This window comes from Rousettus aegyptiacus, unplaced genomic scaffold (assembly GCF_014176215.1).
Source record: "Rousettus aegyptiacus isolate mRouAeg1 unplaced genomic scaffold, mRouAeg1.p scaffold_m13_p_7, whole genome shotgun sequence".
NCBI lineage: Eukaryota > Metazoa > Chordata > Mammalia > Chiroptera > Pteropodidae > Rousettus > Rousettus aegyptiacus.
The window spans coordinates 74,579,433-74,647,847 of record NW_023416310.1 but is presented as its reverse complement, the minus strand read 5'-3'; the positions used below and the strand labels follow the sequence as shown (position 1 = coordinate 74,647,847).

Here is a 68,415-nt window from a genome sequence, read left to right as displayed (position 1 = left end):
GGCAGTCTGGTCCCCTCTCCTCAGGCCCTCCGCTCCTGGCTGTTCTCTCCACTGAGAACATCAGACTCCCTCCTGCCTCCCCTCAGCGGCCTGGGGAGAGCTTCAGCCATCGGAGGGGTCCAAAGAGCCTGTTTAGGAGTCAGCTGGAGAGGCCTCATTCACGTGCATACCCTGTCCCCAGCGAGAGGGGGAACTTGCCCCCCAAGGGGCCCAAAGTTTGCATGCAGGTATCCCTGGAGTTGTGCAATGGGGAGGCCCCCCTCCCTGTGCCCCACTTTCCTGCCTCTAGGTGGCGTCTGAAGACCACTTTCTTAGGTCCTTAAGGGGCTGCGTCCTGAGGTCTCAGCTCAGCTCTGTGCAGGCATTTCTAGTGTGAGGGAATCTCATTTGCTGACCACTGAGTCAGCGGACCCCTGAAAATCCAGGTGCCCGCACCAATCAGACGATGAATGATGTAGGTGCACGATTTTGTTTCCCTAACAACACATCCTTTGGATAGGCTTGCAAGCCTCTGCTTTAAAACCCCTGCCTTGTCCTCCCCACTTTGGAGAGTGTCTTCGGCTTATAGCGAAGGCTACATTCTCTGGTTTGCAAGTCACATCAGAATGAAACCGTCTTTCATGCCACAGAAGAGTCCTGTGGTGCTTTTCTGTACAGCAGCATCTTCAGGTGACCAGCGCAGGGTCTCCCGAATAGCAGGGACTTGGTCTTCGCCCTCTCAGCCAGTGTGGAGTTTTTGGCATGAGACACCTTCTTCCCGCAAGGAATGAAAGCGAGGGGCCGTCAGATGGCGGGGGCCCGAGGGCCTCTGAGCTTGCCCTGGCCCCTCGCCCCTTGCTTGTGTTGGCTGCACATCAAGAATGCTGGCCCAGGCCTGAGAGGCTGACCGACCTCAGACTGCAGAGGGGACGTCACACTTGTGCTCAGCTCCCAGGAGCAGCCCCACATTCCAGGAGGGGCGTGGGAAGGGCCAGGCCCCCCCGAGCTGAGCTGAGCCGAGGGGGGGACTGTCAGCAGCCTGGCCGTCCCCACGGCCTCAGGCACTGGCCCAGGCCCACCTCGGCGTCCCCCAGGGAGACCCACCCGCCACGGAGGGATAGAGATGGATGTGAGAGAATATTGCCGCCGCCCCCACAGGACAGAGATGTCGGAAACCTCCCAGCGAGATGCCGCAGGCCAGCCCCATCCTCCCCAGTCTGTGTGTGTGTGTGTGTGTGTGTGTGTGTGTGTGTGTGTGTGTACTCTCCTCTCCATTAGTCTGAGCAATTTCTGTCCCCCTTACGCCTCTGTCCCCCCGATCGGGAGCCCCAAGGCTGTCTAGATTCCCTCCAGGGCCATCCCTCCGGCCCGGCCTTGCTGTCTCTCCACCCTGAGGTTGTTTTAGCTGGAGTTGTTCTTCGTAGAGTCACCGGTACTAGGGGACACCTCCCTGAGGAGGTCACACAGGAGCAGGGCCTTGGGGGGCGGGCAGCAGTTGGCCAGCAGAGGTCAACGCGGGCACGCCCTGCGGAAGGCAGCTGCCCAAGCGCCAAGGCTGCGAGCATCCTGTTGCAGGAGCTGCCGAGGGTGGGGGCCAAGGTCCCCAGGGACTTTTCCTCCTGCCATAACCAGCCTCCCTCCCTCCCAGAGGTTCCCACCGCTCCACGGGCTGGCGGTTCCTGGGCGGGCTTCCTCCCCGGGCTGCAGACAGACGGGCAAGGCGCAGTGGAGCAGCCTGTTGGGTGGGGATGAGGTCAGGAGGCAGGATGGGCGTGTGATGCTGGATGAGGGCCCTGTCCCCTCAGTGTCCCCTTTCTCCATTCTCTCTGATAAACAGTGAACCTGGGAGTCCTGAGGTCCAGAGAAGCAGGCTTTCTGGGCTCCTCCTTGGGGGAGAGTGGCAGTTTCTTTCCAGAGGGTGGAGCATTGTCGCCCTCTAGTGGTCTTGGCGAGAGGCAGGGGGAGGCATCCAAGAGATTTCTGACAGCCGCAGAAACTCTTCAGGTGGCCCCGCCGGACCATTACTCCCGAATGAGCGTGTCCTGAGCCTTCCTGGCCTCCCGCCTGCTGCCTCATTTCTCTTCTCCCCTCTCCACTCTTTGGGTGGTCTGAGAAGGAAGGCGGAGGGGAAGTGATGGGGGCATGCAGGTCGGGGCTGGGGGAGGCTCGGAGCTCGCATCCGTGGCGGGATGGTGGTCCTCCCCCTGGTGACTGGGAGAAACACGGGGAAGAGCTGGGCTCCGTCGCCACTGCGTCTCTGTTTGTCGGTTTGCCGGACTGTGGTCTCGATCCCACAGGGGGCTTTTCTCAGACTGGGCCGCGTGGACCGCCGGCTTTACAAGTGTTACATCCTCAGAAACCACCGCAGGTGGTTCCTGCCTCTTCCGCACGCCAGAAGGAAGGATGGAGAGATTGCTCCCTCCTGGCACACAAGGCCCTCCGGATTTAATACCTGCTAGCTCTTCATCCAATGAACTTTACCTGACCCCCCACGTGTCCAGCTTTCCCTTCTTACACTCTCCACCTCCGTAACACTCCCGTGGGTACATTCCACCTTGGTCCCTGATGGGGAGAGCAATTCTTTTCCTCCTGCCCAGGCTTCATTCCCCTTCTGGACACGGCGTCTTGATTTTCCTCAGGGAGCCGCCCACCCCACCCTGTGGGTCTGGAGCCTGATCTCACTCTCTTGGCCGAGTGCGCGTGGCCTTGGCCCATCTGCGCTTCCTACCTCCTTCTGACCTCACCCCACCCTAACCCATTGTCCACATGGCATCTGGACATATCTTCAAACACGAACCAGAGTCTGTAATTTCTGCGCTTAAAATTCTTGGAAGATTCTTCCGTCAGGGCCAAATCTCCTCACCAAGGCACACAAGGCCTTTGCCACACCAGAATTTCACCTCGAATGGCATGGGAAAGGCTCTTCAGGACCAGGCTCTGCAGGCCTCTGCCCACTTCGGCGCCCTGTTTATCTTCTTCGTGGCATTTGTCGCGTTTTGTCAGTTTACTCTCTCTCTGACCCCGTTACAAGGTAAGCGGAGGCGGGGACTTTTCTCTCCCATTCGCTCGCCACCCGCCACCCGCAGCCTCCCCGCCTCTGCATTCTCTCCCTCATGCAGGCGTCCTTGACCCTGGCTTTAATAACTGCCCCTACGCAGGGGATCCCCAATGCCCTTCTCACCTGGCACGGTACCCCGCCGCCTCCATCTCCTGGACAGCTCCTCCAGGCCACCGTCCAGGAGCTCCTGCAAACCCCAGCACCCTCCCCGTCAATCAATTACTCATCTATCAGTCAATCCAATAATGACCCCCTGGTCCACGTGGCCGTCCTCCCCCTTCAGGAGGCTGCAGCAGCCCCTCCTGGCCCCTCTGCTCCCAAGTCCCTTCAAATCATCCTCGTAGAGGCTAAGTCCTCCTGCCAGTAGGATTCGGATCCTGTCACCCCATCCCAGAGCCCTCCAGTGCCAATGACAACAATGCTAGTATCTGCCGGCACTCATGAGACACTCCCAAGGCATGTGGCTTGTGCAGACAGACTCACTCGTCCCTCACAGGAGCCCCGTGAAGGGAGCTTGGTTACCTGCTACCATCCCAATTTCCTGAATGAGGAAACTGAGGCACAGAGAGCCAAAGCAACTTGCCCGAGGTCACTCAGCTGGCAAAAGGCAGAGACAGGATTCAAACCCAGGAAGCCTGGGGTCAGAGCCCCCACCCTTAACCATGACTCCACCCTGATGCGCCCAGGAGATAAGGCACCTCCCTGCTGAGGCTCAGGGGGTCCTGAGTGGTCCCACCTGCCCACCTCCCCAGCTGTTCTGCCACCCACCGCTGCCCAGTCCCACCTGCCCCGCTCAGCTCCGGTCCAGCCCGCATGCTCAGCAGGGTGCTTCCCCACGCAGGGCCTTTGCCCACCCCCTTCTAGTTAACTCTGAATCAAGCCTCTCATCTCGGGAACCCTGGCTGCCTGGGCCACAGGCCAGTGGCTCGGCACGCAGTCTCATGCACCTCCATGCATTTCTAATAGTCTGTGTTTATACATCTGCATAGGCATGTGAGTGACTTCTGTCCTCCCGGACAGAGCAGCCATCGTGTCATGGTCGCAGCGGTCCCAGGGGTGAGCACTCAGGAGGTACAGCAAAAGTGTTTGTGAAATGGATGGACGGATGAATCAAGGAATAGTAAATCCCTTAGCAGAGGCGGCTGTCAGATTCTGAAGCCCGACTCCGTGCCTTCCTCGCCTTTGCACTCCGACCACCAGAGGGCGCCCTAACCTGAGAAATCTCTCAGCGGACTCGGGTTTGCCAGAGGCCTGCGGGGGTTCTGTCCCTTGTGGGCACGGGACCCCAGGGGCCTCAGGGGAGAACTAGATGTATTTGCTCAGTGGAAGGAACCAGCCTGAACGAGGACTTCTCATTGGGAGTGGGGGGTGGCATGGGGGTGGGGGGACAAATCCTGGTCCCTTACTCTCACGTGCCATGTAAAACGTACAACAACCCTGAGAGGTAGATATCCTTGCTCCCGTGTTTGGTAGGTGAGAAGCTGAGGCGCAGCTGTACGCGGTGGCGTATGGTGACTCACGTGCCCGCCCCCTCCCTGCTCGGAGGGGGGGGGGGGCCTTCCCTGCCTCTGGCCTCCCCCACACGGGTGGTTCTCAAAGTGCAGTCTTTGCAACAGCAGCACGGCCTGGGCGTTTGTGAGAAACTCCTGGGCTCCCCAGGACGGGCGGATCGCCCCCCGGGAGCCATCCTTCTCTCCAAACCGTCTATGTCAGGGATACACACGGCGACTGCTAGCCAGCGTGCAGGCCCGCCGAGAAACGGCATGACGCCAGACGAGAGTTTGAAACTAATCCAAAGAGTCCTATGTCAAGGCGCACCTTGAGTGACCCGGAGGCGACTGTTCTGCACCGTCGGGGAGATGCCATCAGGGATAGTGGCCTCCCATCGGCGGGGCGGCGTGGGCCCCTTCCCTTCGCCCCGAAAAAGGCTGGACGCGTGAGGAACGCCAGGGTTTGGAGAAAGAAGCTATGCGGAAACTTCTCGAAAAGACCCAGAAATAAATCCTCGGTAAAGTCGGTGGTCAGTTATTGCTGACCGTACACGGCACTACGAACTGAAAGTCCTCGTTTAAGAATGTGGAGAATTTGTGCTTTTCGTTGAAGAAATCATAGGGATATAAGACGGCTTCACCAAAAAAAAAAGAAAGATTAACAACGATAAAGAAGAAACGCATGCTCTGAGGCCCCCCTCAGACCTCCAAATCAGAAATTAGGGGGTGAACCTGGCCACTTGTGTCTAAAAGCCAGCCCCCCAGGGCGTTCTGAGGGACAACGAGGGTGAAGACCCCCACCTGCACCGGCCCTTCCTCAGGCGTGGAGAATGTGACAGTGAGGACGGGGGCACTGAGAGGCCACTGGGGGGCCACGGGGAAGAGAAGTCGGGGCTGCTCCACCAGTCGGGGGGAGAGGGGGGAGAGGGGGGAGGGGCCCCGGCTGACCTGAGCCCCACAGGATGGAAGGATGGCAGCTTCTGTGACAACTAGGACCCCCCGGACAGCCCTGGGGGTGCAGGGGGTCAGAGAGCGGGGTGATCACGAACAATACAGCTTCCCAGGCCCTTCCCCGGCTTCTCCCAGGTGGGGCCCGGCAAGCTGACAGCTGCCATCTGAACGGACCCCCTGCCCCCCATTCCTCTGCACCACGTGTGGGAACCTCAGGGCTTGGAACCTTGGGGCTGACCCGGTGTGACTGACCCTGCCCCTCGCTGGTTCTGTGACCTGATGCAAATTCCGTTCGACCCTTGCATTCCTCCTGTATAAAAGGTGGTCACAACTAACACAGAGTGGTTTCCGAAATGAGAAGCGGCTGGGTGTGAAGGGCGTAGGATTTTCGCCCCCGGGGTCGAGGGGAGCCATGGAAGGGGTTAGCCCAGGAGAGAGCCGATCGGGTTCCTGTTTCCCAGCCCAGCGGTGTCCAGCAGGGGCTGAAACAGGCGCGGCTCCATGGACCAGCCCCAGGCCAGACCCCCGGGTCCAAACCCCGCCCACGACACACAGCTGCGGGACTTTGGCCAACTGATTCAACCCGCCAGTGCCTCAGTTTCCTCATCCATTAAGGGAGGATAAGAGGATCGTTCGTAAGGATGAAATGAGAGAACTCTTGTAAAGAGCACAGCAGGTGTACGCGCTCAGCCCCGCCCAGCCCTCATTGTGATTCAACGACATTAATCTTAATCGTAACAGTTTGTGACCACGCCCCTGAAGGCCCTTTGTAAGCACTTGAGGAAGAGTGTGACCCCAGGGACACGATATGACAGGCCCTCCCTGGGTGCCCCTTGAACCAGGTAGGCGCCGGCCAGGGACTGACGCCTGGCCTGGACTGCCACCCCCTCCTCCCCGAAGCCCTGGCCTGGACCCGTCCCCATGACCCAGCTTCCTGTTTGTGATGCCCACGCCAGAGGGAGGAAATGGATGCCCCCGCCCCGGGGCCGCAGGGCGGGAATGTGGACGTGCTGACGTCAAAGCGTGTCCTAGTTCAGGGAAGTCGGGATGGGAAGGGCTTCCTGCGGTGCTGCCTTTGATCCCAGCCTGAGCTGGGGGCGGAAGCCAGCCCTGAGGGTCCAGCCTGGGGCTCGCTGCTGGGGGTGAATCAGGGTGCTACCCCACACAGCTGTGCGTCCCTGGGCAACTCGCCTCCCCTTCCAAGCCTCGGCTGCCTCACCCGTAGAGCGGGGATGAGCGTACGTCTCAGAGTATCCATCATGGGCCGGGTACCGGTGATGGAGCCCGGCCTGCCCGACTGCGGGGGGGCTCCTTCGTGAACACCCTCTGGCTGGCGGCGCGGAAGGAGAGGGGGCGCCGAAACCAGCCGACAGGGGCACGGAGCATCTCTGGAGGCGGCTGCAAGGAGGGTTCCCCGGTATCAGGCCTGTGACTCACGATGTAGCCTGGGCCCAGGCACTCCCTGGCCCGGTGACTCAGTTTCCCCAGCTCTGCAGCGCCATACGCCATCACACAGCACCGGCTCCTCGGCCTTGAGGCCTGGCTGGTACGTGACCCCGGGGGCTTTCGAGTGACCCCGGGGGCCTTGGACTCCGTTTCTCGAGCGCTGACTATGCGCTCAGGCTTCATGTATGTGACTTGGGGCTGCGATTGGACTCGTTTCACAGAAGGGTAAACTGAGGCTCGGGGAGCTGAAGGAAGTTGCCTAAGATCGCAGAGCTAGAAGGTGGCAGAGCCAGCTGTTCCCCATCGGAGGGACCCCCCGACCGGCAGACCGCAGCAAGCCAGCACTTCAGGGCACACGCCCAGCGGTCTCTGCCGCCCGCTCTGCCAGCTTGACCTTCAGGCCCCTGGGACGTCAGGGGCTGACACAGGCCAGCGACACCTGTGAGCGGGTCTGCCTTCCCTCCCCACCCCCATCACCTGGGCCCCCAGGGCACCGGGCTCAGGGCCTGGCTGGGTCTCTCCTCCGCCCCACACGCCCTGCAAGGCCCACCGTTGTCTAGGTTCTCGACTCCCGCCTGCCTCGGTTTCCCCATAACCGTCGAGTGAACCTTCCTGCTTCCTGGCAAGGGCACCGGGAGCAGTTTCCGGAACCTTCTGCGGCCCTCCACTCCATTCTCGCATCCCCTCCCTAGGACACTGCTCAGCCCCACTGTGCACTGGGTTGGAATCCAGACGGGCCGATCCTGGGCTGTGTGACCTTGCACGTTCTCGGGGGGGTCTCATCTCTCCGTGTAAAGTCAGGAGGGGAGTGCCAGCCGCGTCTCAAGGTCGCTGGAGACTGTGCCTTGAAAGCACCTGGTACAAGATCTGACAGAGTAATCATTCAATAAGTCCAGGCTGTTATGTTGTCCTAGGCATTTATTTACTTCTAAACATCCAGACGACAGGAGGTGACAGTGAGCGCCCAGTAGGGGGCGGCAGAAGCCTCGTTAACGCCTAAGTGAGCGCCCCTGCCCCCAAACCTCACCGCACCGGTGAGAAACCAGGCTGAGAAGTCGAGGTGCCTCAGTTTCCAGGCCTGTTCGTCCCATCAGCAGAAGCTTTCTGAGCAGCCCCCAGAAATGTACCCAGGCCGGGGGAGCTGGGAGAGGGGGAAGGGCAGTAACCGCTGGCCAAAGGACACCTGGGGAAAGACTCTTCAAAAGAAAGCTTGGTATAAATTCTTTTGGAGAAATACCTACAAGTGGAATTCCTGGGTTATATGGTAGTTCGATTTTTTAATTTTTTAAAATCTTCACTTATTTGTTAGTTTATTTAGGCGAGGCAACCCTTGGTTGATCTCACAGATTGCAAGGACCTTGTCAGTTTACAATCCCTTATTTTTTACCATCTGCAGCACCTGGTCTTCCTAGGTGGTCTCCCATCCAAGTACTAACCAGGCCCGACCCTGCTTAGCTTCTGAGATCAGACGGGATCAGGCTTATTCAGGGTGGCGTGGCCATAGACTGATTTTTAATTTCTTGAGGAGCCTCTGTACTGTTTTCCACAGCTGGTGCTACATTGTGCATTTCCACCAACAGTGTGCAAGGGTTCCAGTTTCTCCACATTGTCACCAACACTTGTTTTTGTTTGTTTGTTTAATACTAGCCATCCTACCAGGTGTCAAGTTTTTATTTGTATTTTCTTGATAATTAGTGACATTGAGCATCTTTTCATATACATGTTGGCCATTTGTGTGTCTCCTTTGGAAAGCCATGAAATGTCAAGTCTTTAGCCCATTTTTAAATCGGGTTTTTAGTTTTCTAGCTATTGAGTTGGAGGTCCTTATATATTTGGGGTACATCTCTCTTATCAGACATGTGGCTTGAAAGATCTTCTCCCCTGCCGTAGGCTGCCTTTTCACTCTGTTACTTGTTTCCTTTGCTGGGCAGGACCTTTTTAGTTTGACGTTCACGGCGGCATTGTTCACAACAGCCGAGACGTAGAAACATTTTCAATGTCCACTGACAGATGACTGGATAAAGAAAACGTGGTGTGGACATACAATGGAATGTTCCTCAGCCACCAAAACAGAAGGGAATCCTGCAACATGCAACACCGTGGATGAACTTTGAAGACACCGCACTTAGTAAAAGCAGTCAGACACAGGAGGACAAATATTGCACGATTCCACTGTTATGCGGTACCTAAAATAGGCAAACTCATAAAAGCGGAGAGTGGAGAGCGCAATGCGGGGCGCCGGGGGCCCGGGGCCGCGGGGCGGGGGGGGGGGGGGTGGACAGGGAGGTTGCTCTCAATGAGAACGAAGTTTCAGTTGTGCCAGATGAGTGAGTTCTGGGGACTGGCTATACGACACGGTAAGTATGTATGCTAACGGCACTGTCCTATACACTTGGTGATCCGTGGAGAGGGTAGATCTCACGGTAAGTGTTCTTGCCACAATATAATTAAAGTTAAAAGAAGAAGGAGAGCTCAAGTGAAAGCAGCCGCGGACATCTGAAAAAGGGCCTGTGGGTTAAAGCAGAGGAAGTCGGGGGCTCCCTCACCCCAGCCCCAGCCCCGGCCACTCCTTGTCCAACCCCCCCACCCACCCACAGGCCTCCTTCTCCTCTCCTTTATCTCTTCTACGTCCTTCCTTCCCAGAATGCATGTGCTGTGCACCTTCTATGTGCCAGGCTCTGGACCATGAGCTGGGAACACATCAGGGTGTGAGACAAAGGCCGGGGCCCTCTGGAACGCCCAAGCTAAGGGGGACAGATAATAGAGAGATAAGTAGAAGAAATAAGAAAGATCCTTCCAGATCCTGGCAAGTATCAGGATCAAATAAGAAGGAGTGATGTGATAAGAATACCCAAGGAGAAGGGGTGAGGAGGGCGGGAGCGGGGGGTGTCAGCCCAGGAGGGGGGGCGGTGTCGGCCCGGGGGGGAAGGGCGAGCCAGGCAGAGGGAGCAGCTCCAAGGAAGGCCCTGAGAGGCATGCGAGACCATGAATGCGGAGGAGGCAGGAGGTGACGGTGGGGTCAGGTGAAACGCCAGTGGTCACCAGCCGAAGGGGGACCGCAAGGCACAGACTAAAGGGTCCTCTAACTGCTGTGACAACCACGACAGCCAGAGAGTGGCGGGCCTGACACCTGAGCCCCTTGTGAGAAGAAGGAAGAGAGAATGGACAGGAAAGTTAATGTTTATCTAGCGTCTCCTAAGTGCCAGGCCCCCTGCTGGGTGATTTGATGTCATTTGTAAGTACATTATCATCATCATCACAGCGAAGACAGTACCACTGGGATGAAACCAAGGGCCCCAGAGGGGAGTGATTTGCCTGGAGTCACACAGTCAGGGGATGGCAGACCCGAGACTTGAGCCCGGGTCTTCCTCATCTGGGTTCCCTCCGCCCAGAAGCCTCTGACCTACCTGAGGACCATCCTTCCTCATGCCCCAGGAGATCTCTGAGTGCGGCTCCTTAGGACCCCTTGAGCTCACCCAGCAGCAAGTCCAGCCCACATGCCCCTGGCACCCTGGGCACTCCAACACACCCGGCACCTCTCCCTGGATGGCCCGGTTTCCTTCCATCCTAATACTATGACAGTCTAAAAGGATCTTGTTTACCTGTGTACGCCCACCTCCCCCATCGGACTACACCTGTGGACCACTCCAGCCTCGCGCCTCAAGCCCCCAAGCTCTGCGGCCTGTGCTCCCGCCACCCTGACATGCTTGCATTTTCCTGAACAAACGCGCTTTGTGTGAGAGCAGGCACGAGTCCGTCTCCCTCACCCCTCTCTCCTCAGAGCTTAGCACTGCACCTGGCACAGAGAAGGGGCTCAGTGAAGACGGACAGACGGATGGATGGACGGATGGATGGATGGATGGATGATGGGTGGATGGGCGGGTGGGTGGATGAATGGATAGGTGGATGGATGGATGATGGGTGGATGGGCGGGTGGGTGGATGAATGGATAGGTGGATGGATGGATGATGGGTGGATGGGCGGGTGGGTGGATGAATGAATGGGTGGATGGGTGGGTGGGTGGATGGGTGGATGGATGGATGGATGGACAGGTAAAAGACTATTTGTCCTGAGCCTGTGTTGTCCATCTGACTCACAGCACTGAGCCAGGTAAGAGGGTCCCCCAGTGTGGGTCCACCCAGGGTAGGGGCAGATGCTGGGGACAGACCATGGGCAGGTGCTGGCACCCTCTTGTACGCACAGAGCAATGATGAGTAAACCCCAGATGTGACCTACGGCACCTCCTGGAAAGGGCGGGAGCAGGTGGCACCCCTGGAGGAGGGAGCAGGGCAGTGAAGCACGTCGAGGCTCTGACTCAGGTGGGTGCTATGGGAGTTCGAGCATCTGGGAGCAAACGGCCACCCCATGCATGACACGGCCCTGTGCAAGGAGGAAGAACTCTCACTGTGGCCCCTTGGCTGAGCCTCGCTGTGGTCCTTGAGGCAGGTGGGATTCTGCCCATGGTGCTGGGGGAAGCAACTTATCCAAGACAACTCAGCCAGAGAACAGCAGAGCTGGGTTAGAGTATCTAATGGGGTGACCTAGACTTTGCTCAGTGTGCCATGTCAGGCCGCTTTCTTGGGAGATGGGTTCATGGGGTGGCTCCGGAAGGCGTAGAGGCTTGGGCGACAGGGAGTGCGGGGCCAGGCTTGACAGAGTCCCTGGGTGCCGACTCTGTCCGGGCCTGACCCTCCAGCTGGCTCAGCACCCAGAATGACCTCCCTCAGATGCAATGCGTTCACGTCATGCTGGTCTCTGGAACCCTCGGCAGCTCCCAGCGGTACAGGATCAGCCTCAGATCTTCACTTGGCCTTCTGGCTCCTTCATCCTCTGACCCCTGCGGTCCTCTCCAGCCTTGCGCCTCAACCCTCAACCCCCGAGTCCCACACCCCACACTCTGCCACGCTGATATCACGATACTCCCAGAGAATGGACAAAGAACAAATTCAAGCAACTGCCTGACGCAGCCGAAGACTATCCTCCCCTCGATCTAAAGGCACCGAGACCGCGAAGCAAGCCTGAATTTTATTTGATAGGTTTCCTGTTCCATGGTTGTAGCACTGAGCAAATGAGCCTACACGGTACTGTTAGCGGGAGTCAGGGGCTTCAGCAATGGAGATGCATTCGCAGAAGAGCTTGATCAGAAAAAAAGCCTGCCAAGTCGGACAGGAATTTGAGGTAATAGTGAGCTCATGCTGTGAATAGATTTAAACGCAAATGAACCTTGATTCCTAGCTCTGTCTGCTGAAGGGACCCGGGGTCCATGACACCCCCATAACAATAAGCCCACCTGGCACCCAGATCTTGGTTTCTAAATATTATTCCTCGATAAAAGGAACCAGGGCCATGTTGGGAGAAAACCCGGGGTTGAAACAGGAAAAATACAAGATGAGCCTGGAACATCAATTCTTGGCAGAAAGTATGGAAGTGACTGAAGAATGAGGGGGGCAGGTGAGAAAGGAAGGAAGTGGCGTCTCTGAGCAGGGGCCGAGCTGGAGGGAGAAAGAGGTCATTGGGTTCGAGGTACAGCTGCAGGTGGTGGCTGAGTTTCCCGAGAGTCCAACGTGGGGTGGAGAGAAAGGGCAGGCCGAGTCAAAGACGTCTCTGCGACTTTGACCTGAGCCCCTCGCAGGTGTCAGCGTCTTCATAGACAGGAAACTAAGCCGCAGGGTCAAGTAACCTGCCCGAGGTCACACAGCTGGTCACAGACCCAGCGGGGATTTGAACGCAGGCCTCTGGCTTTGGAACCTTTGAGCGGCCCAGACCTGCTGTTGCGCTCAGCAAATGTTAAGCTTTAAAAGATGAGTTTAAGAGGTAGAGGGAGCCGGCCTGCTGCCGGGGTTGGGGGAAAGCACAGCTCGGGAGCACGCGGTGGGGCGCAGGAGGCAGCCGTCGGTTGGATTCCGGAAAGGCTGGTACGCTGTTGCCCAGTCCCACTCAGATGGCGCTGGCTATGCCGGCCTGGGCGAGCCAGCCTGCTTTTCAGGGACGGAGGGCCCTGAGTCCGGGTCCTCCATCCCGCTTGGTGCGTCGTCACCATGGAGAGGCACCAACAGGCCCCGCAGTGTTTGGGCAACACAGGCTGGAAGGGCTCCTCCTTGCTCTGGGGCCCAGGCCTAGGCATGTTGGGGTGTGGGCTGGGGGAAGGGCCTGGGGAATTCTGGGGCTCTGCTCGGCACCTCGGAGGAGGGCGGAGCCAGAACCAGCGCTGCCCTGCCGAGTGCGGGCGCCCTTCAGCGCTTCCTCCTTCAGCCCTGCCGAAGAGCAGCTGCTATCCCAGTGTGCAGACAGGGAAACTGAGGCTCAGAGAGGCAACCACTCGTGACCAAAGTGAAACAACCAAGGAGCGGTAAAGTTGGTTTGAATCCCGAAGCCTAAGTTCTTTCCTTCTGTCACAGGACTCTCGCTGAGCCCAGACTCAGGGCCCTCCGTCCCTGAAAAACAAAAGGACTTTCATCAGTTTGGTCTCAAAACTTATGTGGCAAGTCCGAACCCTGCCACTTAGCTGTGAGGCCCTAGGCATGTAATTTCATCGTCCTAAGCCTCAGTGTTACGTGAAATGTTCTGTAAATTTGGGGAGTGACCACGCCTTCCTCACTGGCTGTCATGAGGCCAGTGACAGATGGTGGGTGGAGCCTAGAGGGTTTGTTTACCGAGACTTCTGGGAATTCTCGTGTCTGCGGACCACTCTTTCAGGGCATCAACCCCACCTTGTCACTTTCCTGCTCTAGACCCTTTGATGGCTCCCTGTCACCTTTGAAAAAGTCCAGGGGCTTTAGCAAGACCTGACCTGATAAGACACTATCTGTGGACAGTCTTTATTATTTTCACTTACTTTGCAGTCATACGTTTTGATGCAGAAACATCAGTGTGATTATTTATAGAAGACACCTCCCCCCCCTCCATTGGATACATTGCGTGATATATGATGTATTTCCCTTTTGAAACCCTTTCAGATTTTTGGGATTCCGAACCCTCCAGCCCGAAGAGCTTGGGATAGAGAAGCGTGGGCCCCCGATACTCGAAGGCCCCTCTCCGGCAGCAGGCTGAGCGCTCACACAGGTGACTGTGCTTGACCCTCCCAGTAACCTAAGCAGATACTACTCCTGGGCCATTCGATGGATGAGGCTCCCAGCAGTGAAGCACCTCGCCCAGCTCACTAGAACCCGAACCTCACTCACGCGGCCCCTGGGGCCAAGTGCGTGGACAACACGTGCCATGGTTGCCTCCCGCCCTTTTTGAAGTCCGCCAGCAGCCGGGTCCAGGCACGGCAGGACCAAGGCGCAGGTCACAGCTCCGCTCCCCGGCAGACTGGCCGGGCGCCCGGCGCTGCACGCTGGTCAGGCCATCAGGGAAGGGATCCGAACTCCGCAGAGCCCTTGGACTTTATCCAGAAGACCATGGGGAGCCATGGACAGCGACACAGTCAGGCTGACACCCTAGGAGAGCGGGGCCCAAACGCGAGTGGGCGTCCCTCAGGGCCCTCCCCAGCCCCCGAGGCAGCGAGTCTGGGGTGGGAGGTGGGGGTGGACATTAAGGGGTTCCCTGGTGACTTGCTGCGGCTGGCGGGGCGGGGACCCACTTTGAGAACTGCCAGTTTAGAGCACACGGCCTGGAGGGTGGCAGACGCACCCCAGGATTTACAGGAAGAAGGGCTGCCGTGTATGGGGTACCAAGAATGTGCCACATGGGTCACTCAAACCTCACAGCCCACAGATGGCAGAGCACTGAGACTCAGGAAGGAGAAGCCACTTGCAGGGCGCACGCAGCCAGTCGGTGATGGGGCCGGAGCTCCATCCTGGGGACCCAGCCGCAGAGGGACCCTCCCACGGCCCTGCCTCTGAGGTGAAGCCTGCGACGGGCCCTTCCTTGGAGGACAACACTGGATGCTCTGTCCTTAGTAAGCTTCTCTGACCAGTTACCAAGCCAAAGAGTCTGCGGGTCAGGCGGATGGACTCTGGGGGTCCCAGGCCCTGGACCCCCACCTGCGCCCCTATGGGTCCCCACCTGTGGTGCATCTGCCGTGACTCCCCGCCATGGCAGACGGGCAACCAGCTTCTACTGGGCCAGGTTCTGCTAGGCTGCTGCAGAGGGACAGGAAGGGGTCGTCTGGGTGAGCACGAAGCCCCCACCTGCGAAGACATCCCTGCCTCTGCCCCTACACAGGGGCGAGGGGTGCTTGTCCGCAGCGTGATTTTCTGAACTCATCCAGCGGCATGAGACACAGGACGCCACAAGCTCACTGGCCCAGCGAGCGCGTAGCCGGCCTGGAAGAAAGGTGAGACTGAGGGGCTGGTCAGGAGCTGGCCGAGCTCCTGCCGTCTCGATGTGATGGTGAAGACCAGAGGCCACGATTCACCAAGAGATGCTGGGGTCGTCTGAATGTTTCTGAAACCCTGCAGTCCCCCAGCTCGTGGTGAGCTCCTGGCAAGGGCGTGGACCCGGTGAGCCCATTATCCAGCAGAGTGACCCAAAGGGCCCAAGATGGGCCAGCTGAGGGATGCCCACCAGCGTCTCCTTCTCAGGCCCCCCGCAAGGAGTGCGAGGGGGAATGCTGGGAATTGAAACCATTCCTGGGAGCCTCTGTGGCTCCATGTCCACCACAAACCCCAGTCCATCGTCCTGGTGGCCAGTGGGGTGGCCTTCGGGGGCCCCGCGAGCCTGCCAGGTCCCAAGTCCTCAAGCCCTGGGCCTGGCGGGAAGCACCTCGGCTGCAGAGGTGGGCTGGCCATGGCTTGTTGTGCTGTTGCTAAGCTCTGTGCTGATCGATGGGGCCTCGTGGGTTTTTCCCTCTGGTTTCATGTTCTGACGGGAACTTGCGAATCTGGAGCGAGTTAATGGCAGCCACAGCATTCCAGAGCATGTGACGCTGAGAGTTCCTCCTTGGCCCCGGATCCCGGGTCCACACCCTCTAGGCTGCCTAGCAGGATGGCTGTGAGAGTGGCTCGGGCCATGGCTGGAGGACAGTCTCCAGGACTCGACCCTCACTGTTCTTTTTAGAAGCTACCTTGCCTTCCAGCGAGAAGGAAGCAGTTTTAGGCTCAGCACTGAATTCTGCTTCTTGGTTTCACAGTTCCCTTTTCTGATATTTAAAGCTCCATATATTTTGCTCCAAAAAACTTTCCCTGGCTTCACGTACCAAAGTGCCCTGAGGCGTCTCAACCCCCAAATATCCCAGTGCCCAGGTTCATCCCCCTCACCCCCCTGCCCCCGCCCCCGCACCCAGCAGGTCTGACCCTTCCTCCCTCCCTCCTTCTTTCTTCCTTCCTTTCCTCTCTTCTTCAGGCAATAATCATGGTCTCCTAGTGTTTACACTTTAGAGAGACAGAAGGCGTTGGAAAAATGTTAAGTTATTTATACGCTTATAAATAAAATGTAATATAATCTATGGCCACGCCACCCTGAACAAGCCCGACCCCATCCGATCTCAGAAAGCCAAGCAGGGTCGGGCCTGGGTAGTACTCGGATGACCAGGTGCTGTAGGCATAAAAATTAAAATAAAAAACAAGGGACTGTAAGCTGACAAGGTCCTTGCAATCTGTGAGGTCAACCAAGGGTTGCCTCGCCTAAAAAATAAATAAATAAAATAAAGTATAATATAATTTCAGGTAGAAATAAGCACTTTGAAGAAAAACTACGGCGGGAAAGGGGTGGAGAGGAGATTGGGGCGCACACCTGTGAGAGCTGGGGGTGCTGCAGATGGGCCTCAGGGGAGGTGAGGTGTGGGCAGAGACCTGGGAGGGGAAGTAGGCTGCAGAAATATCTGGAGAAGGGCATCTCAAGGGAGGGGACAGGCTCCGAGGGGACCAGCCAGTGAGGAGGCCTGTGTGGTTAACGCAGGTGAGTGCCGAGGAGAGCTGGCCCTGAGTGGGGTTCAGTGAGCTGCAAGAATTTGGGGTTTTCTGGCAAGTGTGATGGGAAGCTACTGGGGAGTCCAATGCCAAGAGGAGCCATCATTTGAGCTGAAGCAGAAACCCAAGCTGGCAGGCTCCTGCCGCAGAGACGTGCTAAGCTGGGGAGGCGGGGTGAGGCTGTGTGGGGAGGGTTCGTTTGGGTCCTAGACAGGTGTGGAGCCTTGTGAGCCACGGAAATAATAAACACACCTGCTCTGGTTGGTTCTGAGGGCAGGAGAGGTGCCATTGTCGGTTTTAGGCAGAACATTCTAGCACATTCCAGATGTTTCCTCCTCCTAGGAGCCTCCTAGTGCACGCGGCCTTCCCTTTGGCATAGAACTTCATTCTGAAGTCTTGACCTGGTTTCCCCAATATCGTGTGTCACTCTAAAAGCTCGCGCCATGTGCTAGGCACCGCGCAGGCTCCGCTGCGTTAATGAGGAGGTGGGCCATTTACCACTGCTCGGCTTCGCGGAGGAGACTGGCACAGAGAGGGGCGGTAACTTGCCCGAGGTCACACAGCGGAGAAGCTGGGGTTCAGACCCAAGCAGCCTGGCTCCGCAGTCTGCATGTCGAACCACGGCACCCACTTTACCGCGCTCTCATCAGGCCCACCCTCCCCAACTCCCAACGCACATACGCAGACCTCCGCGCGCCTGCGCGCAGAGACCGCCAGGGGTACCTGCCGTGGAAGATTTTGCTCCAGCTGGTTTTATCTGCAGGCCTCCTCTCTGTGTTTATTAATTCACTAGATAAATATTTATATGTGATGGCCAGGGCTGCGGCCTGCTGGGGAGGCCAGATGCGGAGCCTCTGTTTCCTCCAGCACGTTGATGGGGGCAGAAGGGAGGGGGAAGGAGGGCGGAGAGGGGCCTGGGGGATGGGACGCTGGTGTAACGAATCCTGTAGGGCGCTAGGGGTCTGGAGAGCTGGCTAGTAGGGCAGGGGAGCAGAGGGGTGGACGGTGCCTCTCTGGAGTCACCCAGTCCTGTGCAACCACCTCTCCAGCCTGTCCCCCCACTGTAAAGGGGCAGCGACTCCCATGTTCTAGAGCTATCACAGGGTTTGCGGCACCGCTCACAGCACCAAACCTCTCCTGGCCATTCCTCCTTTCCCAGCTCCATGAAAAACTGGCCACCGCCACTCCGTCCAGAGAACCTGGACTGCAATTTCCCAGGCCAGGCTTAACATCTCACGAGGTTCCCATCGTTTTGTTTTCTCCGAGAAGTTCCTTTCTCAGAAAGGCTGGAAGGTGGAAAAAAGTTGGGTGGTGGGTCTTGGCTGCCCAGCCCCACACCCCATGTCACTCTGGGGCTGGGTGGCAGAGGACACTGGGGCACACGGGTTCCCAGCTGTCACTTTGACACAGCAGATTCCAGGTCCTTATTTAGAACCTTTGCTGGGGAGGGGGAGCCACTGCCCCCACGGTCATTCGCCTGCTCCCCCCACCCCGGGGTGAGCAAAGAAAGGCTCAGGTTCTGGAACCAGGCCGACTCCCCGACCTTGGGCACAGACTCAGAACCCCAGTCCTGGGCCTTCCAGAAACCCTCCCTGCCACAGGGTTGGCTGGCTGTGCCCCAGGCTCCTGAATTTAGCATCCGTGAGGGGGTGCGCTTGTGACCCAGAAAGGAAGAAAATTGAGGCCTTCCTTTGGGAAGGGAGGTGTGGATGCTTCATCCTCTGAGACACCTGTGCCTCTACCAATATCGTCAGAATCAAATACCACGTAAGACTGTGTGTGCCTTAATAAGAACATACATAGTATTATACATTGCCTAGAAGAAAGACTGGAAGGAAAGACAGCAACAAGTAGCCAGTTCTTGTCTCCAGGTGCCGAGAGACTGTGAGCAATTTTTATTTACATATTTATGTCTTCCACAGTTTCTAAATTTTCTCCATCGAAAGCATATTACCATTAAAATCATGAGAAAAATTGCCTTTTCGAAAAAGAGAACACGTATTGTTTAAAAATGAAACTCAAAGATATAGCAGGAAGATATATCTTTCGACTGAGAAAAGAAAAATTGAAAAGCAAAAGTCACGTATGAAATTACATATAACCCAGGTAAGAACAGAATATATGTAAGATACGTGACTAAAATAATATTTAAGATGCACGTGTATTTTTTGTATTCTAAAATGAGAAAATTATATGTGAGACAATAAAAATAATGTACTTCTTGTCCGGTCCCCCAATACGACACCTACTCAGGGCGCTCTGTAATTCGCTTGTCCTACTCTCCTGCTAGATTGTGGGGTATTCAAGGGTGGAGGCAAAGTTTTACTTGTCTCTGTGTCCCTCCGAGGACCTGGCACATACGAGGTACTCAATAAATGTTTATAAATGAACAAATAAATGTCTTCTCTGAAATAAAGACACACATTAAAACTCTAAGAACAAAGGAAACCAGCAAGAGGCATTAGAATGTGTCTGACAAGTTAATAGAACGTAGAAGGTTATGTATTCTCCGACAGAAGACCCAGGACAGCTCCAGCGCCAGTGGTCCGCTCTGAGTTCGCTTATCCCCCTGGGTTGCTTGTGGACCCTGTGTCTGGCCCGCCGGGCTGGAGGTCCAGGGGGACAGAGGCTGTCCTTGCTCCTCTCTGAACCCAGGGTGCCCAGCACAGCCTGCACTGGACTCATGATCCAGTGGAAATACATCGACAAGCAGAAAAAGGCAACGGGCAAGGTGCTCTATATTCCATCAAAGACTAAAATAGGTTCTCGATATTAGACAAAAAGACAGAGACGGGGGCTCCCCCAGGATAAGTAAGTCCTTAAAGGGAAGCCGAGGTCCTCCTGCAGACAGAGCCTTCCATCCTCATGGTCACTTCTGCCCTGGGGACAAGAGGGAAGAATCCCACTCCAGGAATTTTGGGGAAGCGCCACTGGCTCAGGGAGGACCCACCGACAGTAAGAGGGCGCAGAAGATAGTCCTGCTTCCCTCCCTGTGCCGTGGTGCTGTGTTTTGTCTCTGTTTTCCCTTCTAGACCGAGTTCCACACCCGGGTTCAGGCTTCTCCATTTTTGTCCGAGAAACTCTAAATAGTTGATTAAACTCGAATGGCATTTAACTACTGTGCGCTACTATTTTTATAGAATGAACAAACAGATTGAGACCCACTTTTGTCATATTCCCACTCCGGGACCTTTTTACTGGGAACATCAGAATGAGTAAGAATTTGGGCATTCATTCAAAAGTATTCACTGAGCCTCTAGTATGGATGTGCCCGGCACAGCTGTAGACCCCACAGTCAAAAAGTTCAGTTACTCTCTCATAGCCTCAAACTACGCATAGTTTGACTTGGGGAAGATTTTTTTTTTCCTTTGAAGAGAAAGTAGATTCCACTTCTACATAAACACTCAAAGGAAGTAAAAACATACGTCCACACAAAACTCGTCCATGTGTGTTCATAGCGACATAATTCATAATATTCCCCAAATGGAAATGACCCAAACGTCTATAAACAAATCGGTGAACAAATAAAATGTAGAACATTATTCAGCCATAAAAAGGAACGAAATCCTGATACAACCTATAACATGAGATGAACCTGGAAAATATTATGCTACGTGGAAAAGGCTAAATACAAAAGATTACATATGATTTCATTTATGTTGCGTCCAGAGATAAATCTATAGAAACAGACAGTAGAGTCACGGTTGCCTGGTGCTTGTGGGGAGGGGGACTGGGGAGTCACTGCTAATGAGTAGGAGGTTTCTTTTTGGGGTGATGGAAATGTGCTCAAACTAATTGTAGGATGGCTGCACAGCTGTGAATATCCTGCAAACCATTGACTCGTACATTTCAAATAGGTGAATTACGTGGTATGAATTATATCTCAATAATACTGTTATATTTTTGTTACTAACATAAAAAAGAAAAGAAAGGAGAGAATTTCCCCTTTCAAGCATGCAAACTGTCATCGAAATGGATTTCACAATCGAGTGGTCTGCTTTGGTTTACGAGTGGAATTTTTCTTTTTCAACAGCTTTGAGCTCATTCCTCAAGGCAACTTTTCTCAAGGTTTGTGCTCAGAAGTCCCCACCCCCCACCCCCGCCTTGACCGCTGCTCATCCCCAGGCCAGGCAACCCTCTCCGTGGCCTTGGCCTCCCAGCTCCTTCCACACCCGCCCCCCACCCCACCCGCCGTGCCCATACTGCTCAGCGGCTGCCAGTTCCCAAATGCCAGAGCTGCCACCTGGAGCCCTGGCGACGTGAAGGCCCACAGTGTTGTGATGTGTTTGGATGGGGACTGCGTTCGGTGCCAGCGTTACCAGGCTCCAAGGGTGACTAATCCCATCTGCATTTCTGGTTTCAGTTGCCTGAGCTGTTCAGCTGGAGGACCTCAAACCTCTCAGTTCTTTCTAGAGAAGCTCGCTTCCCAGTCATGGACACGTGAGCATAATCAAACCCATTATCCAGCTCCCTCAGCCACACGCAGACACGTATGTGCCCAACAAACTTTTCTTGAGCACCTACGAGGTACCGGACACCATTCTGGGACACAGCAGTGACAAGACAGAATTCCGCTCTGTGACAATAAATACACTTTTTTTTTTTTTTTTTTTAAGGAAAGAAAAAAGATTCTAGATCTTGTTAGAGGTGCTGTTCAGTTAAATGAAGCAGTGTGAGGTGATGTGGATACTTAGAAGAGCTTCTTCTCCAGGTTGCAGGAGGCAGAGGACGCAGCTCCCCTGGGGAGGTGGCTAAGAGAGGCGTTTGTGTGAAGATCAGGACAAAGACCATTCTGAGCCGAGGAGGCATCATGTGCAAAGGCCCCCGAGGCAAGAAGCAAAACGAGGCCAGTGCGGAAGGGGAGAAAATAGGTTGGAATAGGCCGGGTTACGCAGGGCCTTCTCTTAAACGCAGCGGGGAGCCATTACAGGGGGTTCGCGAGAGCAACAGGATGGGGCTCCCATCGTTCAAAGACTGCTCCGGCTGCGGAGGGGAGGGGGAAATGGGCAGGTGGGCGTGTGGGGAGGGCCGAGAAGGTCTCCGTAAGGGCCGGGCTCCCTCCGTGCCTCACTACCTCCAGGAGGGGTTTGTTCCGATACCTTTACTAGTTTTTACTTGAATTTTCCATTTAAATCAATTGCTGTTTTTACTTTTTAAAACGCGTTTTTTAAAAGGAACTTATATCACAGCCAAAGGCCATGAGTTTGATTCACGGGTTACATTTTTTTCCTAATCCGCATCAATGTAAACACATAACTTCTTTTTCTGAATTTTTATAAGTGTTTATTTGAGCCAAACTGATGACATAAGCCGGGGAGCAAGACCTCAAATGCTCTAGAGGATACATTTTGCAGCTTCGACACGTAACTATTAAAGGCTTTTAAATGGACAAGTGAATATGGGCTTAAGACTAAAGACGAATAGTGAAATTATAAGAATAGAAGTTTTCCAGGAACACACGAGTTTGATACGCTGGTTATTTTTTCTAATATACATTGAAATAAATACTCGGTTATTTAAAAAAAAAAAAAAATCCCAGACCTATTCACATTACCTCGTGCTGGTTTTAGAAATAACAATATGTAAGTTAGAACTGAGGACTTCAGTATTAACGGTCCCTGGCTAGGCTGCCTGTTGGATGTGTAACCCTGAGTAACTTCTCTGAGCCTCAGTTTCCTCTCTGGTAAAGTGGGGATAATACTAACCCAACCTCATGAGATTGTCATGAGAACTAACTGTGTGAGGAGTATTTAGAAATTTAGAACAGAACAGGGCTCAACGAGCGAGCTCTAGTTTTACAAATCCAACAGACCTCAATTAAATTCAGGCTCTCCTGAGCACCTACTATGTGCTGGGCCCTGCAGTAAGGGCTGAGAGTCCAGAGGTAAACGAGAACAGCCTCTGCCCTTCGATTACGAACCATCTAGCTGGGGACATCGACGAGCCTACGCGTAAGCACCGCCTGCTGTACGGAGCGCAGGGGGTCCGGAGGGAGAAAGGATCAGTTCTATTTAGGGCAAAGTCGAGGAGAAGTCCAGCACCAGGAGAAGGTGCTGGTGAGTCTGTGTTTTGATGGATGAACAGGAGTTTGCCAGGTAGACAAAGGGAAGTCACAGCATTCCAGGCAGAAGGGACGGCGTATGCAAGGGTATGGGGGCCTGAAACAGGCGACTGTGAGAGTCTAGTGTGAAAGGATGATTGGAGATGTTACCTTTACCTCAAGCTTGGAAGACGCCTAAACCAGTGGCGGCGGCAGACCCCGGCCCCTGCCTCTACTTGGTCATTAGCCTGCAGTGGAAATTAAGTGAAGGACAGAAGGATAAAAGAAACTTAGACTCTGGAGTAGATGGCTGTGGGCTGGAAACCTCTTTTTACCTGTGCAGACTGGGGCCATGGCCTCCCCTGTCTGTGAAATGGGAGAGTTAAATGAGGCCGTGTGACTGAGGGCTGGGCATCGGCCCGGCTCCCGAGAGGTCCTCAATGCCAGGCTTCCTTGTTCTGGCTTCCCGCCCCCACGGCCAAGAGCAGCGGGCTGAGCCACCTTGCAGAAGGTGGGAACTAGTCTCCCAGGCCCGGCCAGTATGCAGACCGGCTGAGCCGGCCTGCCCTTCCCCCACACCACGCTGCCTTTTCCCACACCCCGGGAGTTCCCAGGGTGACTGGCTGGGCCTGACCCCAGGATGGAAGGTCATGGCAGATGAGGTGCCTACACACTGCTAAGGACAGCCAGTGACTTGTTTGCTCAGGGCTCAGCTCGCACAGTCCCTTTTCCCTCCCCCCACATGCAGACAAAGGCCCTCTAGTTGAAGACAGCCTTGCCCAAGGTCACACAGCAAGAATCTGGATCCAAACCCGGTCAGGAGACTCCAGAGTTCCTTCTTTGCCCACCGTGCGTACCTGTAACTGTGCCCCTGTGTTTTGGTTCCCTCCAAGGACCCCCGCCTGCTCCCCACTTCCTCCCTCACTCCCTGCACAGGGAGCCACTTTCAGTTCCTGAAGGGCCTGCTCTTCACACCCTGTGCCTTCTGCCACCTGCTCCCTCTACTTGAAATGCCCCTCATCCGCCCTCACTCCCCAGTCTCCTCCCTGGCAAACTCCTACTCATCATTCAGAGCCCGGCCAACTCTCTCCTCCTCCAAGAAGCCTTCCCTGATCCACAGCCTAACAGGGTCAGTCCAATCCTCTTCCTTGGTCACTAGGTACCTCTAAATCACAGTGGCCGAGAGCCCTGGAGGTGGAGAACAGCGTCTCTCTGTCTCTCTTAACTTGAAGGCTAATAGCAGCTGCTAGTCACTTCTTACTGAGTACACGAGAGAAAGAATTCACGAAGCGACCGGTCTGCCATTGCGTTTTCTTAAAGGCAGCGGTTGCTGCTGAGAGCCGAGCTTGGGCTTCCCAGCCGGGCTGCTGCGGGCAGCCTCACAGACCACGCCTTCCACAATGCCCGGATGCAGAGTTCGCAGGCCGCGACCCACCGTCCCCTCTGGAGGTGGGCAGCGGCCTGACCCCTGGCCGTCCCGGAAACATTTGCACCCTGCCAGGTGGTGGAGCAGAAAGAGCATAGGCTTTGGAATCAGACTCACTTTGGGTTCAAATCCTGGTTTTGCCATTTACCCACTGTGTGTCCCAGGGCAAGTGACTTAACCTCTCTGGGCTTCTGCAGTGAAATGGAAATAAGTCCCCACCTTACAGGGATGCCCTGAGAATTAAACAAGGCGGCATGGAAGGGCCGAACATGTGGTGAGCCCCCCATCGCTGTTCTTTCCCTTTCTTGAACATCTGGGATCCTTGGTCCCCCTCCTCTAACTTCCAGACCATTTGCACATCCAGGCGAGGTTCCTCCTGGACTGGCTGCAAAACTTTTCTGTCCTTGTCCCAAAGCCTGGACAGTAGGACCGGTTCCAACACAAATCAGAAGGTCCTTTTCTCTAGGAATTTATCTCAGATGGCCTCATCGGGATGTACGAGGAAGCATCAGGTATAGAAGCCAAAGGCTGACAACAATCTGCATGCCCATGGAGGAGGCAGATTCAGGAATTATGTGGGTCCATAGGGTGGGGACCACCCAGGGGAGGGGACCACCCAGTGGTAACGAAGCAGCAGCTCTTGGCATGCTAACAGTAAGCCATTTCCAAGATAAAGCGAGACGGGGAGAGAGGTGAGCACTTTGTTTAATTGATCTGCTGGGGGTCGGGGTATGAGCTGGGACCATACAAGAGCATGTGAGGGACAGACTCTCAGTTCACCTAAAGATGGAGCATAACTGGAATCGATCGGGGTGTAGGCAAGAGAGGGGCTAATTCATGACACACGATGATCCCGTAGGGACATGGCACCTAGTTCTCTCCTGGAATCCCACTGAGAAAAGCTGGCCAGACCGTCTCCGAAGGACACCTGAGACACTGATAATAAGTCCCTCGAATGGAGAATTAGGAGACCAGGGGCAGGTGTGGAAAGAAGTAAGTCACTGATCACACATTGGATCCTTGGATTCTTCTGAACTTTTACCATGGACTTGACTTAACCTGTTAAAATGACAGCAAACCATTTTAAGTAAGAAACGTTTTTAAAGCCAATGCGTACAAACTAATGAGTAATAACTTGCCATTTGACCTTGGTGACTCCATTTTCTCATCTTTAAAATGGAAAGACCATCCGGAGAAGAAAACAGAGAGGCGTTCTCACATGCCAGAGCCCACCACTGTGACCTGGACCAAGGATCACCCCCCCCCCCCCATTTCAGTGAGGCCGTCCTCAGCAGTGTGGGACCTCACCCTCCTGGGCCACTCGGATTTGGGCACCTGCTCTGTGTTCTAGCAACCACAGCCTGCCGTTCACATTTTCCAGGAGCAGGATCACAGCAGCCCCTGGTTCGAGGGGTCTAATTTTAAACATAGGGATCTGGGCAGGCAGATCCTGGCTACCTCCAAGATGCAGGCACTAAAAAAGATGACCTTGACAGAAGAGAGAAAGCAGATCTCTTTCTCCTCCCTCTCTCTCTCCTGTCACAAACTCCAGTGAGTGCCTCTTCAGGAGTGCCCCGGACGATGAGGCAGGTATCATCAGTATTCTGGAGTGCTTTCCACTTTACCGGAAGTCAGGAGTCTCTAAGCTGACGGACCCCAGGAATCCCATTGAGAGCATCGGTTCAAAACAGACCATTCACCCCCAGCCAGGTGGTTCTTAGGAGTCTATTCCTATTTCTTATTTCATAAATGGTTTTCATCCATTCGCAGTTTGTTTTACAATTTGTTTAGATCCTGAATGAGAGCTCTACCTGGCGATCGATTGATACGCCTCCAAAATCTCCTTTACTCTACCGATTCTCCTACATCCATTTATTTACTTATTGACCTACTGCACCTCCTCCCCCCAATCTCTCTCTCTCTCTCTCTTCTTGGAAATTGTTTGTAGAATTAATCCGCTGTTTATCAACAGAGCGTCCCACATCTGAAGTTGGTTGACTGCGTCCCCAAAGTGCCACTTAACATGTTCCTCTGTCCTCCGCAGTTCCTATAAATTGGTGGTTGAACCTAGGAGCTTGATCGGATTGAGGTTTGAGTTTTGGGTGAGACTACTTCATGGGTGGCGCCATATTCTTCCATCGGAGGCTCATCCTCTCTCTCTTTTCGAGAAGTTTGACGATCTTTCTGTGATGTGAGCAGCTATGGCTGCCCAGTTTACCCACTAGGACCGGGGCACGACGATATCCTTGATTCCTTCATTCCTTCTACATTTTTAAGCAGGTCTAAGTCTAGAAATAGGAACTCCCCCTCACCAGCCATTTGATTACCCCCAGGTATCATTTTTATATGAAAAGTATTAGTAATTATGATTCTTTCCCTTTCTTTAGGAACTTAACCCCTTTTTGGTACAATAAATATGTGCTTGAAGTATGAATGGGCACATTATTCTGAGCCTTTGTCTTCCCACCTGTAAAATGGGATGCTGGTGCATTCCCAGCTGTATTCGGGTATGTGGGGACAGCTCAGTTCTTTATTAAAGGCTGGCGTACCCATGCCTCCTGTCATTGCAGAACCGGGGCATGCAGCAAGGCTTTTGGCCTCTCCCCTGGCCCCAGCCTCAGTCCCAAATCCTCTGCTGGAAGACAGCGGGAGCCAGCAGGGCCTTCCCTAAGGAACGCACAAACCCAGTTTGCCGCCGATGGCCTTCTCTGCGCCAGTTTCCTGGATGGCGAAGATGCTAGTGCATCCATCCAGCGTGGCTGCGGGTACTAAATGGGATAATGCCGCCCCTGGCCTGACGCTCTGAAACCCAGTAAGGGGTCCGCCCTGTTCTCCCAGTCTCACGGCTCCCCATAGGGTACACACACACACACACACACACACACACACACACACACGCACACACCCCGCGCGGTCCCTCTGAGCAGCTCTATTGTTCGGCGGCTGGGAACGGGGCGCCTAGCCCTTCCTGCCGGGCGCTGACGCGCGCGGGCTGCGGAAGGAACGGCGCGTCTGGTCTCGGGGGCCGGGCGCATTCCGTTCGTGCCCGCGGGCCGCACGCACGTCCGCCCCGCGCGCCCCCTCCCCGTCCCCCGTCCCACGCCCGAGGGCGCGATCCGACTCCAGATTCCTGGGAAGTGGGTGTGGGGGGCAGCGGGTGGAGGGCCAGGTCCCACGTGATCGCCTCGACCCCTCCCCGACTCCCACGGGGGCGGGGCCCCTGCGCCCATTCTACGGCTGGGCAAAGTGAAGGCCAGCGGGGCGGCACGGGGCTGGGGGCTCGCAGGCCCGGGTCTCTTCCCCTACACCGTGTGGCCTTCCTCCCCCCTCCCTCCCTCACTGCTCCGCAAGGGAGCCCAGCAAGTGGGGGTTGGGGGCGCTCTGGGAACAAATTCATCGGAGACCTCAGGGCAGCTCAGGCGGACTTCCACGGCTGTCTTGCCGTCCCCAGAGGGACAAGCAGCGGGAACAGAGCCACGACTTCTGCGCATCTACTGGTGTCAGGCCTCCTTCGACGACACGCTCTCATTTAACTCTCAAGACAGTTTGGCCAAATAGGTATTATTTATCCCAAGCTAAGTGTCCGGCTAGGAAGTGACTGGATCCAGCTTTTCCTGAGTTCAAAGCCACCCTTTTGCGGGGGGAAGCAGCCTATTTGGGGGGAGGGTGGCGGGGAAGGGGCTCCCTGGCCCCAGAACCGCTAGAGCTCAAATCCTGTCTCCACCACTCAGCCAGCTGTTGGGCAGCAGGCGCGTGGCTCGCCTTGGAGCCTCCCGTTGCCTCGCGTGTAAAATGGAGCCGGTAATGCGCCTCGCGCACAGGGCGGCTGTCAGCATTCTGGAAGGCAACGCAGGTAGCTCCGTTCCTATCCCTGTTCTTTCCGTTTGTCGTCTAGAACTAAAAGGGACTGAAGTGGAGCTCCCCGCGTCCCACTCTAGCAGGTCGCCTGGGTCGGAAGTCTGTCCTGGATGCCAGACTTTCGGTGCCAAACCGGGGAGCCCTCAGGGAAACAGGAGGGATGGTCGCCCGTAAGGACGCTGCTGTTCTAAAAGTCCACGCTAGTCTGCAGAGGGCGGCGGGACGATGGCCATTTCATGCTCTCAGTGCTGGTGAATTTTCCCAGAAGCCCTCAGGCTTCACGCCCTTTGTCCCCATGTCCCCGCTCTGCCCTTGCAGACATTCCTAACATGAAAATTTTCCACATCCTTCAGGACAATCTTCTGGTGCCAGAAATAGTCAGGATTTGGGAGTCAGCCCAGGACACTAAAAATAGCTCCCAGGGCCCCCTGGAAGCTCTGCACCATCTCAGCCTCAGGTGGCCTGCCACCCAATAAGCGGCCTGCCCTGGCCAGCACCTTAAATGACCATGAGCTCTGCTGGCCCAAGGGCACCGGACAGAAAAGGCTGGCTCCCATTAAGCTGCTCTGGCCAGCTGTCAGGCCTTCTGCCCAAGACGTCCCTTCCTCTGCCCCGTAGTGTCCTTCCCCTCCGTGCAAGTGAGACGGCACATGGCGTGCGTTCACACCTGGACAGTCGCACAGGGGCCTCGGCAGTGTCACGCAGCAGGGACACACACAGCTGCCCCCTCCCTGGCCCCTCCTCTCTGCCTACCTATGCCCGCACACTCCGGTACCCACAAAACAGCCACACACACACGCACACTGGCATCTTCTTCAAGCCTCAAATTTCGATATGTTCTTAAGGCATTTCTCCACAGCCCCCACCCCACCTCACTCCACCCCCAGGAAGCTTTTTGTCAAACTTGTTTTTTGCTGTTGATACCTGGGGCCAAGGAAAGAGAAACAAAACAAAACAAAAATGGTTAAATCTGCACTTCCAAATTATTTTCAAACTATTCCCAAGATTTGATGCCTGCCCCCTACCTGCCTCCCATCAAGTCAGTGACAACCCAGGGCCAACAGACAGGGAGGGCTCCTGGGGAGCACTGTAGGGGTGTCCTGATTCTTGCCCATCCTCCCTGCCTGAGCCTCACAGCCCTGGTCGCAGGTGCTCTGCCCGGGGAGAGAGCCTGGGGCTGGCGGATCTGGGGGGTGATCACCATCTGCTGGAGCAGCAGAAACGTGGTCTGTGTTCCCAGCTCCGCTACCCAGATCCCACCCTAGCCTGCCCGCCCGCCTCGCGGGGGAAACGGAAGCGGAAGAGGGCGTGTGTTCCAGACCCAGCTCACCGAGGAGCAGAGGCCACATCCTTGTCCTTGTGGGAACGCAGAGAAAGGAGAACTGCCTGCCAGGGTTTGACCAGCCCTGAGCACTGAGGCAGGAAGCCGGGTCCCAGTCAGGCATCCCCGTTCACGCTCTGACGCAGCCCCGGTCCTCGCCCCTCGGTCGGCCGCAGCTCCAGTGGCTCGCGCAGGGTGCCTTCCCGTACAGACGACCTGTGGTCCTGTTCGTCATTCGCTCCCCCAAATACTTCTCGAGCACCTACTATGTTCCAGACCCGTGCTAGAGCTGGGGATGCAAAGAAGATGGGCGTGGCCCCTGCCCAACCCCAGATGCTACAACGCAGACGGGAGCAACAATAAGTCGCCGTCACCCTAGAGGCGAGGCGAGGACCGTGCCTGGTGCATCTCGCTGCCCCATGGCTGGAGAGAGTAGTATGGAGTCGGTGAACGAGGCGCAGGGCAGAGAAGAGCTGGTCAGGTGGTGTGGGAGAAGCCTCACGAACGAGCGTGCGTGTGAGCGAGGGGCCCTGAACACATGCAAACGTGAGCATGTGTGCGTAGGAGTGTGTGTGTGAGCACATGTATCTGAGCGTGGACGTGTGTATATGTGCGTGAATATGTCTGCGTGTTGGGTCTGGGGATTACGATTCTGGGCAGAAGGAAGGCTCAGATTATTGAAGTAAATAAAGTCAGCATGGCTTGTCGCAGTGGTTGGAGGAAGAGGTAACTATGCCAGTAGCAATGAGTGCTGAACATTCGCCATGTGCCAGACGCCATGTTTACTGTAGTAATTCATTTGGCCCTCGTTGCAACTCGATAAGGTATTTCTGTGATTAATTCATTGTACAGCTACCTGAGGCACCAAACAGTTCAATCACTTCCCCAAGGCCAGAGGCATAGGGGAGCGCCGCCACCAGAATTTGAATCCCAAAGGCCACCAGAATTTGAATCCCAAAGGCCTTGCTCGTAAATGCTCTGCCGGGGATCCTATTAACTGGGCCCCTGAAGGCCATGGAAAGAGTTGAGTTTATTCTGGTTGTGATAGGGAGCCCCTGGAAGCTTCGACGCAGAAGCACGACTTCACGTATTAGCATTAGGATCAGTTGCAGGAAAAGCCCAGTGTTAGCGGTGGCTTAAACAATATAGGAATGTAGAAATACAGTGTTCTCTCACCCTAAATTAAATTTCAAAATCGCACACCAGATTCAAGAGGAAGAGAAGACAAACCACAGATAAGGAGACAATTTTGCAAATGGCGTATCTGATAAAGAATTGTTATCCGGAACACACGAAGGACTCTTAAAACTCAACAATAAGACAACGAACCATCCGATTTTAAAAAGGGGCAGGAGATCGGAGCAGATGGCCTACCAAAAAAGAAATTAAGGTGGCAAATAAGTGTATGAAAAGATACTCAACATTATATGTCATTAGATACAAATGAAAACGAGATACTGTTACATACCTATTAGTATGGCTAAAACATTGACATTATCCCATGCTGGGGAGGATGTGGAGCAACAGGAACTGTCTGTCATTCACTGCTGGTGGGAATCCAAAATGGCACAGCCGCTCTGGAAGACACTTTGTCAGTATCTTACAAAACGGAACAGTCTTACATCACAATCAGGCAATTGTGTACCTCATTAGTTAAACAGAGAAGCTGAAAACTTATGTTCACACAAAAACCTGCTCATGGATGCTTAGAGATGCTTTATTTATTAATTGCCAACATTTGGAAACAACCAAGGTGTCCTTGAGTAGGTGAATAGATAATCTGTTACATCCAGATAAAGGAATATTATTCAGCACTAAAAAGAAATGAGCTATCAAGCCATGAAAGGACATGAAGGAAAGTTAAATGCATATCACTAAATGAAAAGGAAAAGCTGGTGCTTTTCGGTCATTTCCTTCATCTCAGGGCACCACAGTGCCCACATTTTGAAATTCCCACAAAGGAGGCACAGGGCCCTGGTCCATTTGTATAAGAATAGAGACTCTCATGAGGCTCTTGGAGAGTAGATCGAGCCTGCGACAAGTCCTGGGGCCTTTCTTCCTTCTATAAAACCTATTAATAATAAATTAGCTTCAGACCTTTCCTCATCACCTTGGGGACAGGAATCCTTCTTGTGCCAGACTTCTAGGGCTCAAGGGTCACCTTTTCCAGAAATGCTTTCCACTCTGTTTTCCCTCTACCTGTATCTACCTGCATCGCCCCGCCCCCTTGCCCACACCTCGCTGGCCTCATAGATCACTGTGCTCAAGTCACGGGTCAGCCCGTCAGTCTCCACCATGTGCTGGGACAGCCCAGGGTCAGGGGCCACGGCTTCTCCCTTCCTGCGTGTCCATCAGGGGCTGGTTTCTTGACCAGAATGTGGGCTGGAGCCTCCGTCTCGACCATGGCCATCTGCCTTTGCCTCTTCGGTGTCATCCACAGTGGTGGACACTGGACCCCAACCCGGCTGTGGCTCTCAACTTCCTCACCGCCATCACCACCGTGAGGCTCTGTCAGGCTGGCAATCCTAGAATGAGGTCCCTCAAGACCCCATTCACTTCCCCAGCTATATGCCAAGCCGTGAATTGGAGGCCGGGGACACAGAAATGAGAAAAGCGTGATCCCGCCCTCAGTGGCCCTCAGTCCGGTGGGGGAGGCAGACGCCCTCTCCCCTGCCTTCCTCTCCCCTCCCCACTCCCTCGCTTCCAGGCTCCCTTCCTTTTTCCCTTTCATATGTACTTGTTGAGCAACAGACACGGAACTACACAGAGTGACGAGTGCCAGGAAAGTGCCCTTGAGCGCGCTCGTGGGGGACAATCCCCAATGGTCACTACAGACCTCGGCAAAGGACATTTCCAGGAGACTCAGCACAGCTAACCAACCCTCCTAATAGATGAGAAGCCGTGAGTCATGAGCCCCAAGTGGCCCTACAGACTTCCCCATGAATCACCAACTGCCCCATTCTCCTCGTTAGAGGCACACACCGTGGGGAATTCTCCTTCCAACAGCAGGGAGGAAACTTGGGGGGGAAGTGGTGGGAGGATGGGGTTCAGAGTGGAATCCCTGAGATTTTCCCACCGTCGTCCTTTCCAAGATCACTGTCCTCAGCCCAAGAGCCGAGCCTCAGCGTCGTGGGTCTTGGATAGCCAGGACCCTCATGATGCTTCCTGCTTACAAAGCGCTTTTACACACTTAATTTGCACACCACTGTGCGTTACTGGAACATCTCCAAGGGAAATTGCCTTATGTGGAAGGGAAAGAGGTTGGTTGAGCAGAAAAGAATCACTTCCCTCTAGCTTGGGCCCAGGATCCACCCCAAAAAAGAGGGGGAATTGTTCAATATCTTCAAAGTTCTTTCATTGATTTGTCACATGTATCGAGTGCCCACTACATGCCAGGAACTGTCCTAAGAGCAGGAGATCCTCCGGTGAACAAGACAGGTGAGGTCCCTGCCCTCAAGGCTTTACATGCTAATAGGGAGGTAGATCATACACAAATAAACAACAATTAGGTGGTGATGAGTGCTATACTGAAAAATAAAGCAGAGAGAGAAATGTGGGCCTGGGTTGGGGCAGGGTGGCCTACTGATTAGATGACTTTTGAACAGAGGCCTGAAGTAAGATCGGTCCAGGTGGAGGGAAGAGCATGGGTCCCTGAGGCAAGAGAGAACTTGCTCGCGCTAGAAAAAGCGATGGGGCCAGCCCGGCTGGAAGACGTGAACGAGGACAAGGAGTGGCAGAAGATGTGGACAGAGACATCTCAGGAAGACGAGTCGCGTCTCGTTTGTAGCCTTTGTAAGGACGTGGCCTTTATTCCGAACGAGATGGGAACCATGGAACGGTTTTGAACAGAGCAGAAAAAAACGACCTGATGTATGAGAAGCTTCGCTCTTGGTTTTTAAAAATCCAACTCCCTTCCGGTTATGGCAGACCACATAATTCAGAACCGACCTGCTGCTGTGAACTAGGAAAGTTGAAATATCTTAAAATGTTTCAGTTGGAAGACATTTGAGCACTAAAAGGGCAGTGAGGATTTGTGGGATCCAGATCTGGAAGAAAGAACTGGAAGAAGAAAATTTGGAGTGAAGAGCACCGGATTTGGGGGCCTGTTTTCTCTGGCAGGTACCTGACTTTTGGGTATCTGAAATAGGAGACAGGAAGTAGAGTTCCAGGTACACCAAGAGGAATCTGGTACATTCCTAGGTCTTTTGGGGTACCCAGAAAAGAAATCTAGGCTGGGAGAACTGGTAAATACCCCATACTTTTAGCTAACTCCCCTAAAGCATACACCCTTAGAATAAGAATGAAACCATCATCGCAGGGCCTAAAGCTGAATGTCAAGTCCTGTCAAACCATCTCGAGCTCTAATTGGATTGAGGTGATCTGGAATTCCTAGGTCCCCTAGCCACCCGGAATAAAGCAAACCCTCTCTAGAAGAGGATAATGCCACCTTAAGCCAAATTATTTCTAAAATTTTTCGTACACAGTGTTCGATACCCAATCAAAAATAACCAGGTATATGAGGGAATAAAATATAATTTAAAGAGAGAGAGAGAGAGAGAGAGAGGGAGAAACGCTAAGCAATAGATGTAAACACAAGAGTACCCAGATAGTTACTGGTCATAGACGTTAAAGTAACTATGTTTAAAATGCTAACGAATAGACATGGAGAAAGAATTGAGAATTTTCTAAGACAAATGGAAGACATCAAGCCACAAATTCAAAAGCACCACAAATCACAAACAATGTAAGTTGTTATAAGAAGAAAACTACAGAGACTTTATACTAAAACTGCTAAGGAAAAAAGAAAGACAAAGAGAAAATTCAAAGCAGCCAGAGAAAAAGACGAATTCCCTTCAAAGGGACAACCCTAAGTTAATTAGCCGACATCTCATACGATACAATGAGTCAGAAGACCATGGAATGTATCTTCAAAGAGGTGAAAAAAATAAAGTTAAACCTGAATTATTTACCCAGTAAAAGCAGTTTTCAATAGTGTAAGTACATCAGAACATTTGTGGGGAAGCGAAAACTGAGAGAATTTGTCATAAGAGACGCACTGTACGCAACGCCAAAAGGATAGCTTTGGCTAAGAGGTGGAGCAGAGTTTTGAACAGACTCAGGAGTCCAATGGGGCAGAAAAACGGCTGCAAATAACCTGAGAGAGACGATGCAGGAGCAGGGAGAAGAGTCATGAGCCTACGGCAGTGGGACAGGCAACGTGGGATGGTAGCTGGACCAAAGAGGTAGTTTTGGAAGTGATGAGAAGTAGGTATACTTCGAAAATGGTTATGCTTTGAAAATGGACCTGTTGCAATTCGCGGATGAATTAAATATAGGGTATAAGAAAATAAGAGGTGTCAAGGCTGTCTCCAAACTTAACTGAGCTAACGAAAGAACGAAGTGGCCATTGACAACGGTGGGAAGACCGTGGGAGCTGGCTTGGGGCGAATCCATGGTTTGTTTTTGGAATTGCCAAAGTTGGAAGTCTACTTGATATGTAGAGGAGGCTACTGGATATACAAGTCTGCGGTTAGGGGAGAGGTCTGGGCTAGAGATTAAAATTTGGTAGCTGTCAATCTATGTTCCTTTTTTCATCTTTCCTTGATGGTCATGATGATGATGATGATGATGGTTAAAATTATTTATTGTTTATTGGAGGTAGAATGCAAAACATTTTATGTAAATTATTTTATTTAATCTTGACTGCTATGTGAAGCAAATACTTTCATTGCTTCCTTTTTAAAGATGTGAAAACTGAGGCTTTGAGAGATGTAATCCACTCAAGGTCATACGGATATTAGCTGTCTATCAATTTTGTCCCAGGTACTTAGAACAATAGCCCAGAATTTTTTTTTTTGCATTATTTTAACAGCTACCGAGCACCTGCTAGGGGATAATTGATACTTGCTCCCTCATTCAGAAGACATGTATAGGTAGGTGCCTGCTGCTCACTCAGCCTTGAGCTGAGTCCCAGGAGCCCAGAGATGCATAAGGGAGGACGTCGACCTTGAGGGACTCACACACAGGTGGCTAGCAGCACTCACGTTGACCTTGAGGGACACACACAGGTGGCTAGCAGCAGTCACACACTCATGGCCAATGGACTAGATCACAGCCAGGCCGCAGATTGTTTCATTTGGGCCATACGAAGTTTCTGAAATCAGTAGATTTTATATAAAGATACAAATTCCTGGCTTCTTCTAAAAATAGGAAGATCTGGCAACACGGGGCCTACATTTCCATCTTGACTGGCAACTTTCCTTGTGGTACAAATCATGAACTTCCCCAGTCACCACAGACTCCAGTGGCCCAATTCTTAATTATGTGCCCTGCCTGGCCCACAAGGTGGCTGGATTTCCAACCCTTGGATTAGTGCAGACGGAAGGAGTTAGATGTGCTTGGGATGCTGTAGATGTTGGGGGAGGTTATTTAAGCCACAGGAATAGCACGTGCAGAGGTAAGGGTAGCAGGAAAGAGCATATTGTGTGATGAGAACTGCAAATCTCAACATGCATGAGGCACGGCAGCGGGGACAGGAAGTGAAGGCAGCGGCCTCTTCCTGGAGACCCTTGGATTATAATGCCCAAGTGAGTGTGGTCTGGGGAGTGCAACGAATTCAGAGAGAGGGAGGGAGGGAGGGAAGGAGAAGAGAAGAGAGGAGAGGAGAGGAGAGGAGAGGAAAGAAGAGGAGAGGAGAGGAGAGGAGAGGAGAAGGAAAGCCTGGGAGAGATAAATATTGAGTGTTCTGCAAATCAATGGGACGTGTTTGTTGAATGAATGAATAATGAATGAACATACAAAGAATGAAGAAGGCGGCGGCCAGCCTCAAGTGTCCACTGGTGGCAGCCTGGATGAAGCTTTTAAATTCACACTGTGCAGGGCGGTACACGACAGAGGCTTGCCCGGGGTGGGCTGGGGTACAGGAGTGTGTGATGCCCCCGCCCCCAGCAGGACATTGAGGACGACCCATTTCTGCAGGGACCATTATGTCTCCATTACAGTAACCCACCTCCCCAAATTCCAGGACCCTTTTCTGTCTCTTCCCTCCCTTCCGTCTTCCCCAACCAGCCCAAATGAACCCCAGGAATTCCAGAGCCTCCCCAGGCGTGGGTAAGGAGGGGGCTTAAAGCTGACAGTTGGGCCAGAAAGGAGGACAGATGCCAGTCACTTCAGGTGCTTCTTAGAGATGAGAAAACTGAGGGCCAGAAAAGGGCGCACCTTGCCCAGTCAGTGGCACAGGGCTGGTGGTGTCTAAGCAAAAGCCGTCCCCATACAAACGAGCGCAGGCCTGGGCCATGTGCCAGGACGAGGCGAGCCGACCCACTTCTCCGTTTCCCTTCACCTAGGCACTCTGTGGATGAGCTCTGCTGCTCGAGTGACAGAATGGGGACAGAATGGGGACCAGCTGAGTCATGAGAGAACGACGAGCCTTTCCCAAGCCTCTCCGATGTTCTCAGAGGTGACCGCCTTTCATTTAATCCTTGAAGAGCCTTTGAAAGTCCGGGGTTATTGGCCCATGAAACAGGTTTAAAGGGTTTAGTAATTTACCCACAGTAAGTCACGCAGGTAATAAGTGGCAGAAGTAGGATTTGAACTCAGGTCTAGGTGATCCAAAGCCAAATGCTCCATCCATCAGTTAAGGAAGATCCCTCCCACACCTCAGGTCAATGCCGCCCTCCCGGCCTGGGACCATCTTCCCACCTCATCTCCCCAATGGACAACTGGGCTGTATCATTCAGAGCTTAGCTCAGCTGCCCCTCAAAGAGGCCTCTGCGACGCCAAAATCCAGAGGAGCCCCGCCCCCTCTCCCATCCCACCTTAGCCTTCATCCTTATCTTTTTTCTTAATTATCTCATTTATATACCCCTCCTCCCACCTCATTGTTAGCTACTTGAGAGATGGAACTTTGTCTTGTACCCAAGTATCCCTGGGCCTAAAGGGTCACTAAATATTTGATGAATGAGCTAGCGGATGAATGAACGGACCTGCTGCTTAGCTTAAAAGGCCAGTCGAGAAAAAAGTGGTTTTACGGTATTTTCGTCAGCAGAGAGGTTTTTGTCCACGATGGTGCTAGCAACTAGTAACCCTTTGTCCTCGGGGGGGGGGGGGGGGGCGGGCGGGAAGAGAAGCAGACGCTCGCGTTGGCCCCAGAGGCTGCTCTCCAACCGGCTTGGCCCGCAGAGCCCCAGGGAAGTCCCCGAAGGCGGGCAGCTCTCCCACCTGCTCCCCAGAATGCGACCTGCGGAGAAAAACAGCCCGGGGTGACCTGGATGCACCGGGCCGGCAGCGGAGGTGTGGGAAAGCGAGCCGGCCGGCGCTGGGCGGGGCCACCCCGCGTGGCCCGGGCTTTGTTTGCATCTGTGTATGGCAACCAGAAACCACCGCGGCCGGCGCTTCTCACAGCCGCCTCCCGCACCCCGCCCCCCTCCTGCATGTTAATCTCCTAAACTGATTTGTCAGCAGCAGGAAGTGACATGACAGCTTTCCTCACAAAAGGGAAACTCCTCCGCGTTACCATGGGGATGGAGGCCACTGTATGATCACAGATTTATATAATCTTAAAGGTGTACACACCACGATGGCATCCCTTGATGGGCGTGGGAGGGAGGGAGGGAGGGAAAGGGCCGCCGGAGGCTGCAAGTTCAAGGCAAATTAGTTATGATTTGTAAATTTCCAAGGAAAGGAGAGGATGCCGTGGAGGCGGTTGGAGTTAGAAGTATCCTAATGGGATAATGGGTACCTGGAAACCACAAAAAGCACACCGTATGCATTGATGCATTTTCTTCGTTTTAGAATTAGAGAGCTGGGAGGAGCCTTACCCATTAGATTCAGTGCAAATTGGCCATTTTATGGCTGAGAAAACTGAGATGGAGAACACCTGTGGTCACTAGGATAGAGAGAGAGAGAGAGAGTCTAAGTGTTTCTCCCTGCCAGGCGCTGACCTTCATGAACCCATCTCCTCCAGATGTGAAAACTGAGGCCCCAATGGATAAATACTTTACAACCTCGAAATTATGTGGTAAGACCATGGCGACGCCCCGTTGGCTACAGAGCTCATCTTTTCCCCACTCCCTCAAGCTATCTTTTGGACTCAAGTAGGACTCTGGTCCCCACGCTTCTTACAAACCCAGGTTCCAGTCTCTCCAATGTCCCTTCACTTGCCCTGTGACCTTGAACTAGAATTAGAAGACTGTCATTTAACCTCTCTGAGCCTCAGTTTCCTCCTCTGTACAACGGGTGTTGCTGTTAAAAGTTTAACACCAAGGCGTGCAAAGCAGTCAGCCCAGGGGTGCCGGCTCTGAAATCAACGCTGCTGCTACCACGTTATCAGCATTCAATGATTGAGTTGTCTCCACTTCAATCTTCCACCGAGAATCAAACATTTTAATAGTTTCAGTATCTTTCTTTTCATCGAAACCTCCCCCACCCCATCCCCCACAAGGAGACTATCATGCTGGCTCTCCCTGGCTGGCGGGAGGTGGAGTGGCTTGTGCCGGGAGAAGTGAGTGAATTGTTTTCACTAGAAGCTCCCTCAGGCAGCCGCTGTATTTTTCCACTGCGTGGATCACACTGGAGATTAATTTTGGTTCAGCCGGCTCCAGCCCAACAGAAAAGAATGGCCCGAGCCCATGGGGAAGTCAGCCATGGCATCCGCCATGGACGTGAAGCCACTGGTACATTTCCACGAAGGGAGATATTGGCAATAGTGAATTTCTAGGGTGTGATAAAAAACACTGGGCACGGTTTGTTTCGAAAGGCATGAACACACTTGCACTCAGAAGCCCAATGGAAGAACATGCTTGCCAGCCCAGGGGTTAGTTCTTAGAGCTTAGAATACAGGGACCTTTTAGGCCCTGGGAATCAAGTGGCAGACGGTGAACCAGTGGAGACAGGTCAAGGACACTAATTCTGTATCAAGGACTTGGATGAGGACCATTACTCAGAGTGTTACTGGAGAAGTCAAGAAGGATGTTTTTTTTTGTTTTTGTTTTTGTTTTTTTTTCCTGCATCCTACAACACTTGGTCCAGAAACAAGTCATTGGGGCAGGAGCTAAGGGGTCAGTAACCCTTAGAGTTTCACTGTTGTTTAATTCAACATTATAGACTGAATTGTGGGTTATTGGTCAATGATACCTTCTCTGTTTTGGCCTGCTTGGCAAGAGAGAGTAAAAACCCAGAGTATTGCCATAGAGCAAATTAGATTTAATTGCCTCTCTTCTTCAACGAAACTACGAAATCAGAGCAGCAAGTGACCTGGAGGCAGCCTCCAAAAATGCTGTGTACATAGGCAGAGGTACCAGCTTGGATATGCTCCAAAATATTCATAAAGGTCAGGTGGGGGTTTCAGGTGACTTGTCGTTGTTGTATCTGCTTATAGTGCTTGGGTTTTTAACCATCCGAGGTATTACTTTCACACACACGAAAAATCAAGGTCTTTTCAAAAGCAAAAAGAGAACACGCGAGACAGCCAAGTACAAAGCACATAAGATCAGAAACGCAGAGATAGGCCCAATTCTCTCACCCCTGCCGCTTAGCTGTGCTGGGTCTCAGCATGTTTGCAAAAGCTGAGTGGTTTTGGAAGCGGGAGCGCACACTGCTTTGCATGTATTAGGAACACATTATGCCCAGTTTTGGAAAACTTTCATCCTCACATCTAGCTTTTTCTATTATCCTGGGGAAGGTAATAAATGAAGAAAGGCAAACCCAAGTACATGGCCGTTCCTTTCCAGGTTTGGCTCTGGGGACGCAGGCCCCCTGGGTGATATGGTAGGAGACACGTGGGGAAACACTTGGACGTCTACCCCTCTAGCAAACCCCACCGCCAGAGGGACCACCAGAGTATAGCACCGGATCCCAACACACATTCTGGTGGCCCTTGCTCAATTCTCTCCTATTCCAATGGTGCCAGAGGAATGAGGGAGCTGCCCAAGAAATAAAGCATTGAGTTCAATAGAAATGCCATAATTTATTCTGTTGTATAAAAAAAGTCATCCTTATGTAACAAAATGTCTTCTCAGAAGAAGAAATATATTATTTCGGGTCATAAATAATCAGCAAACATACAACTGTTAGCAACTAAAAAAAAAAAAAAAAAACCGCACTGCTGCTTTCCAGCAGTGCTGAAAATAAACCTGCTTAGGATATATTTACAGAGTATTACAGTACTCAAAACACAGAAATTGAGGTATTTGGTTCTAGGAGTCGACGCCGACGTTTGTGAAGGCAAACCTACACAAAAATAAATAAGGTACATTTTCATATGTATGTGTCGTCAGGAATGGTAATAATACTGGTAGGTATGTCAAGCATGAAGAGTTTCTACAAAAAACAAAACAAACAAAACGGAGGCAAGCAAAAAGAAATGAGCTCACACAGAGTCCTTTCTTTTCTGCCCCTTTCTGTCAGGGGGACTTGATGTACCCATTATATATTGGTCCCGAATGTGCTGAGTTCAGCAAACACCTTGACGCTGAGTCATCACTGTGAGTGCTTGGGAACCCAGTGGAAACTCGGGTGAGATTCAATAAATAAGGACCAGCCCTCGCGAGCCCCCTCCCTGGAGTTATTGCATTTCTCCCCGAGGGAAGGGGCCTGGAGTCCTGGTGGGTGGGGAAGGTCGCCTCCCGTGGCCTTTCAGCAGCTGGGAGAGGTCGTGATGGGGCTTTGAAGGTAGCTCAACGCACTGTTCGTGGAGTGGACGGGGATGGAGACGGGGAAGTTGAAGACGGTGGTGGTGGAGGTGCCGCGGTCCAGCACAGACATGGCGGGGCTCCCCGCCTCTGCCGAGCAGTGTGGGGCCAGGACCTGGGACTCAAACTGCAGCAGCTGGCCCATGAAGCTGAAGTTGGGGGAGATGATGCTTCTCCTCTGCTTCACGAATTCAAAGGCCTCGTCCAGCTTGACTCGATTAGTCCGCATGAGGTAAGCGAGGCAGATGGTGGCCGAGCGGGAAATGCCCGCTTGGCAGTGGACGAATACCCTTCCTCCGGCATTCTTGATGGAGTCTAGAAAACAAAGGGCAGCTGGTTACTGAGAGCTCAGAACAGCCCCAACCTCAGGCATACGGTGTCTAAGAAATGTCACGTGTGTCCTGTGCAGAGATAGTCAACGTCACCCTATGCCATCACACAGATACTGTTCACGGAGGCAGTGTGGGCGTCATGCAAAGAACTGAGGGCTTTTAAACCCAGACCGGGTATCCAGTAAAAAGATGGATGTTGGGCAAATCAATTCAACTTCCCGAGCATCAGTTTACTAATTTGTAAAGCGGGACCTCAAATCTATAGTTTGCAAGGAGGTTGCCCCAACCAGACCGACATCTAAAGTCTGGAAAAAGGCTTAGAAGAATGTCGTTCGAATCCTGGCCAGAGTTTGGGCTCAGTGGCTAAGATGGGGGAGGGAGGCAGAAGTCCCGGGCATCCGTTCTATTTACCTATAAAGTCGATAGCCTCGTTGAACCAGGAGCTGATGTCCGCCTTGTGGTTGTCCTCCACGGGGATGCTCTTGTACTGGTAATGACCCTCAAAATGGTTGGGACAATTGGCCGAGACGTTGATCAAGGCAGTGATGCCCAAGGCATCCAGCATGTCCTTGCGGGAAGCATGATAGGCGCTGCCCAGGTACAGAAAGGGCAGGATCTCCACTGGGCCACCCTGAAATTCGGAAATATCCAGCACTTGTCAAGATTTGCTCAGAGTCAATGCCGGAGCCCACACCCACAAAAACTCTGCTGGAAAAGTCAGCTGCAGATACCACCAGGTCAACTTCTCAGCACTGTTGTTGTAGTATAATAGGGGACTAAACCCATTTGCCTGCACAGGGCCAATGGTCATTTCTGTGGTGCCAGCAGTTAAAGAATCAGCGCGGTCAGACCACTACCGCATGGGATGAATAATATCCCCGCGTCCCCTCCGGTACAAATAAAGCCGCAGGTCACTTTCCATATCCTCACTAGCACTTTCTCCTGGGCCTTTACCAGCTGTTCCTTCTCCCCTCCGGTACGGCTCCCTACTAACCTGATCGTAGAGTGGGGTGCTGCAGGAACTGCACCCCGATTCGGCGCTGTCAGGGACGCTAGTACTCAGAGGAAGGCTGAGCCCCATGGGGGTCGACTGTTTGCTGCATAGCTCCGGGCAGGAAGCTGAGAAAGCTTCATATCCTCCTGGGAATAACAAAGAGACATTTTTTTTTTTCCATTAGTACCGCTGGGACAGGGCACCTTCACGCAGCTCCCCCACCCACCAGGGCTGGAAGTTTCACCAGGGAGTCTTTGTTCCCGGAGCCAAACAAACAAAGCCAATGACAAGTCCCCGGAATACGACTCCGGCGCCCCCGGCGCTCCAGGTGGGGCAGGCAGGGACCGAGGGCCAGGCGCGCCCCGGCAAGGCGTTGGGGGGCGTGCGGCCCGCCCGGAGCTTCCCCAAGGGCGTACCTTTGAGGAAGAAGACTTGCGTGGCGCGCGCCTCGCGGCAGAGCGCGCCGGCCGCCAGCGCCAGGGTGCCGTCGCGCTTGGCCGCGTCCAGGGCGGCGCTGCGCTCGTCCAGCAGCACCACGGCGTGGTAGGCGCCGGCCAGCAGGCGGCCGCGCAGCTCGGCGTTGGGCACGATGTGCTCCAGGCCCATGGCGCCCTTGGCGCGGCGCCGCACGATGGTGCTGAAGCGCACGTTGACCGAGCCGGCGATGTGGCCGGCGTTGAAAGCGAAGAAGGAGCGGCAGTCCAGCAGCAGGCACTGCGCCGCGCGCTCCCGCAGCAGCGTGCGCAGGCCTCCGGCGTCCAGCGAGCCCACCTCCAAGACCATGGCCGGCCCCAGCGCCCCCAGCGTGCAAGTACTCCTGTGTTCTTTGTCCTCCGAAGCCAAGGGCAGGGAAGCGGCTTTCTAGGAAGAGCCCGACCCTGGTGACTTTCTTTGCGCGGAACTCAAACTGCTTTTGGACCGAGCGAGGAGCTGTGGTGCGGGTTCCCTTGCTGCTCCCCTGACTGCCCCTGCGGCCCGCGTCGCACGTTCAGCCCCGGTGTCCTTCGCAGCGAGCCCTGCCCGGGGGAGTGCGTTTATATGTGGCCCTGCCAAGGGGCGGGCCAGGGCGGGCGCTCAGGGGGAAGGGGAGTTGTTTGTTTGAATGGCGGTCACGTGACCGGGCGGTGACGTCACCCGCCCTGCCCGGCTTGGCGCCGGCAGAGCCAGAGGCGAAGACGTCATCGGCCTCGGCTTGGCCGCGCGCTGGCTGGGCCCCGGCCCCCCGCTCGGCTGTCCGGCCTGCGCCTGTCGAGTCCCCCGGGACCCGGCCCGCGCTGCTCTCCCGGCCCGGCGGGGAGGAGGAGGGGAGGGCGCGTCGCCAGCCGAGGGCTGGCGGGGCTGCGAGCGGCCGGCAGAGCGGGCGGCGTGCCCTTCCCCCCGCCTCCCCTCCCCCCGCCTCCCCTCCCCCACGCCGCGCCCCCTCCCCGCGCCCCAGCCGCGCCCGGAGCGGAAAGCGGCTTCCTGCGCTCTTGCTCACACGTGTGCCCCTTCCCTCGTTTCCTCGTCCCCAGCTGGGGGGCAACAGAGTCCCAAGGAGAAGCGACTTACTTGCCCAGTGTCACACGGCTGGGGGCGTGGGGACAGGGTAGAGGGGAGCCTGAAATGAAGGTTGGAGAAAATGTTAACAAATGTGTCCGTAGAAATGTCGTTCCTATCAAGAACAGCCGGGGCGCGTTGGGGTGGGAATGTGTTTCTGTTTTCCAGACTTTCCTGTTACTTAAAAAAAAAAAAAAAAACAATACATTTAATAAGTAAAATGCCTTCCAATCAGACCCCTCGTGGGAAAATGTTCTCCCTACTCCTGGGGTCCCTAAAACACTCTGAGCCGAGGCAGGTGGATCAGGGAGTTAAAACCTCTGGGGGGGGGGGGGACGGGTCGCAAGGCGCCCTTGTGGATTGAGGGGTTCTGGTGTTTAGCTAGCGATCGACAGCGCCCCCCAGGGGCCGCACGACACGCTTCTGGTTAGGTTTGCTTGACACAGACGGAGATTATCCGTTTATTTATCCCATAAATACATACTGATCGGGGGTCTGTTAAGAGCTGGGCTTGAGGGCGCCAAAAGGAGCCAAGCCCGACACCCTCGCCCTGGTTCCCGCCATCTGCAAGGGCTGAATTCGAAATCTAATCCCGTGGCGCTTAAGGAGGATTTCCAGGACCCGCACAAACGTTTGGGAGGACCCCATTCGGTCGCCCGCGTTCTGGGACCCTAGTGACGGCCCTCTGCGCAGTGGAGGCCGCTGCGGTGGCACCGGAGCGCTAGGTACACAAACATTGCGCCACTGGGCGCGGGTGCCGACTCTGGAACATTCTGCGGTTTCTTCCCCTCTGCTCTTGGGGGAAGGGGGATTTCGCTGCCACCCTGTGTCGTTAGAGCTGTGATTGTATCACCATAGATGACTTCTGCATTTGCATTGCTTAGCTACTGTGTTTACACATGCTCAAACTTTCTGCCTAAGTTCTAGAAAAGTTCGGAGCTGAGTGCTTTTTTTTTTTTTTTAAAGGGAGTTTTCTACCTTGAGAAGAGCGTCGGTGAAAGGCAGCAAAGAAATCCTCAGAGAATGGCCACACACTCACCCCTTATCTTAAAAAAAAAAAAAAATGTTTTTTGTTTATACTACTTATTCAGCTGAGGAACTCGACATATTTTTTGCATTCAATCATAAAATGTTAGGGCTGCTCCTTTTCACAGCGTGCCAATTTGATCTGCCCCCATTTTTTTTTTTTACCAAGAACATTTATTATTCCATCCCACCCACATTTTTTAAAAAAGAAAACAGTAATTTTTTTAAAAATTAAAAGAAAACTTTTTTATATACATAGTCATGGATGCTGGCGCAGCCCAGCCCTGGAGTCAGGTGTCTGCTGAGCGCAGTGGGTCTTTCTTCCTCTCTATCCCTTACTGGAGAGAGCAGAGCTGGGACCCCCGGCTGTCGTTCTGCTGCTGGGTGATCCTGCGAGGCACATCTCTTCCCCAGCTGAGCCTCTGAGCCCACGTCTGGACAATGGGTTTACAATGGCTGCTTGGTAGATGGTTCGCGGCCCAGGCGAGAGATCGTAGGTGTGAGCTTCCCAGGCCCTACCGTGCCCCTTTCCCTGATGATTCACTGCGTTTCTTGGTTTTCCCCTTCCCCGCAGGGCAGCCTTATATCACCAGGCCACCGTGCGTTTCAGGGTCTGGCACCAGAGCCTCGGGATGTCTCCACAAGGCACCAGAAAGTGTGGTGGCGCACAGGCCCAGCTCAGGGGAAGGTCCCTCCTTGAGACCAACTGACACCATGGCTCCTGTCCAGGGGTCCGGTGTTGCCACCGAGGCCCCCAGTCCAGGCAGTGAAGATGCCGCTTCTGGCTGGAGATGGAGCCAAAGAGAGGCCAGCACGATCTGGTCTGTGGTGACAACAGAAGCGGCAAAGGCCTGGCAGCCAAAGGGGACAGACTGGGTCTTTCTGACCTGGGCTCCTGACAGTTTTAGGTGTGCCTAGGATTAAACCTAGAGGCGATACTGGGCGGTGGGAACGGTTTGCATTCCGAAGGCGAAGGCAGAGCCTGGACTCCCACCTTTCATACGTGGGCCTGCAGAGGTCACTTGCCCTGCTGAGCCCCTGTCCACTCCCTCCTGTGGTGTCTCCAGGGGACTGTGGGGAGACTCGGTGTAGCTAGGACTGGCATCACCCCACGACTGTTGTCCGCATCCTGCCCTCAAAGTCAGCTTTGGATCTGTCCCGGGGTCACAGGAGAGGAGAGGGTGGCTCCCTGTCTGCTCTGTGACCTTGGGCAAGAGGCTTAACGTTCCTGAGCCTCGGTTTCCCCATCTGTAGAAACTGGGACTGTGGCCCTCGTAGGGCTGAGTAAGACCACGTCTGAGAAAGCAGCAGGTGCAGGGGTGCTCTCGGGAGGGGGCGCTGCCTCTGGCCGCAAGCCTTCTCTCACGGAACCACAGCCCTTGTACCGTCCCCCCCACCCCCGGGCTGTTGGGGAGCTCCCCTCTCTGCTGAGTACCCTCCACGACTCCCTCTTTCCCACCCATCCAGCCCCCAGCCACTCTCCTGGGGGGTCCTCTAGGAGAACTTGGTGGGCCAGTGATCACTGGATGTCTCTCGTCCTTCCCACCCCCACACCTTTGCTCGTGCGGCTCCGCCTCCTTCTGCCTTGTTATTGTCCCCTTTGGCTTGGGCCATAATCTTTCCGCATCCTCCAAGACTCAGCCAAAGTGCCTCTGAGAAGCCTTCCCTGGTTTCTCCAACTTTTCCAGCCCCTGGGCCCTGGAGGACTTTGTCCCAACAATCCGATGGTGTCAAAGTCCTGTAGATCCTATCCTCCCCTCCCTGATTTGCTTGGGGGCAGGGCTGTGACTTTCTCCTCTTTGAATTCCCCACCCTCCCACCTCGGGTGCAGCCCTGGCACCTAGTAGGTTCACAATTCATTGCGTGGTGGAAGAATATTTTCAAAGAGCTCTGCTGAGAAGTATCAGAAGAGAAGGCGACAGAAATGGCCACTTATGAAGCCTCTCCCTTGCACCTGCTGCGTTACAGGCATCATCTCAAGAACTAAGCAGGATATAATTATGAACTGATCCCACAAGGTGGTTGTTATCCCCATTCCCCAGGCAAGGAAACAGGCTCAGAGAGGAGACGGGACGTACCCGCAGCTGATGACCATCAGACGCAGGACCAGACCCCGGGCCTGTCTGACCGAGAGCTGCAGCGGACTCAGCCGTCCGGTTGTGGGAACCTCGGCCTGTTGATGCCTCTGCCTGTGCGAGCCCATCCCAGGCAGTGCTGGCCGAAGCCTCTGCCTCCCAGCCTGCCTGGAGCTCTGCTCACTGGGCAGAGTGACCCGGGCATCAGTTCCGAAAGGAGCCCGAACGTCCTAGGGTCCCCTGAGTCAGGCTCTGGTGTCCTTGCTGCCTCTCCCAAGCCACTTGGTGCTTGGGATTTGGGGGAGCCAGAGGCAGGGAGACTGAGCAGCCACTTGGCCCATGGGTGACTTCAGCCTCCACGCCCAGGCAGTTAGGATAGAGCCAGCTGATATTGCACAATCCTTGCAAACAGAACTCCATGGTCAGGCCTGGCAGGGCCTGCAGCACTGTGTCATGTCAGCCGGCCCCCTCGTTTGAGACAAGGGCCCAGAGAGGTTAGGCAACCTCTCCAAAGTCACACAGTGTTCAGAACATTCTAACTTTGGTCAGCTTGTGTGAGCCGTTCACCTATGTTTGAACCCTGAAACATTTATCTCTAGAGGCTGGGATTACTTTCATTTTCTTCCTTATAACTCTGTATAGTTTGAAGTTTTCAACACAAATGTGGAAATTTTGTAATCAAGGATGAATGTTAAAAATATTGGCAGGCAACCAAATTTAGGCTAAACCATATTTATATTTAGGGCAACTTGTTAAAAAGAAGTTACGGCGTTAGACTGCTTGGGTTAGAACCACAGCTTGACCACACTCACCTGCTGTGTGTCCCTGGGCAAGTTACCTCTCTGAGACTCAGTTTCCTCGCGTGTAAAATGAAGATAATAATAGCATCTATCTTGTAGGGCCAATATGAAGATCGCAGGAGAACAGGGATCAACAAACTATAACCCATGAAGCCAAAATCTAACCCGTTCCCTCTTCCTGTACGGCCCACATGTTAAGAATGGTTTATACATTTTAAATGGAGGAAACATCAAAAGGAGGATATTTTGGGACACGTGAAAGTTGTACGAAATCCACATTTCGGTGTCCACAAGTAAAGTTTTACTGGGACACAACCACGCCCATTTGCTTACTGTCCTCCGAGGCTGCTTCCACACGACAATGGGAGGCGAGTAGTTGTGACACTGTGCCTAAAATATTTACCTCTGTCCCCTTACAGGAAAGGTCAGCCAAACCGACATGAAATCATGGATGAAATGTGCTTTAGAACAATGCCTGGCTCAGGGTAAGTGTTTAGTAGTCGACGCTGATGTTATTAATATATGGATATTTATAAAACTTTCTTCCCCTAGGATGAGTTGAAAAGCAGTCACCTCTTTTATAATATATTTCGTTGGGCCTTGGGCATGTGAAAATACAAAATTCAACTGAGTACATTTGACGATCTAATTGGCTTTATTAAAGGATTCATGAATCAGGCAGCCGGAAGGGGGTGTACGAAATGCAAAATATTGATAGGCAGAAAGAGGCCGGACTCTGAAGAGTGGGTTATGTGAGGCTAGGACAGGGTCCCTGGGGAGAAGGCAGGGGGTCCCATCAGGCCGATTGCCTCACCAGTGTTGGTCAGGAAGTTCCAGACTATGGGTTTAAAATTCCAGTCCTGGGAGCGGCTCAAACTACAAGGAGGTTAATTAGGTTTGGTTTGGTGCCGTGGCTTAGCAAAAGTGACTCCATTTTGGCTACTGCTCTTTTTCTTTTCTTTTCTTTTCTTTTCTTTTCTTTTCTTTTCTTTTCTTTTCTTTTCTTTTCTTTTCTTTTTTAACAGGCACATCTTTCATATGGTCACGTTCTGAAAGGGGAATATCATGGTTAATTGACATAATGAATTGACAGCGTTTTTCTTTCTTAACGGGGCATAAGTTAATGAGAGGCCCTTACAATCACTGACATCTTAGATCCAGTAGAATACAGTCATGCAAAAAGGTTTAAGATGGACCGAAATTAAAACGTCACAGTCATTCCATTAACAAACACTCTAGCACGGGGACAGACTAGCTAAGGAACAGGTACAACGCAGGTGCCAAGTGCCAGGGTAGACGTTGGGGAGGCTCAGACAAGGGGCCCTCACTCACCTTGTCCCGAGAGAAAGATGCTCAGAGCAGGGGACAGCTGCCTTGAGGCAAAGACTGGTGTAGAATAGAAATGTCTGGACGAAATACCTCTGAGAGACGGGACTGTTATCTACCACTTTGTTTCCTCTCCTGCAAAATGGGGCAGTAATAACCCCAAGAGACCCACTCTCAGGTTCACTGTGGGACCGGACGAACCCCAGAAGCCTGTGTGAACAGTCCCCGTGGCCGGCCGTTTCTGTCTGTCCCACCCGCCCGGGAGCTGGGGACTTGGTTTCTCGCCTCTCTCAATCCCTAGCATAAAGCTCAAAGCAGGTTCGTTGGACAGGCACATGAAGACAAGGCCAGGAGAGGGACCAGGAAGTAGCAGGGCCTCCATGACTCAGGCAAGCCTGTCCCTGAACCAAGGACACAGCCTGCCAGCATGGCCCTAAGCCACACCCCGGCCGCTGGGGGAACTGACGCCAGGCGAGAAGTGACAGCTTTCTGTTGTAAGCTAATGTTTTTAGACAGAGTATAAATTGAGACATAATTTCCTTTTCATGATTGGAAAACACTAACTAATGTTGGAGGGAGCAAGTGAGGTCATAGTTTTTCCCCAGGGATGCGGAGGAAACGTTATGGGTGGCACGTTCCTAGTCATAGCTGAAGACTCAGAAATTGTGCATCCCAATTTCGCCCTTGGGAGTACGTTTTTTGGGAGGCAACTCTTCTTAATGATAATCGTCAAACTCTATTGAGCACTTGCTGTGAGCCCTTGGCACTCTGCCAAGTGCTTTATGGTCCTTTGCTTGTGTGTGATCGTGACACCGTGAGGCAGGTGCCATTGCCACCCCCATGGGAGGAGGCGAGGCACCTGAGTGAGACCCAGAGAAGTTAACTAACTTGTCCTAAGGCGTTGGGCCAGTAAGTGGCTCCGCTGGGTGCCTGGTGCTCCCTCCCTCCCTCCCTCCCTCCGTTTTCTAAGTCCTTTGTCCTTATCTCTCCCCAACACACAGTGGGTGTGTCACGAGGGTGGCATGCCACACCATTTCACTATTTCTTAGGATGATGACTTTTAGGGGGCTGCTTCTAGGTTCAAGAGGAAAGGGGAAAGGAATTAAACCCCACACTCAGGCTTTCTGCCTGGGGCTCCTTGACTCCCTGAGCCACATGGCACAAATGATTCATTCTCTGGCCTTGACCTCAGAGGGTTTGGCCACCCACTGAGAGTGAAGTCACACCTCCAACTTTCCAACACATTCATTGGTTCACTCACTCAACTTCAGGCAGGCAAGAAACAGGCCTGGTTGGGCTTGCTTGGGGTCAGAGACAAGTACACAAATGCCTCTCCATGTCCCAGAGTTATGGCTGGGCTGGCTGCTCACTTCTGGCCTAAGAGACCCTCCTGGAGTAGTTCGCTAGGGCTGTTGTAACAATGTACTACAAGTAGAGTGGCTTAATACAACAGAAATGTATTGCCCCACAGCTCTGGAGGCCAGAAGTCCAAGATCAAGGTGTGGTCAGGGTTGTGTCCTCGTGAAGGCTGGGAGTGAGGCTGGCCCAGGCCTCTCCTCTGGCGTCTGGTGGGTCGCTGGCAATCTTTGGTGTTCCTTGGCTAGTAGAGGCATCAACCTGACTCTGCCTTCATCTTCACGCGCCTTCTCCGTGTGTGTGTGTGTGTGTGTGTGTGTGTGTGTGCGTGTGTGCGCGCGCACAAGCGCATGTACCTGTGTCCAGGTTTCCTCTCGGTCTAAGACTTTCTCTTCATATTGGGTTAGGTCCCACCCTAAAATGACCTCATTATAACTTGATGACCTCTGTAGACACCTTGTTTCCTAATAAGGTCACATTCTGAGGCTCTGGGGATTAGACTTAGACTTAAGCTTATCATTCTCAGGGGACATAATTCAATCCTTAACAGGGCTCGTATCCCAAAAGTAGCCCCCTGATAATAATATGTTTAATACTACAAAGTTGTCCATCTGGCCCAGGTAAATATATCCATTTCACATGATCCTCACAAAAATACCGAGGGTGGTTTTTTTTCCCTCCCCTTGGGAGTTCAACAAATTTATTCTGAAGTTGATAGGATGTAATAAACAATCAAGAATAGCCAGGAAAACTAAAGCAGAAGGGCGGTGTGGCGGGGGTGAGCCCTACCAGATGCTACAACATCCCGGGAAGCCTCGGCGGTGGGACGGGTGTCAGACCTATGGAACAGAATAGAAAGCCCAGAAACTTGCCCGAGTACATATAGAAATTTGGTGTATGACGAAGGTGGCATCTCAAGTCACCGGAGCATAAGGACCTTTTTAAATGAGTGATCTTGGGACAACTGGACAGCCATTTGGGACAAAAAAAAATTAAAAGCGAACCCATACCTCCCTCCAAATATTTAAATGAATATCGAATGGCCCAGAGTCTAGATTTTAAAAATGAAACCTTACAACTTATAGAGGAAAATGTGAGGGGATTCTTTTATCACCTGTATCACCTGGAAGGTGAGGGCAGCCTTTCAATGTAGAAACAGGAAAAAAAAAAAAAAAAAAAAAAAAAAAACCTTTGATAAATTCGGCGACATAAAAATTAAAGATAAATTAAAAAAACAAAAAACTTTTTATGGCCAAAAAGAAAAGCTCCATAAGCAAAGTTAAAAAAAAAAAAAAAGACAAATGGGAGACAATATTTGTAATTTAAGGACAAAGGCTAATTTCCCCAATATTTATGGTGTTCTTAGAGATGAAAAAAAATATGATTTTGAAATGGCCCAAAGCCACAAGCAGATAGTCACAGAAAAAGTACTGCAGACGCACCCTGATTATGTATAAAGATGCTCGTTCGTAATCACGATAAGAGGTCAGAAAATTATGACTCCAACTGAGAGACTCTCATCTATCAGATTGGCGAAAATCCAAAACTTTGACAGAACCCTCTGCTGAAACAAGAGGGTTTGAACGTGGACTGGATGCGACCTGATGTTACAGATGTGTTCATTTCGGTGGTTTCTCGGGGGAATGTTCTGTTCTTACGAGATGCACGAAGAAGAATTCAGTGGCGAAAGGTCACGATGTTAGCAACTTGCTCTAAATGTTCAGAAGAAAATACACATACAAACAAATATGGCGAAACACTAACCAGAGGATTTGTGAGTCAATGTTCTCAGCAGCATTATTCATAATAGCCAAAACTGGAAACAACCCAAATGCCCACCGATTGATGAATGAAGAGGCGAAATGTGGGAAATGGGTTCACGGGGACACTATTTGGCAGTAAAAAGGAACAAACGAGTGACAGGGGCTGTCATAGGAATGAACCTTAAAGATGCTGTGATAACGAACGAAGCCAGACACACGGGACCACAGAGTGTCTGATTCCACTTATCTGAAACGTCTAGAAAAGGCAGATTGACAGAGGCGCTCAGTAGATTAGTGGTTGTCTAGGGCTGGTGTGGGGACAGGGGTCACCTGTAAATGGGTTTGAGGGAGGGCCCTGCCTGGGGGACCATGAGAATGTTCTAAAATTAATTTAGGGTGATGGTCGCATCACTTGGTAAAGTTACAAAAAAAAAAAACACCCCCCAAAATTGGATTTATTTGCATATAGGGCATATGTTATGATATTTAAAGTATACCTTAATAAAGCTATTTTTTTTAAAAAAGATTCAGTTCATGATTCAGGCTGAGCTTCAGTTTACGCCTGACCCAGGAGCCCTTCCTGGGTGGTCATAAGCTGGGGTAGATGCCACCCTTTTGCTGTAGAGTCCTGTGGGTCACAGGACCTAGCACAGCCTCTGTGCCTCATGAGTACTGGTTCATGCACTGTGCTCTCCACGTCGCTGTGAGCTCCCTAGGGACAATACTCAATGCGTGTATGTGTGTGTGTGTGTGTGTGTGTGTGTGTGTGTGTGTGTGGAATACCGCAGCAAGGTTCAGCTCACGTGAGACTCAGCGAAGGCTTGCTAAGGGAACGTGTGAGCGGCAAGGCAGAGCCAGGCAGAAAGAGAACCCGATGTCCTCAGCGAGGTCTTTGAGACCTAGACGAGTGTGAGGACGGTATATTTAATGTCATGCGATTTCATCCCATAGATGAGAATGCCAGACAAAAAGGAAGAAGGCTCACCGCTATGTGAATGAAGTGAGTAGACAAGTTACTCTCTCTTGGAGAAGAAGGTTGGCAGGGACTAGAAAGTGAGAAGGAAGAACAAATAGATACAGGTAAATGAAAACCTCGGTTGGGGAATCTGATGTATAAAGATGCTAAAGATATGGCTTATGGAGGGGAGCGGACGGGAGGAAGAAAGGGAGGGAGGGCGGGGAGGCGGGAAGCAAGGAGAGAAGAAGTGCGAGGTTGGGACCCCTCAGGGCTCCGAAGGCCCTCAGAGGACGGGGCGTCCCTCTGAGCAGGGCCGGAGCACAGGGGAGGATGTGTGTCATCGACAGGATAATAATAGGAGTCACTTCACTTGGGGGTGTGAGGATGAGATGAGTTCACAGTACAAAGGTGAAGCACAGTGACACATGGTAAGCGCCGAGCCCACGAGTTAGGGGCACGAGCACCGTTTTCTGTCCCCGACACTGCAGGCCCCGGGAGGCGAAGCGTCTCTCGAGGTCACAGCTGTCCGTCTTGTGTCCTGTGGGCAGCCAGGCTAAGCACGTACCTGCCTTTTGGGAGAAGCCCAGGGGCAGGCGGTCCACTCCTGGGGGATGGGGGTGCAGGGCAGTGAAGGACAAGGCAGAGTACCGGGTGACTTAACTGTGCCGCCCACCACCTCCACTTCCTGGGGCTCTGAACCTCCATTCCTCACCTGGGGTGGGGTGTGGCGGCGGCACCTCCCACTGGGGTCTCTAAGGGGCCGGACTAAGGCCGAGCCAGGGAACCCGAGTCGGGGCCCGGGGTCAGCGTCTCACAAAAAGTGCCGCCTATGCAGGTTCCTTTATGTGGCAGATATTTATTGACTCATGTCACAAGCCACACCAGCTGGGACGCCGGTGATACCAGGTGAACAAGAGTTGCTGCTCCAGATCCCCCCACCCGCCCCCACCCACCCCCCACCCGCCCCACCCACCTCCACACACCCTTAGTAATTTATCTAATTGTCAAAACACCGAATTCCAGAATGGAGGCAAGTGTTTGTAAAATTCTTTCCACAGAAATGAACAGAACAGGAGACATGGGCTTCCTTTCTCTAGGACAAGCCGGGGAAGGACAGGCCATTGCTGGGGCCCTGCAGGTGGCATCTTCCAGATCTTTGTCGACAGCCTTTTCTGACCGACAGGCTAGGCAACCTCCAGCCCACCCAGGTCCTGGCAAAGTCACCTTCCCAAGGAGAAAGAGAGAACCTGACCTTATGATAAATAAAGGGATAGTTCTCTGACTTTTTATAAAAATCTTTATTTTTTTATTTTTTTTTTTTCATTTTTGCCAGACAGAAAGCAGCACCGTCAGAGTGCAAAGCAGAGACTCCGGGCGGCGTTAGTGCCACTCCACGTGCCACATGGCAGACTGGCTCCTGCTTCCAGCTCTGGTCGGGGCCCCCAGCAGCGGCTCTCAGTGCCGACTCCACATCGGAACCACCTGGGACCTTCGGATTCCTGACACCTGGGTCCCACCCCCAGAACTGCTAACGTCCTCACCCAGGGTGGGGCCTGGGCATGGGGACTTCCAGAATCTTGCCAGGGGTTCAACATCCAGCCGGGGCTGAAGACGACTGACCCTAAAGGATGACCTGTAATGTCCGGCACATGTTGTCGAGGGGGAAAAGCGAGTCGAGGGACCTGCACCGTGCTTGGCACATAGTAGGTGCCCAGCATGTGTTCACTGTGGGGTTGATGTGTATACACTGGCTCCCTGCCTTTTTATTTTCCTCCATCACACAGGACAGAGCTGGGGTGGCCCTGGCCACACACACCAGGGTCCTTCTGGAAGGCGTACCAGGGGGCGGGGGTGGGGGGGGAATCACACTTTTTAATGTATGCGCTTCTTGAGTTGCCATTTTTCACTCCAACTAGGTATCATTTTAACAGTTAATAGTAAAGAAAATGATTTGCCAGCTGTTAAGCCACACGTTGACCTTTCACTTCCTTTTTCTGTACCTATTCAAGAGACAGGAAATGTCCAAAATTAGCCGCTTTGAAGGAAAGGTTAAGGTGGGGGCTGGGAGAGCCAGGCAAAGCCGGCAGGGGCGGACCTGCCCCTCTCAGTCCCCCAGAATCCCTTCAGAGGTCCCTGGGCCCCTTCTAGGCTGCACCTCTGAGGGGCTCGAGTGACTGGGGGCCAGGGGCGTGGGTCGTGGGTTCCCAAGCCAGCTGCCCTCAGGAGTCCAGCCTCAGAGCTCCAGTGGGTCACAGTCCTTGGCGAGTCATCTTGGTGACCTCACTCTGACACGGCCAACCGATCCTGCCTCCTTCCTTGTGTTCAGGAAAATTCCAGGCTTCTAGGTACAGAGAGCCCGCTGAGGGCCACGTCACCCAATGTACCTGCCTCGTGGTGCTCTGCGAGGGCTGTGCCGCCATCCCCCGCTGCCGCTGGGGACACCAAGGCCGGGCCCAGGCACCTGGGTGCTGGCCCTAAGCCACACGGGCCCCTGAATTTCGGGTCCCGCAAAGCCGGGCTGTGCTCAAGGACACTGCCTGGTGGTCTCCCTGAGGAGCCCTGCCAATGTCGATGACGTAAACGAGACCCCCACACAGGACACCCAAAGCACTGGCCGCCTGGGAAAGCCCCGCCCCCAGCCCCAAGAACGCCAACGCCCCGGCACCTGCTTCCACCTCCAAGAACAGGAACTGGCACTACCAGGCACCTGCTGCGTGCCAGGTGCTCAGATGAGGTGGCACCTGTCACCAGGTGGCACTCCTATTGTTTCCCCCATTCATGGAAAAGAAAACCGGGGCTCGGAGCCATTTGGACACATGACTGGAGTTCCTGGAAAAGGGGCGGAGCCAGGCCGGCACTCAAGACCCCTGGCCGGAAGCGCGGGTCCACGTGTTCTCAGAGGACCTGAATGGTAAAGGGGACAGAGGGCTTCCCCCGGGCCTGGCTGCCTCACCGCAGGCCTCGGCCTCAGGCATCTACCAAGAGGCCTGCCTGGAGAAGGATCCGGATGGAGGTGGACCACAGCCTCACAGCTGTCCTTGACCACAGACGCGGGCTGAGTGAAGCCGGGCTGGAGGCTGGGGCCGCCTTGAGAGCCAGCACCTTAGGCCAGGAGCCAGGCTGACCTCTGGCTCTCAGGCTGAGACAAGTGTGTCCCGTCCAGCATCCTTCTTTCTTAGAAGTCCTCTCAGCCTTGCACTTCCTGAAGTTTCTGCTGTAGGGCCAGCGATGTGCTTAACTCCTCGTCTCCTGGCCCTCCTTCCCCCTCCCCCCCAAGTGGAGGCTCTGGTTCCTGGGGAGCTGCCTGGGACCCAGAGGGGAAGGGTCCCAGGAGAGCAGGTGCCATAGGGTTCCAGGGGAAGAGGAAGGACATGGGTCTGGGCCCCTCGAGGGCTCCATTTCAGCTTCCCCTATTACTGCGGCCTGAGGCACTTGGCCCCTCAGAGCCTCAGTTTTTTTGGCTGTCAAATGGGGTTGACAATGACGACAGCTTTGCAGGTGGAATAACGACAGCCTTTGACGGCATCCGGGGAAGGCACTGTCATAACTGTAGCACGTGCCCTTCCTGACTAATAATACCACCGCGTGGGGTTTTTACAGACTGCGACCCGTGCGGAGAACAGGACTGGCCTGCTCGCTGTGCGCCCTAGCACCTCGTAGGATGCATGGCACAGAGTAGGTGCTCTGGATGAAAGAAGAGCCAACAGTGCAGACGTTGGAGAGGAAATAACCTGGGTTCGTCATGAGACACCCCCAGTTTGCCAGCTCTGTCATCCGGCATTCTGCGACCTCACGTAGTTGCCTCTACCTCTCAGAACCTCAGTCTCCTCGTCGTAAAATGCAATAATGATTACAATAATACTCCAAAAGGGTCACTCTGAGAATCAGAGACATATAGAAAGGCGCCTTCACCTGCAGCTCAGTAAATAGTACCTTTATTATTGTTTTGAATTATTAATCCAAATTTTTGAATTTTATATATTTAAAATAAGAAAATGTCCGCAAAGGGATTTTGAAAAGCACGACCCAGTGTCTTCATGTGTTTGATGCTATCAATCTGCCTGAGGGCACAGACCAAAGGAGACCTTTTCTAAGTCAGGATGGAGGTAGAGGCTGTCAGCTCGAGGGAGGAAGTCACAAGGACATTGGTCACCCTGTGAGCCCGCATAAGATGAGGTGGACCAAGGCTCTAAGACACAGCTTGAGACCCACGTGGGCCAGACTGGAATCAGGCCACCCCCTGGACGCTCAGATCAGAGCCCAAGCCTGACCCCAGCCGAGCCAGGGGGCTCAGGCAGGTCATGGCACCACTGTCTTGGCTAACTGCGTGGCCTTTTAAAAACTACCCCGCTCACCCTCATCATTCCAGTGGGGAAAGTGGAGGCCTGGGGAGGGGCAGAGGCTGGCCAAGGTGACCGAAGATCATCAGGCACAGAGCAGAGACCAGAATCTCCAATTCTTGACCACAGCCACCAGCATTCCTTGCCTGGCTGAGCATTCCCACAGAAGCCACTCTGCCCGCCTCCTGTGCTCAGGAGGGCACAGACATGGACAGGCTGATTCCTGTTCGGTCAAGGCCACATGCCCGGTGATGGCTGGCCCCACGCCCACTCTTGCCTGTCCCCAGCTCAGCCTTGACATATGGTAAGGCTCAGAAATACCTGCCGAGTGAACGACGCCCTGCTCGGTGCTGGGCCCAGGCTAGGACCCTTTGAGCCTCAGAGGGCTGTGTAGGACTTGACTTTGAGACCCCAGACATGAAAACCGTGTGAAGCAGTGAGCAGGGTGACGAGGCACAGCCCATCGGGGCAGCAGGGCGGCATGGAGGGTCAGCTCCGGGCCGCGCAGCCCAGGTTCATGTCCTGGCTCCACTGTGGACTCACCGGAGGGCCTCGAACCAATTCCTTAGCTTCTCCGTGCCTTGATTTGCTGGGGGAACAGAGCACTCACCCCTCAGGGTGCGATGAAGATTCGTGAGATGCACACACTTGGCACGGGGCCTGGCCCGCAGTCCTCGCTCCCTGAATGGTGGCTGTCATTACTGTCCAGAATGGCCGTCTCTGAGCCACACACTCGTACATGCACACGCGTGGCATCCCCTGTAACGGGACTGCTTTGGAAAGCAGGGCTATTGCCCCGACTCATTGGGGCAGAACTTTCTGGTAGCCATCAGCACTGCCCTGCTGCCACCGTTAATCCCCTCCAATTCTTTCTGGATGATTCCAGCTAGCTCGAAGCCCCTTCGTTCCTGCCCTGGGCGGTCACGCAGCAATTCCTGGGGAGAAACTGAGGCCCGTGAGTGCCCTCGCTCCAAATGGCCCCAGTCTGCTGGGGCGAAGCAGGGTCAGCCAAGAGCAGTGGACAGAAGAAATGAGCTCACAGTGACCTCGGGCCAGGCCTTCTCCCCTGTGGGCCTCCACATCCCCCGTGGTAAAATAAGGGGGTGATCTAAATTAAGAGGGTGATCTCCGTCCTCTGTCCCTCTGCCGGCTAACGCGCAGCGATTCTATTTCTGTGTTTTCTGTTACGGCATCATCATTCCCACAATAGCCGGCACTGAGGGAGCACCTGCCGGACCCCAGCAACCCAGCTCAGCGGCTGACAAGGCAGCGGCGGTCGGTTACCGGGCGCGACGATGCGCCAGCTGCGAACCCTTGACCGGTTGGTTATCTCATTTAGTGCTGACAGCAGCCCCGTGTGCGGGGCTCGTGACCATCCTCATCCTGAGAGTGAGCAAGGAGGTTCCACAGAGTGAGCTGGCCTCATCCTGCTGGGATCGGGACCCAAGACCCAGGCTCGTCATCGCTAGGTCGTGCCCAACTCACTGAGCCCGTGAGGTGGGAATTATGTCTGTTTTACTGATAAAATAAAAGCCTGTGGCCCAGGGTGGGGAAGTGACTCAGCCCACATCACACTGTTGGAGATGGTGGCCTCCGAGGATATCCTGCTTCTGCCTCCCTTTATTCCGATTGTCTCGGCCAACGCATCCGAGAAATGCGCTTGGGCTTCGTGACTCTCCCTCGCCACTCGGAATTGCCGTCCCGTTACTCCGGGCCCACAGCTGAGCTCCAGATAACTGAGGGACCGGCCTTCGGCAGGCCTGGCTTCAGATGCGTGGAGCCCTCACGTGGAAACAGAGACACAAACTGCAGAAGGTCCCGTCCGTCCATGGCCCGGCCCCTCAGTGACACTCGGGGAGGGGACTTACCTCACCAGGGCTCTTGCTCATGCTTCACATTGGTCACTTTCTTTGTGGCCCAGGACAATGATGATCTCCACTTGGCAGGAAATTGAGGTCATGTGGGAATCAGTGACTAGTGCCCCTGGCAAATTGTATCATCAAGGATAATTCTTAAAATTCCAGGGGATTGTAGGGGGGAGGGGGTTGTTTTTCCCCTTTGAGAGAGAGAACTTGGAGATGAAGCCAGGCAGAGAAAGAGGTGGTGTTGAGGGGCGTGTCTGTGGCTTCAAATGCTCCTTGGCCGAGAAGTCTGTTCCCTGTCACTGGCCGCCATGGAATGAATGGTGGCTTAATTCCTCTTTGCAGTCTTCTCATTCTAGACTTACTTTTCCCCTACTCTCTAGGAACAGCAAAAAGTGGAAGGTGCTGTCCGATTTCTGAGGGCCTAGGAGGAGGGTGACTCATTCTGTGAGCAGAGGGGGCCTTGGGAAGACCTGGGCTTTTGTTCCCTTTGGGACCAAAATGAATCATTGACCTCACCAAGTCACAGTGGCCAGTCCCAAACTTTCCCAGGTAGAAGCAGATGAGTCAGGTGGAGCACCATCAAGGGCGGGGACCAGAGGGGAAGGCTGAGCCCCTCCTCCCTCCTCCTGCAGTTCAGCTCATGGAGGAGGCCAGACAGGTCTTGGTTCTCCTTGGAGCGAGGTGGAAATTGGAACCAGAAAAGGAAGTTGAGGTGCAATGCCTCTAACCAGACAGGTCAACAAGGCGAGGACCACCGACTGCACACTCGTGCTGTGTAGGACTCCATTCGACAGATTCGTTCGATCATTCATTGATTCAGGCAGGGGGTTGTTGTAGCCGCCAACCCCCGAGAGACACACGGACCACCAGAACTCAGTGAGTTATAGGAAACACACTCTTTATTCAGCCAGCTGGGTCTGCCAAGGGTACACAGACCCCAAATTAAGCAGCCCAGAAATGTAGAGGTACAGGATTTTTTAAGCCCAAAATCCCATTCTTCATTCTGTCTGAACACAAAGGTCTATTTTTCTTCTATTCACTACCTGTCGATCCACAGGTCGGGTGTGCAAGCTGGGGTACAGAAGCAGAAAGCTTATTGTTAGAATGTTATGTTTCTATGGGCGATAGCCTATGTTCTCATGACAATAGCCACGTTCCCATGGGCGATAGCCCAGCAGTAATTTCCTGCAAGCGATAAATTTCCAGCAGTCATTTTTCAGCCACCACAGGGTAAAGAGCGTTGAGCGGATGCCCACCAGGTGCCAGGCATTCTGCCTGCTACCAAATCCCTAAGCCTTCTCCAGCCTGCGAAGGAGGAATGTGATCCCCATGCACGAACGGGGAAACTGAGGCGCCGGCCAAGGCGGCCCAGAGCCTTGCTTCTTCGGCCCTGTGTCTGCATCCCATCAGTGGGTGGAGAGAATCCATCCCACAGGCCAGCACCTGGGTTGCTCCAGGCGAGCCTGGAAGGCCCAAGACTTTTCCTAACAAAGTTGCCTGGGTTATTTCAGAAAAGGAACCTGCTGCAAGGAGAAGCAGAGACTCGGGCCTGTCCTCTGGGGCCTCAGCATCCCAGCGGCTAGAGGCGTGAGCCTGGCGCAATGCCCCAAGTCATGGCCAAGGTCCAGGCTGCGCCCTGCGGGCTGCGACCGCTGCTCCGCCATGCTCTCTGCCTCCCCTCCTCATCATGGAGGAGACTGAGGGGCTGGCAGCGGCTTCTCAGCATCTGGTAGGACATTCCGCCCGTAGCCAGGTCCCCCTCACTCCCCGGCCATCCTTGGGGACGACTGATGACTCATATTTCCACTTTCAATGCAAGGCCAGGCACCAGATCTTCCGCGACCACCAGGACTGGCCGTACGGGCATTGGGAATAAGGGCATGAGCTATGACATCAGACAGAGCTGAGCACAAATCCTCGGGCTGCTGCCCGTTGGCTGTGTGATTTCAGGCAACTAGTTTACCCTCTCTGAGCCTCTGTTTTCCCATTTGCAAATGGAGATCAACTCCGATGCCTTCTTTACCGAAAAAGTTTCTTCCCTTTTGCTTGCGGCTCTGAAAAGTGTACCATTTCCTTCTATCTGTTTTCCTCTTTATATTTTCACCATCCACAAGCCAAGGAAAGACGAAGCGGAAATCAGATTTCTTAAAAGGGAACAATAATATTTATATACCGTTTACTTACTATGCGCTAAGACTCTGTTAGCAGGTGCTACCACCCGCCCCAGTTTATAGATGAGAAGCCTGAGGCCCAGAGAGGTAAAGTAACTCGCCTGAGGCCACACGGCCAGTCAGTGGCAGAGCTGAGGTTCACGCCCATGCTGCCTGGCGTCGGAGTCCATGCTCACAATCATGCTGAGAAAAGGGAAGAGAAATTTAATGCGCATGGTGTGGTGCTGGGCGCACAGTGAATTCCGAATGAACTACTACTACATTATGGCTTTGCTATCACCAGGTCTGCGTCTCATCCTTGACCTTGAGAAGAAGTGGGTCGGGTCTCCCTGACCTTCTAGCCAAATCCGAGAGCTGAGAAGCACGTGAGTTAAAGAGGGTCAACTGGTCTACCCCAATGTGTGGTTCCCTGGGCACACCAATTAAACGTTCTTTCCTTCTGCCCTTGGGCTACTGACTTCATGTCTCTGGACCTCGGTTTCTCCGTCTGTCAAGTGGGGATGCTCTGCTCTACCTTATCTTTGGGCTGGGAACAAGAGAGAAGGCACTATGTGCACTGAATGCTCCGTTAAAGATTGGCAGGCCGTCTGCAGACCCTGTGGCCTAGGCGGCCTAGCACCAGAAGCCTGTTCTAACCCCCGGGCCCTGCTGCTTCCCAGATGGAATGCTCCTACCAAAAGGCGAAGCTTGCAGATTGGGCCCCAAACCCCCAAAACAAAAGGCCAATGAGATTCTGGTAACAAAAGACCCACCCGAACAAAGTATTCCCGTGAGGTTATAAGTGAAAGGCTAAGTACAGGATTATCAGGAAAAAAAAAAAAAAAACAATAAAAAGAACGCAAGGCTGACCGACATTAATAACACAAGAGAGAATCTGCGGTAAAAAGGATTTGATTGAATGATAAGGGAATCTTTAATTCCCACCTCCAGGTGCCACCCCCAAAGGGCTTCCCGTTTTTAGTAGCCTTCCCAGACCTTTCCCACGCATCTAATTCTCCCCCTGGCCCTTCGCGACCCCAACAGCTGCCTTTACATTCCAGGAGGGACGAGCCGGCTCCTCCCGGCCCCCGCGCTGCTGCGTGCAGCCACTGCTTGGAGGCTGCTGGACCGCAGAGCTCTTTCCTGCTTGGCCCTCTCTGACGAGACAAGGTGTCGCCCCTCCTTTCCCCTGTTCCCAAGGCCACCCCCCTTGCCCGCTGTCGGGGCAGTAGGGAGCTTGTCTCCCAAAAGGAGTGGAGAGAAGCTGAGCAGCCAAAGGACCTCCACCTGGTGAGCTGCGGGCACAGTCCTGCTCGGCGCTGGCCTGTGAGTCAGGGCCTGGCTCACAGCAGATCCCAGCAGAGGTGTGTTGAGTGAACTTAAAATGAACCCTCAGGCTGTAAGATTTTGTTAGTTGAACCCAAAAACAACACGATGAGAAGTTCTTGCCTGACAGCATCGGTCCTGAGCTACAGAGAAAAATTAATTTTCTCTTGAAGATTTTCAGCTAGGAAATATGTCCCCTGGAACCTGCCAAGCCCATTCCCATCCCTTACTTCCTTCATTCAACGTACATTGATTGTTTTTGTTCTTGATGTTGTAAGAATGAAAAATTGTGTAAAGCTCCGAGCAGCTAACGCTGTAAAGCGACAGGAAGTTCTCCAGCCGTCGTCCAACCTGTGGGGCATCAGCTGCTCAGTGCAGATGTTTACTGAGTACAGTGCAGGAGGAAACAAACACTTTTTGGAGCTTACAGTCTGGGGGGGTGGGGGAGGGTGATGAACATCAACACGATTATCACAGTGAGAGCCAGGCAGCCCCACGCGAAGAGTCACCTTTCAAGACTCTCACTCCGGCATTTGGCCAGTCTTGCTTAGCGTCCCGGCTTCTTCACATACTTCGTGTGACCTTGAGCAAGAGGTTTCAATTAAGCTCCTTGGGGCTCAGTTTCACTATCTGTAAAATGGAAATGATAGTTAATTTCTCCCCCAGGGTCATGAGAAATACAAGAAACAACTAACTCAAGAGGCTGGCCTGTCATTTTTATTGTTATGATAACGATGATGACAACGGAATAACTACCCAATGAGTAGTACAGAGTGGGGGAGGGGAATACCTCTTCCTGGAGAGGGGGTGGTGTGGATGAGGATAATTTTCAGGAGAAGGTGGTTGCTGGTGTTGAGTCTTCAAGGAGGGCTTGGATTTTTATGTAAGGAAGTGGCCGAGAGTGAATCAGTTCAAAAGTAGAAAAATGAATGACTCAGAAGGTCATTAAAATAAAACAAAGAATCTAAACCAAATGACTGGGTTCCTTAAAAATAGGACTTCGCATTGCCAAGTTAAGAAAGCGTTAGTCAGGCGGGGGAGGTGGTTACTGGGAAATCTCACCCAGTTCAGCATTATTGAGAAGTTGCGGGTTCCTGGAGCCTTCGAGTGTGGGTTGCACAATCTCAGGGTGTCGAGCTGGTCCAGGGACTCAGAGGGAAGTGTGTAGGGTCAACATTAGGAGAAGGAAAGCTGCTCGAAAAGCAGAGCTGTTTCGAGAGAAAATGGTTAGATGTGTTGGAGGTGTCCGGGGTGGGTCCACGGGCCAGCAGACGTCTGTTCCCGGGAACCGTGACATGGGACGTGTGGAAGGCAGGGACGACGTGTGCCCAGGGGTCTGGGTCTGATCCCAGTGCCCTGCAGCCCCTCCTCGCTTTCCCCCCATGCTCTCACACTACAGGGACGCGGTGGCCTCCTCCATCCAGCTGATGGAACTGGGCAGATGGGGCCCAAACCCCTGCTGTGCCCCTTGCTTGCTGTGTGATCTTAGGCAAGTCACCCCGCTTCTCTGTGCCTCCATTTTCTGTCTATTAAAAAAGGATTATGGTGGGGAGTTAATGAAACATACGCCTGGCACCTATAGGTGCTCAGAAAATGTGAGTTCCAGCACTTTCTCCCGTTCTGTTTCTTCTTCTAATTTCATCCTTCCCTGCCTACTTGACGATTTCTTGCTGGGAGTAACCATGGATCCTCCAGGCAAATAATTGAATGCCTCCTACCTGGTGCCCTGCAAGCAAGGTCATTGATTCATTTGTATAATTCAACTTAGATTTATAAATACCTATTACATGATGAGCATCGTTCTTGGAATAAAGACAGATGTTATTTGAAGACAAAGGGGTGAGGAGGATACAAGAGATGAAGCGCCACAGGGCTAAGGAGTTGAGAGGCAGAACCCAACGTTTACAGTGGCCGTACCATGTGCCGGGCGTGGAGGCGGGCATGCAGGACAAGCAGGTCAAAGCGGCACAGGCTGGGCCTTCAGAGGGGCCACAGCTCAGCAGAAGACAGAGACGCAAACCCAGGTGACGGCCGTGGAGGCTCATGGAGGGCTGTGACTTTACTGTCTTGGGCAAGAGGGGTTGATAGAGCAGCCGGGTTCTGAAGGGTGAGTATACATCCGGTGAATAAAGCCAGGAAGGGCATTTCGTTATTTTGTTATTTATATATTTTTGATTTATTATTTATTATTATTTATGCCTACAGCCCCTGGTCCTCCTAGGTGGTCTCCCATCCAAAGCTAAGCCTGGCCCTGCTTAGCTTTTGAGATCAGACATCGGGCTTGTTCGAGGTGGCATGGCCCATAGACCATGGCTCCACTGGGGCACAAACCCAAGACCTTCTGTGTGTAAAGCACTATAGAACCACGTTCCAGGAAGCGCATTTTAAATTGAGGAACAGCCTGTGCCAAGGCCCGGCCACATCAAAGGACAGAATGTTTGGGGGACACTTGGGTGCCTCTTTAGAGGAAGTGCAATAGAAACTTTTCCTTTAGCATAGGAGCTGGCACAGAGTAAGGGCTCAATAATAAAAAAAAAAGTTGGTCACTATTACTGTCGGGTGGTCCACAACTTGACTCCCTCCCCTCCCCCCGCGGTTAGCTGACATTGCTGAGACTCTCTGCAGAGCGGGATCCCCTCTCCAGGGTCAGAGCTGGGAGAGAAGCAATCTTCGGACAAGGAGAGGCTGTGGTGTGGGACAGGCCAGCTCGCATTTCCTGTTGCAGGGGGCTGGGCATGTTCTTCCTCTTCCCTGGGGCCGAACGTTCTGTTGCCTTCCCCAACCTCAGGGGCCAACCAGCTGCTGACCAGTAAGTACTCTGCTAACGGGAAGGGGAGCCACGCTGGGCCCCAAGTCATCTGCTCGTCCAGATGAGCCAGGCCCTGGGGATTCCGCTGGCCTTGGGGAGCATTTAGAGAAGTACCCAGGGAGTCATCTGCCCTGTGTGGTCACACTGCCTGTCAGGGCTGCGTGGGGCAGGCGGGGGAAAGGGCAGATTGCAGCACCGGAGTGGTGGGAACCAGGCGCTGGGCCGCGGAGCTGCCTCCCCGGGTCTGTTACCAGGTGACGGCTACGTCATGGGTCCGCTCGTGCGCCGGGCCGGCGTGCGTCCGGCGCCAGCTGTGCGCCAGGCGCCGTTGCAGTCTCTGGGGATACCGCGGGGACAGACACAGCGTCCCTGCGCCAGGGAGCTGGCATTCTGGAGGGAAAACGAGTTTCCCTGGTGATGTCCGTCTGCATGTAGCGAGGGCTGACCCCGTGCCAGGTCCTGTGGCACGGACCGTGAGGGCAAGTTCTCATCTAACCTCCTCCTTCGCTCCGGGTCTCATAATTTTTATCCCGTTTAACAGATCACATTCTCCCACTCTGAGAACGTCCCCAGATCCAGCCATCATTGCTTCTCAAAAAGGGGTGAGCTAAGGTGAGGTGCAAACAATGACACCCAGCTTTGCTCGCAGCTGGCTCACAGTGACCTAACGGGGCAGGAATGAGGGGCCTGGCATCTCTGATAACAGTCAGGCCCCGCCCGCCCCAGCCACTCTCCCAGCTCTGAGAGCTTCCAAATGCTTTCAGGGCCTCGTAATAGCTCCCTTTCCCAACATTCCTTAATCATCATTACTCTGGACCCAGGCATTTAATTGCTCATCTCTTTCTTCATTGTTTCATGAATGGAGAATTTCTTTCAAGATCGGATTGGGGCAAGAGCAGCCCTGGACCAAATCATGCTGTGGGCGAGTCCCCCACACCCTCTCTGCTGCCACCACGAATTGCCATTATGCCATTCACTCACTCTTTGCGCACACATGAGCCCTGCTGTGTGGCAGGGCCTTGGGTCAGGAGCCCCCAGGGAGGCAGAGGAAGAACCAGGTGTGGTGAGGGGTGACCGATGGAAGTCGATTGTAAGAATCTAATAAACGCACGTTTAAAAACTCGAATGGATGGATGGCGAGCCATTCAGTGGCAGAAGCCACTCGTGGACATGCGATCTCATCTGCTTTCAAGAATGGCTGATAGATGGTCACAGGGATGGGAAGCATGGCCTAGGGAATGCAGTTAGCATTAATGTAAGGGCTAGGCAGAGAGCCAGAGGAGAGAAAGATCGTTTTATCAACTACATAAATGTCTAACCAATGTACTGTACCCTTGAAACCAATAAGAGAAAATTTTTTAAAAATTAAAAAAAAAAAGTGCCTCCTAACACCTGCAGCCTTTGGATGTGACAGAGGACCATGGCTGACAGCTGTCTAAGAGACAGTACTGAATTTAAAAACCAGGTTACAGAACAGTATAATTCACTGTGCAGGAAACATGAGAGTAGATGATAGATGATGGATGCTAGATAGATAGATAGATAGATAGATAGATAGATAGATAGATAGATAGAAAAAGGGAGGGAGGGAGCGAGGGAGGGGGACCTGTGACCCAAGGGGACAGGCCCCTCGGCTGCCCGGCACCTGGACGGAGGCTGGTCTCAGCAGAGCCTGACCATCTTCTGCCAAATCCCAGTCCCAATCCTGACGTATTGCCATATGTGTGGATTTCGTTTTCAATTATCTCTATTATGAAATACACACATAAAGGGCATACAGGACCCGGTCCACCAAACCGCCAGAAATAGCAGCCTTGGTAACCGGCTTCAGCGCCGCTTTCCTACAGCGAAGCGGCTCCGACTCTGGAGGCTTCTGGAAATCCCATTCCACTACCCCTGCTCCTTTCTCAGAACCCCTCTCTCCACCTCAGCCCCGGCTCTCTACGCCCAGCTCGACCTGCAAACTCTCCTCTCGCTCGCCGTCCTTTCCTTTCTTCTTGCCCTTCCCGGCATTTCCCACCCGGCGAGACCCAAGCTACGGGGACCGAGCATCAGCACGACACAGACCGTGGACCGAGAGTCGAGCTGGGACGCTGCTATTCGCCACTCCTCCCACGGTCTCACTTGTACCCGCGAGAAACGATGCCGCTTTCCGCTCTTCGAACAATGTATTTCATCTCTCGATTTTATTAACCTTATATTTAAAAAATAATTGTACTCCCCTTTGGGCCTGTCCCCCACATTGCAGGGCCCAGAGAAAGGGAGCAAGAGGAGGTCCCCGACCAGCGCCTGACGTCCTCTTCTGTCACTGTCCTGATCCGGCCCCTGGGCAGCTCTGGGGACTTCCTGGCCCACGTTTGCTCCGCCCACTACTTAACGTCCAAAAGCAGACCCTTGTTCACCCCCGGCCCTAGGGCCCCTGGAGAGATGGGACCCGGAAAGAGACCTATGCAGGCTCTGGAAGTGGACTTGGGAGTAGTTAGGCAGGGGACACACAGCTCCCTGTGCCCGGATCATGGAGCAGGCGTTACTACTGCATCCGGCCAGGGGCAGGACGACCAGCATCTTTTTCCTAAATTCTGTATCGTTGGAATATTTTACATCCCGCAGAACCATTACGATTATTACGTGGCCCCCAAATCACTCGGC

General features: G+C 53.4%; 1 protein-coding gene, 2 long non-coding RNA genes and 1 other non-coding gene across 5 annotated transcripts; 1 reads left to right on the top strand and 3 right to left on the bottom strand.

The window, feature by feature from the left end:
- Positions 1-8,311: 8,311 nt before the first annotated feature.
- LOC118606197 lies at positions 8,312-8,430 on the bottom strand. The gene has a single exon (XR_004952314.1). It is a non-coding gene; the product is annotated as a 5S ribosomal RNA (ribosomal RNA).
- Positions 8,431-40,366: 31,936 nt separating this feature from the next.
- DUSP1 (dual specificity phosphatase 1) lies at positions 40,367-43,469 on the bottom strand. The gene is made up of 4 exons (XM_016145101.2): positions 42,853-43,469; positions 42,437-42,582; positions 41,854-42,073; positions 40,367-41,425 (listed from the first exon to the last, which is right to left on the bottom strand). The coding sequence occupies exons 1-4, from the start codon at positions 43,217-43,219 to the stop codon at positions 41,055-41,057; spliced, it is 1,104 nt and encodes a 367-aa protein (XP_016000587.1). The 5' UTR covers positions 43,220-43,469; the 3' UTR covers positions 40,367-41,054.
- A 1,410-nt stretch (positions 43,470-44,879) lies between these two features.
- Positions 44,880-55,103, top strand: LOC107511031. Of its 2 annotated transcripts, XR_004952168.1 has the most exons (4): positions 44,880-45,906; positions 48,293-48,358; positions 53,270-53,398; positions 54,610-55,103. It is a non-coding gene; the product is annotated as an uncharacterized LOC107511031 (long non-coding RNA). The 2 variants fall into 2 exon arrangements; XR_001596978.2 differs by having other exon boundaries at positions 44,880-48,358.
- On the bottom strand, positions 48,883-49,528 carry LOC118605460. The gene is made up of 2 exons (XR_004952169.1): positions 49,206-49,528; positions 48,883-48,922 (listed from the first exon to the last, which is right to left on the bottom strand). It is a non-coding gene; the product is annotated as an uncharacterized LOC118605460 (long non-coding RNA).
- Positions 55,104-68,415: the final 13,312 nt, after the last annotated feature.

What these genes read in the sequence shown, in the direction of transcription:
- DUSP1 (XM_016145101.2), bottom strand. Translation starts at nt 43,219, where the DNA reads ATGGTCTTGGAGGTGGGCTCGCTGGACGCCGGAGGCCTGCGCACGCTG. An exon ending in GCAAGTCTTCTTCCTCAAAG is followed by an intron (nt 42,583 to 42,852) that starts GTACGCCCTTGG and finishes TGTTATTCCCAG; the next exon opens with GAGGATATGAAGCTTTCTCA. An exon ending in CGAGGCTATCGACTTTATAG is followed by an intron (nt 41,426 to 41,853) that starts GTAAATAGAACG and finishes TTTGTTTTCTAG; the next exon opens with ACTCCATCAAGAATGCCGGA.